The sequence below is a fragment of the Drosophila erecta genome, unplaced genomic scaffold (genome assembly GCF_003286155.1).
Source record: "Drosophila erecta strain 14021-0224.00,06,07 unplaced genomic scaffold, DereRS2 tig00000126-arrow-pilon, whole genome shotgun sequence".
Taxonomy (NCBI): domain Eukaryota; kingdom Metazoa; phylum Arthropoda; class Insecta; order Diptera; family Drosophilidae; genus Drosophila; species Drosophila erecta.
In genome coordinates this window covers 6,419,963-6,479,395 of record NW_020825209.1, presented here as the reverse complement: position 1 = coordinate 6,479,395, position 59,433 = coordinate 6,419,963, and the positions used below count along the sequence as shown (strand labels likewise).

General features: G+C 47.9%; 5 protein-coding genes across 5 annotated transcripts; 4 read left to right on the top strand and 1 right to left on the bottom strand.

The window, feature by feature from the left end:
* Nucleotides 1–8,828: 8,828 nt before the first annotated feature.
* LOC6550122 lies at nucleotides 8,829–11,618 on the top strand. Its single transcript, XM_001977667.3, has 2 exons — nucleotides 8,829–11,087; nucleotides 11,142–11,618. Exon 1 carries the CDS (start codon nucleotides 9,799–9,801, stop codon nucleotides 10,807–10,809), a length of 1,011 nt encoding a protein of 336 aa, XP_001977703.2. The 5' UTR covers nucleotides 8,829–9,798; the 3' UTR covers nucleotides 10,810–11,087; nucleotides 11,142–11,618.
* Nucleotides 11,619–17,709: 6,091 nt separating this feature from the next.
* Nucleotides 17,710–18,347, top strand: LOC6550121 (cofilin/actin-depolymerizing factor homolog). The gene has a single exon (XM_001977666.3). The coding sequence runs from the start codon at nucleotides 17,856–17,858 to the stop codon at nucleotides 18,300–18,302; it is 447 nt and encodes a 148-aa protein (XP_001977702.1). The 5' UTR covers nucleotides 17,710–17,855; the 3' UTR covers nucleotides 18,303–18,347.
* A 10,982-nt stretch (nucleotides 18,348–29,329) lies between these two features.
* LOC6550298 (cholecystokinin receptor type A) lies at nucleotides 29,330–47,081 on the top strand. Its single transcript, XM_001977664.3, is given in 7 exon segments — nucleotides 29,330–29,346; nucleotides 29,422–29,555; nucleotides 29,558–30,133; nucleotides 41,154–41,354; nucleotides 41,425–41,760; nucleotides 45,321–45,624; nucleotides 45,685–47,081. Coding segments are annotated over 7 exon segments (1,986 nt in total). The 3' UTR covers nucleotides 46,103–47,081.
* On the top strand, nucleotides 30,181–30,845 carry LOC26526676 (mitochondrial import inner membrane translocase subunit Tim13). Its single transcript, XM_015155985.2, has one exon. It carries the CDS (start codon nucleotides 30,277–30,279, stop codon nucleotides 30,664–30,666), a length of 390 nt encoding a protein of 129 aa, XP_015011471.1. The 5' UTR covers nucleotides 30,181–30,276; the 3' UTR covers nucleotides 30,667–30,845.
* LOC6550299 (probable cytochrome P450 308a1) lies at nucleotides 43,292–45,051 on the bottom strand. Its single transcript, XM_001977665.2, has 4 exons — nucleotides 44,802–45,051; nucleotides 44,218–44,748; nucleotides 43,692–44,162; nucleotides 43,292–43,632 (listed from the first exon to the last, which is right to left on the bottom strand). Exons 1-4 carry the CDS (start codon nucleotides 44,978–44,980, stop codon nucleotides 43,344–43,346), a joined length of 1,470 nt encoding a protein of 489 aa, XP_001977701.1. The 5' UTR covers nucleotides 44,981–45,051; the 3' UTR covers nucleotides 43,292–43,343.
* Nucleotides 47,082–59,433: the final 12,352 nt, after the last annotated feature.

Here is a 59,433-nt window from a genome sequence, read left to right as displayed (position 1 = left end):
ATCCTTATAATCAAGGCGCAGCTACGTATGTGTGTCACTTCGTGGGTTCGAATGCGGGATACTCAGCACTGGGTAAGTCTAGCTGCTGGCCTAGTCTAGCCTGGCCTTTATTTAATTTATTTTATTTTACTTTTTACTCCGGCCCGAGTCCTACATGGTTATGCGGTGACTTTGACATGTACCAATCTCATCTGATGACAGGACAAACTGCTCGCCGCGCTGCTGCGGTCGACGGGCGGATGTGGGCGACTGATGATGATGGTGCTGATGATGATGAGGATGATGATGAGGATGAGGATGATGGGTTGCTTTGGCGCTGCTCTCTTATTCATGACTCCTTATGCCACAGCGGTGGAAGCTGCCACAACTCAAGGATATGGATGTGTGTGTCCTTGCCGTCGGACTGCCACTGGCAGCGTCGAATAGTTTTGACAGCGGATTACCCAGTGAGGAATTGTTAAGTTGCCAGCCCACCCCCCGATCGCCCCAGTCCAGCCAAAAATAAAGACGGAATAAAACTGGGTCACAAGATGCCACTCGGAGCGACAGCCGCCTGTTTGGCCAACTTATGGCGACTGCCGCTCAATTATAGTGTCCGTTAGGCGATAAATTCCGAGCTGCTCAGCATCCGGGGAGTGGTTCCAATCAAACTTGCAGATGCTCGGCCAGCCACGCTCCTCCAAATAGGTATAAATATTCACGACACGCTCCTGACCTGGCCGCCCGGATGTGGGCGTTGCTGGGTGTGGATTTCCAGGCTGGCCAGGACGGACTGGCTGTTGCCATCGGCATTCGGCTGGCGCACAGACACAAACAGCATGGTGGCTTGTTTTGGCGCTGATCCGTGCGGCAGGAGGAGCGCAGGAGGGCAGGACGACGACGCTGCTGATGGACGTGGTCAAGTGGTGCAAACAATCAAAGCCGCACCCGAATTTCACTTTCGCCGGGGCCCTGGGGATTCCACACGCAGTACGCGATTTCCGACCATAAAGAGCTGATTAAAGGCTGATTCAGGAGCAGGATCAAGAGCTGTGGTGGCGGAAGAGCCTCTCGATGAGTGCCGTCCATTGGGGACCGATGAAGGACCTGGGCACCTATTTTACCAGTAAACGGCTAATTGGGCGTGGGCCATTCCGAACTATCTTCATCCCAGGAAAGTACCAGTTCTAGTTTGCGCATTTAATGATGGGCATAATCGAAGCGTTACTCCAATGACTGGAGTATTGGCAAATGATGGAATATTCATAAACAGCCAGCCATGCCAGCCATTACCCGGCCACCCAAAGGGGCAGACAAATGCTGGGGACCTTAGGTTCCACAAATCGCACAGCAGCAGTCGCAAATCGATGAATTCATCACAAGGACTTCGAAGGACCTCTCCTGTTGATTGCTGTATGCCTCTTAATGGCGCGACGCTGAATTTTACAAGGGCCTTTTCATCGAGCACTCGATGGCTGCCAGCCCAGCTGGGCTGTTAATTTATCCCGCGACGGAATGATTGTTGCTCGTTGCGTGGGGAAGGCGCAGGAGGTGGTACTGGTGGCTCTGGCGGTGCCACGTCCGCTGTTTGCCGGCTCATTGTTCCGGATGCGGTGGCTGCCGGCTGCTCATGGCCATGACGTGCTTGTGTTGCTTGTGCCAGTGTGTCTACTCTACGACACGCACATTGCCACCGAGCTGGCCGGGCTCCTTGAGATCCTGCCGAGGAGGCGCAGCTGACAGCCGTTGGCGACAGGCGACAGCAGACAGCAGACAAGCGGGGATTATGTATAGCCAAAGCCCAAATAATGCGGCCTAATGTCTTTGGGCTGACACCAGCAGCACACACAGGACAATTGCCGGCTCCGGGATGCCCGCACCCGTGGCTGCCAGTTGGGTGCCTCCAGTAATAAATAGAGTAAACACAGTGAAGTAAAATGGAATAACTTTAGTGGCACCCATCGTCGTGGCATTTGTCGCTTTGATTGAACTCAATTGGTACAGCTGCCACATCCGGCTAATTCGAGACATTTTGCAGCACCCACTCCACGCAGAAGCCCTGCAGCATCATTAGCAACTAATTGCCATCTGTATTTGCCTTGGATTGGCCTGTCTGGCGATGATTTCCAGCCACGTCGAGATCGGAGGTTGTTGAACCACCGAAACGGCCGCCACTGATGAGCACCGATTGTTGCCGCGGATTGTCTGGCCTGATGACCAAGTGGCCACTGGCTGCTCCTCGGGGCATCGACGTCCATGCAGTTTGATTCGCATTTGTTGATTGTGCACTTGAATCCCCCCCACACCACCATCTGTCCACATGATAATGACGGGGCTTTCCACTTGAGCGGCCACGCCGGGGATTGGTTTTTAATTTACAATCCCAGACGAAGGACAAGGCATGCTTTTATTTTCCTTTTTGTCACTCTTGCGCCACAAAAAACAAATGCAAAAAGTTAGCCGAGCATCAATTTTTTGCTGTTTTGGTTTTTTTTGAGCCCAACCAGGTTTTCGGCATGAATATTTTAAGTCAACAATTTAATAAAGCCCAAAATTGGATCAAGCTCTCAAAAGTTCTCGGCGCAAATACGATTTATACAAAGTTTTTGGCTCTCACTCGATGCTTCCGGCCTGACTGGGACTCCGGCACTCCAGCACTCCAAATGCTGCCGATTCCGAATAGTTTGGCCTCCGGCTCCTCCAAACCAGTTTGTACGTGTAGTTCTGCTTTTTGGGGAGCTGTCTGGCCACGTTGGCCAACCACAACAAAGTCAGAGTCAACAGAATAAATGAAATTCCAGTGCGACAAATTTTTACCAAGATTGGGTTGCTGATACAGTGGGCGTTCACCATGGACATCGTTTTAATTCGAGTATATGTCCAAATGCACATACACTGGCATATACAGTTGGAGCTCGATCCACCTGCCTTTGTTTTCAGCCTGGAGGCTCAGATTGCTGGCATTTCCACAAGTGTCCTGGTAATCAGGGTAATCCATTGATGTGTAGCTCGAGTTGGCGAGTATACCTTTCGGATGTGAGCTGGTATTAAATCCCGGGCGATTCCCAGCCAAAGTCAGCAGCTGGAGGAGTACATCTACAGATTAAGACTCAATCCTTGAAGACATGCCTTCAATTGGTAAAGTTTATCATTTATCGTTTGTCATTCGTGCGTCACGTGGCAGGCATTTGGATGATGGTTTCTTCCGGAAAGCGGAAAACACCCACACACACAGTTTTCGCGTTGCCGTTTTGTTTTACAGCAGTTTTATGGGCCTGGCCGAAAATATTTCACAGCCAAAGAGTGAAAAGCAGCGATGCGGAAACGGAAATGGCCGAAACCAAGTCGGCACACTTGGCCCAGGATACAATTTGATAAATTGCGAGACAATGCCGGCTGTACTTGGATACCCATTCGCGCATTTTTAGGGCGAGCTTGGTGTTTGTGGCCCAGGATTTGTGTTAACTTGGCACTTTAGGATTGGGTTTTACACGCGCCTATTTACGAGCACATCGCTGCTTTTGGGTGCCCAGACCAATGTGCGGCTTCCTGGGACGTTGACCAGGAAAAGCGTCGATTCGGCCGCTTTGGGCATTTGACACAGCCGAGCGGATGCTTTGTGTGCCCGGGGGCAGGGCGATAAATCAACATCAACATCAGAGGACCTTCGTGGGCTTGGCTCTGACTTGGCTGCTGGTGGCACAACATCAAATCCAACATGGGCATCAAAATTGGTATCAACATCAAGTTCAACATCACTCGACAGCAACATCATCGTTAACATTGTCTGCGGAATGAAATCGTGTCGATATTTTTCACTGGCAGCCCGCTTGCCACCTCGGTTTTCATCAGCTTTTCAGGGGTCCATTTCCGTTCCATTTTCACTTCGCAGGACTTAAATGCGCGCGTGTGTGTGTGCGTGTGTGGCAGGACTTAAACGACTCGTTGGCGGCATACAATTTATTTTCATTTATTGCGAGCAAATGGTCGAAAACTGAATGCTGAAACAGCCGGCGGCCAGCAAAGGCAAACAACAAAAAGCTGCATTCTTCTGGAAATAAACCAGCTTTTTTGCTTTTTTTTTACAAATTTATTGAATTTTTAATGAGTTCGGAACACAAGTCGACATAAATGGATTGCGGGCCATGCTGCAGAATGGAATGCAATTTAATTGTGCGGTTCCCTTAATTACAACAGTCCTTAATCGGTGGGCAATAAGTGCAGTCGACCCCAAGGAGGCAATAAGGACATGTGCGCACACCAAGTGCAGTTCCATTCGAGAATCTCCTGCAAATCCGCACATTGCCTATCAGTTTCCACATGTGAAATATATTTACTCTGCTATATATGTATGTATGAAATGCGAGTACATATATGCGCCCTTGGGGATGTCGATTTTGATTTAGCCAAGAATGCGCACAAAGGCCCTTCTATTTATTATATTTACAATATAATAAATATTTCAAGCGACTGCCCACGGCTGGAAATGTCCTTTGCCACCGAAGCGGTAAAGCCAACAAGAAATCAAAAAAAAAAAAGAACAATAATATGAAACCCCACTGAGAACAGAGAAGGCTGCAGATGTACAAAACCGTCAAGAGAGGTGGCTGAAATCAGGGTCAAGGAATGTTTATTGCCATGTTTGTCTAGCTGTCGGCGGAGACAGTTTCATTCAAGTTTTTAATGGAACGCAGTGGCATGGAAAGCAAGTTTTTCGAAATTAACCTATTGGTTTCATTTAAAGGTTTCCCACTCGGTATACGTTTGTGCTGAAAAAGAGCTATTAAAGATAGTTAGAGAAAGGGCTTAAAACCCATATATGGCACTGAAAATGTAACTGGAGTAAAAAATATGAAAACAAAAGTGAACGCCATGTAGTCGACTATCAGATACTCAGCTGGTGGTAAGCTAAAACTAAGCCAAACAAAACGCATAAAACCATGAAAAAATATCAAAACACTTATCAAAAATAAACAAGTATTAAATGAAGTGGTCGTCGCTATTTGCTAAACATGTGTGAATGCCATAAGTGTTGAAATGCCAAACCACAGAACACAGACAACTTGTTTCCGTTTAAACTAAGCTAGAATCAAAATCGCAGCTGCACAATCCACATCAAAATCACAATCAACTTCAAATGGAATATAAAACCGTTTATTGTATGCTCTTGGCCACGAATGAAATTCCAATTGGCAAAATTTGGCGAATTGCTGCGAAAGGACTTCAGTGACCAAGTTGTGCGCTGGGTTATCAGTTTGCCAGGCTTAATTTCGTGTTGCTGCCAATCTTTTAATTGGCTTGTTTTCAGCACGTGTGCTTCCGGTTCGTGATCCCCGACCTCTAGCCTCTAAGCTCGAACCTATGACCTCTGACCTCCCATTCCAGTGGCCCCCCAACTGAAAGCAAGGAAAACAAACTTTTTTTTGGCAATTGTTTGCAGAACAGCAGTCAGCGGCAGACAAAAATACGGGATTTTGATTTTAATATTATTAATACACAGCAGTTCCGCTTCCCAAGCAAGAAATGGAATGGGAAGGCGGTTGCGAATGGAAATGGGAACGGGAATGGAGGATGTGGAGGCCCATCCTGCCCAGCATGTTGTTTCTCCCTGCGGAGGCCGCAATTATGCCAAAATTACAAACTTGTTATCTCATTTAAGGCGTCAGCTGGGAGTATTTTTGATTTCCTGGCCTGGAATTGAATTTGAATCCCCAGAAAACCCCCATCTGTGCACCCAAAATAGGTCCACACCTGTCGCTGTCAGATTGAAAATACCCGCATATCGGGCGCTTTCGAGGGTATAATTTAAGTGCAGTGCACGCCGAACTAAGGTTGAACAAATTGAAGTTCAAAAGAGGCCATGTCCAATATCCATGGTGGAAATGAATATTTTTAAGCCCATCAGCTATGGCAAAATAATTGTAAAAGCTCATCCTTTGATCGTCGCTATGCAAATAGAATTCTTTTTACTACAACCAACTCACATTTGGAGCGATAAATGCTTTTGCCGAATTGCAATGAATGACGAACGGAAAAACTCATTGGCAAGCTCAAACATTTAAATATGTGCATTGCACGCACTGGAAAAAATAGCTTGCGCTTTTCGAGAGTCTACAATTTTATGTGAAAGACAAAGCAACCATATTATTTGCAAGAGCGCTCTTTAAAATTGTTGTTTCCAAGTCATAATCATAAACCAGTATTATGTGGTATTAGTGCTTGCAACATTTCCTGCAGGCCAACGAAAAATGCATGGCATTTTTGCGAGTGTAGCAGCCGATGAGCATTCGATTCGCATATGCCTAACGCCTCCTGCAGATCTCTTCACTTTGACTATCCTGCAGCCGCAAGGACTTTCAATGAAAGCGGAACGAAAACGAGCTCATGGTCGGCCGCACAATGGATTTGAGGAATCGCTCGTTTCCTGGCCAACCGCGCTCGCAGTGGCATCCAAGTCCCACGTGCCGCAGTGCATCCAGTTTAAACACAATTTGCTGTGCACAAACATGGCACAAGCCTCCATGTCCCCATGGATGGAATGGTGCAGCAGCACGGAGCGAAATAAGCAGCGCATTCACCAATTCGAATCAATTCAGGGCGTGTTAATATTGATATTTTCGATACAGGAGGTAACTTATAATTTTAACACGATTACTTTTACCCGGTAACGCTTTGGAAATCAGAGTGACCGAAGTGAAAATATCAAAAAAATATCAAAAAAAATCGCAATATCGATATTTGGGCAAAAGAAATATCACGATATAAATATAACATTTCAGAAAATTATCGATATATTGATATTGTGATATATTATCAACAAACCTAGTGATCAGTTTCTGAACGTTTCTATTACTATCTAGTACCAGTGTAGTGCATCTGTAAGATCTAGTGTCAGTGTCAGTGGCGTTCGCACTACGCATACGCAGCGTTGCACATATTCCTCCAATTGGCATCCAGGTTGGTGTGGCAGTGTAGCCTTCGCGTTGCGCCCCTCGCCCCGTCGAGATCGGGAGCCGGAGAAGCGGTGCCCCATGGGTGCTGCGCAGGAGCACGGTCCCTTGCTGCGTCGCAGGGCCAGTGGAATTTCCCGGTCGGAGTCGCAATAAGTGTTGCAGGACCTGGGACTTCGTGGGCAGAGCGTGGCTGGTCACGCGTGTGGCCAAAAGGGTGCCCCACAATGACTCGAACATTGCGAACCGATGGCAACAAACGGCGGTCGTTAGGCAGCCGGGTGGTCATGGCGAGCGAATATCCTGCTGGTGGGCACTCTGTGGCTATTTGCGGGCAGGACCTTATTTACATGCTGGCAACAGATGTGGCCGGCCGGGGCGTCTGACACTCGACCATCAAAACTCAATTACCGGACTGGGGACACGCTCGAGGCTGACTTTATTAAATTTTCGTTTGTCTATGCGCCAGTTCGGTTGAAAGGGGCGGCAGGGTCGAATTATTAGCCAAACTTGTAGCTGCAAAGTCGAGAGTCGAGAGCACACAAAATATAAGTTAATAAAAGAGTGCAAAGTGTGCTTGGAAGCTGGAATAAAGCAGTACTAAATGGAGATGAAAAACTGGCATTACATGCCAGCGCATAGTTCTTAATAATAATAATAAATGCACTCTGCGCGCTTGTCTATTAACATATGAAAAAATGTTGTGCATAAAAGCTTTTAAAGTCAATATATTCCACTCTTACATCCATTTTAATTGCAAAACAAATGGCATGTGCTTCCTTTTTTCCTTGGCCCAGTTCGCTTTTTTGCAGCCTGATGGTTTTTTGGTCTAATAAATTTGGAAATTTGCTTCTCATCCAAATGGCCAACGGAAATTGTCGAGAGGATTAATCTAAATGTTTTTTGGCAATTAAACTCTTCAAAGGAAGTCTCTTTTAAGCCGCTTATAAGGGTGCAAACCGCAAAATACAAAAGTCGCATTGAATGTGGCAACCGTAATTAATTGCAAAAACGAAATCTGATGTAACTCACTAATCAGTTTGGCTTGGGCATGCGTTGCAAAATCGACCACAACTCCCAGTCTCCCAGTTTCCCAGTTGCCCAGTTTCCCAGTCTCCCAGTTTCCCCCACCTAATCAGGTTTGTAAGTTCTCTAATAACATGGAAAATTAGTTCCTCGGACTTCTTGACTAACTTTTTTCGACGCCGTCAAGGCCACAAGCTGCACTAATCACTCTTGTCCATAGTTCGACCCCCAAGCCGCCCAGAATCAAGTCATCCATCGGCAGGAATGCTGGGCACTTCCCCTTGTCCTCGGATTATGCAAGGCTTTAACACGCTTTAATTTTGCAGAGATGCCATCAAGAAATGTTAAAGCACTTAGTAGTACATACACTTGGAAATTTGCCTGTGAAAGTTTTTCAAAACAGCAATAGTTCGCTGTGAATTTAGTTTCAGCTAAGGAAGGAGGGCAATTTGCTTGGCATGCGCAAATAAGAAGATTTTCTTTGCATGAATATTATTCGTATTGCATTCTCTAATATAGTTATGTAAATAGCATGCCCCGGTTTCTGCACGTGTATTTTTCCGCACCACTGAGCTACAAACTTTCTTCCAGCTGTGGGCAATTAGTGGAGTCCTTCTCAAAGCGATCAAATCAAATGCTGCGTGTTTTTCCCGCCTGATGGGACCCCCTTTCCCCCCACCCTTCCCCATCCTCTGCCAGCCCGAAACTGCGACGGTTTGTCCAATATTCATTGTTAAATTATGCAAACGTGCGATTCCCAACGCCAATCAGCCCTAATTACTCACGTTCGTTAGGCGGCACAATTGCCAAATGCGGAGTTTCACCTCACCACCCACCACTCACCACCCACCACCCACCACTGTGTTTAATTGGCACGCATTTTGTTTATTCAAATTCGGCGTAAAGTGCGTAACATTTGCATTTGACGAACGAGACGTATCTCTGGCACTCCGGCACCAATCCGTGGATATTTCAAAGACACAGCCCGCCATTCATTGCCGTCTAGGTGGCGAAATTAATTAAATATCCCTCCTCCTGCCCGAAGGGCATCCGCAGTCGAGGACTGGACACGCATCCTGCAGGATGCTCCCTGGACTGGAAGCAGGACGACCTGAGTTGCCATTTAATATCACCAAAGTGGCTCACCCATTCGTCGGGTGTCGCAGAGATGCACAAATATAACTATTTTTGACAAGATATTTTGCAACCCAGCATTCCATTTCAGGACCCTGCTGCTCCCAGCATTTAAGCACGGGTATGCGGAGACTTTAAGGAAATGTTTTTTCTCGTTTTACCAAAAGACGAGTCACTGACGGGTTTTGAGTGTTGCGAACTCATCGGCGCGATGCAGGGTGAGCTAAAAAAAAGGATAAACTGGCAGCACTTACGAGCTTCCTTCTGAGCTTTGTTGTCTATCCATCCAAGTATATCCATCCCCTTGTGAGTGCAAGCCGTGTCCTTTATGGCAACGTTCAAGGGAGGCATTTGCTTCCGTTCCCTCTGCTGCAGCCACCGCCCACCGCCCAACTGGCGGGGCAACTATGCGGTTGCAACATTCTGCTGCCTTTGAGCCGCCCATCCTGCACAGCAGCACAAATTATGTGGGTGCACTGAAGCATGTGAGTGCTGACATCGAGTGGGAACGCATTCTTGGCCAGGCTAAGCCCTCTGCTGGCAGCTTATCTGATGTATACCTGGGATCCAAGTCGTCAGCATCCATGATGCCAGCTGACAGACTTTAAAAGCTAATATTTCAAGTTGGATTCAACCTGAGCAGGCCCTTAGATACACTTCCCTCATCCGGATAGACATATAGACAGATAGCCACAGCAACAGCTCGAAAATGATGGAGATACGGCGCCTGGAGCGCCAGAAGCGTTTATTGGCCATGCGGCATGCGGCTGCATCACTGCCCTCCAGCCAGGAGAAGGAGTTCAATTTGCGGCTGGTGGATCTCTACAGGGAGCAGCCGTGCCTGTGGAAGACCTCGCTGCCGGCGTACAAGGATGCGGACATGAAGCGCAGTTCCTGGGAGAAGATTGCCAGCCAACTGGGCAGTCATCTGAGTGCCGAATTTGTGCGCTGCCGGATGCGCAACATGCGGTATCATCTCAATGTGTACAAGCTCCAGATGATCGAGCATCAGATGACCAGCGGCGAGGGAAAGCCGCCAGAGAAGCTGTACTTCATTGATCGCTTTGCCTTCCTGGAAGCGGAAGATGGAGCTGAGCAGCCGGATGATCAGGAAGCCGATCCCAGCGCCAAGCAACAAAATGTCCCGAACTCCGAGAGGTTCGCCCAACTCTGGTCGGACTTTAATCTGGAATCCCTGACCAAGAGGGAATCCCTGACCAAGAGGGAATCCCTGACCAAAAGGGAATCCCTGACCACTGATGCCAACAGTGCGCGCCATTACTCGGGAGACAGAATTGTCGATATGGTCAAGATGCGAATGGATGCTCAGATAAAGCCGGAGTTCGACAGACCGCGTCTGAAAATTCCAGATCTTAAGCAAAACATCAACTGGAATCGGGGATTGGGCCACCGCCCGTCGTCCAGCTCAATGGGAACTCTGTCCGAGACGTTGCCCACACTGCAGGCACGTCCTGGTGATTCCGTGTCCAAGACCAAGATGAGCCTGATGGATCGGAACGGCGAGCAGCCCACGACCTCCAGGATGGCACAATCTGCGCTGGCCACTGCCGACCAGTCGGAGGACGAGGAGCTGTACAACGTGCACTGGAATGCCCGCAAGGATCAGAGGTCACTGCGTCCTGGGCATGAGCGCCGCCAGAGGTTGCCAACGCGATTGCGTCCTTCGCAGCCCAACGAGCCCACTCCGGATATATTTTAACCACTTTAATGCGCACCAATGTTACCAAATTGCTTTTATTGTGTTGAGTAAACGGGAACGAAAAACAGGGACCAAAGGACATTTTCGAAAAGAAACTATCAATTTGTTTGCACAATGTACGATGCCACCAGCCGAGAGATGCCTCAATCGCCCATCATAACAATAGTCAAGGTAAATGAACTAAAGTATTAATTATCCGGAGCCAAGATAAAGAGCAGCGAGTTAAGAAAGCCAAAATCAATCACCTTCTTGGCAAGCTGTCCATCAAAATTTGAATGGTAAGTACGCACAGAAAATATAAATGACTAGCGAATATAGCGAATATTTTTCAGATACACTTGCCCACCAGTCGACCTACTGCTCCATTGAATAGATGTGTGGATAAACCGCGGCAACCTGTTTCGCCAGCCGAAGGACATCCACTTAGCCCCACTGGTGTCGAGGGCTCCTTTCATGTTTGATTAATTATTGAGTCTGGCCAAATGAGCCGGAAAGATACGGCCCAAACTCGGCGAGTCCGGCAATGATTTATGGAAACTTCACGATTATGAGGACGAACAGTCTGTAGGCTGAACTCTTGCCGCAAGTCCAGAGACCACCAACGAAATTAGTTCTACGCTGCCAGCGAAAATCACGAAATTACTTCCAGAAATTACACACACAGCTTAACCCCACAGACACTTCCATCCCGCAGAGGGACCCAATCCCATTCCCATCCTTAATCCCAAATTCCCACACCAGATGCGGTGCGCATTAGCGTGAAAATTTAATTTAATTTCTTCCAATAAACCCCTTAAGTGCTCGCCTTATCTTTTCAATCGTTTCAGTGCCCTTTGCTCGCTAACTTTTGATTAATTAATTGATTAAATGAGTGGCGAATATCCGCAAAATGGACACCGGACCGCAGGGACCGCAGAGATATTGTGTGGCGTTCAGGCCGGGCAGCTTCAATACAAGTAATTACTGCTTAGATGACGCCCCACTTAGTGTAATATGTAGTTGCCAGGGCGGAAGCCACTTGGTCCTGCAATTCGCCGGATGTCCTTGTGCCAACGCCTTCAGTTCGTCCTTTGGCAAATGCAAAATGATGTGAAAATATGCAAACTGAGTGCGCGCTGTCGAAAACTGTGGGCACGTTCCGCCGTATCCCGTATCCTGTATCCCGTATCCATCCGTCCCGGAAACACGATTACTCCCCTTGGCCTTCGCCCGGGTCATTACCATTAGCACGGCATTCGCCGGGGGAGGAGTCGTTGGGCCCCGATTAGCCATCGACATTGCTATTATGACTTAATTAAAAAATAATATTTTTACATTTCTTTATTTCCGCCTCCTTGGGCAAGTGGCCTGGGCACGCCCGAGGACACTAGACCAACCCAATACTAATGGACTGCGGGAAATTCTATTTAAAAGTACCTTTTGGCTTCCACCGTTTGTTCCCTGCTTCACCAAAGTACTGCTAATAAACGTTCATTCGCATACTCTAACCGTTTAAAATGGCAATGGTCCGTACTTGAATTCGAACTTAAATTGAAATTTTAACTCAAATTGAGTGCGAGCTTAAAGCAGCCAAACATGGGCGTCTTTAGAGGGCATATGCCATTCGAATACAGCCATTTTAATGGCTGCCGAAGTGAGCTACTGGCGCAGTTAAATGACAGAGGCCGGGATGATTTTCATGGGAATGGCGCGTGCGGAGTGAGGATAACCACTGTGTACGGGGATATATGTACACACAGGTCTGCCGTAGTCACTAGACTTGCCGTGTCATTGCCGTGTCATTCATTTGCATAGCAGAAAAAGTTGGCATCGCGGTTGGCAATGGCCAAAACCGACGGCAAACGGGCGATGATGTGCCAAATAAGCGGGAGCCAAATATTCGGATGATATTCATGAATGCAAATGGCAGAGTGGAAATGGCCTCATTGTGCCAGGTTGCGACTTTAATTGCTTCACAGCGGTTACATTTTGATTAGCTGGACGGATGGGCTGCCGCCCAGGAGCTCGACTATTGCATGACATCCACTTGAGCAGCACCACTCGATAATCAAGAGCCATCTGTGGAGTCCTGGCTGATTCGCTGCAGCATTTGCTGGCATTAATCACCGCCTGCGTTAACGCGCTGCAATTCACTTAAACGGATGTGGAGTGGGGCGGCACTCTCGCCAACAATTTGTGGATCGAGCCCGGTGAAGGTGAATGCCTTAAATAGTTGCACGTGCAAAGGTTTCCAATTTTACTAAAATTTGTTAATAAAACATGCGCCCTATTAGCCCCAGGAAATATGTGTTTCTTGGCAACACGTGGCACTTGTTTGTTGCACAAGATTGCAGATGGTTGGAGGCACATTTTTCGCAGTGCATACTTTTCGCTATTTGCTCTTTCCAGGGCGCAGTCGAGTTGCATAACTGGACGAGGCAACCAGTCCTGGGAGCAGGGACGGGCGGAGCCAGGTGGCGTGCGACTCCAAGAGGCAATCGATCGGAAGGAATGCCAATTAAAGGCTGCCCCAGATGGGCATAGCAATTTGCATTGCTGGTCAAAGATGCAGTTTTAAGCAGTCGCAATCGGATCGGGAATCAATTTGGGAGTGGGACCAACTGTGATTGCTTCGAAAACTTCTCAAAGGCGAAATAGTTGCTGCAAGCTCTTGTCATTTCTGTGGCAAATGAGCTCTTTTCGGGACGAAAATGGCACGTGTCCTGTTTGAAAATTGCTCATACGCACTGTTGCGCTTCAATCTTATCAAAATGTGCTGCCTTTTGCCTCATTCCTTATTCCTCTTTCCTTGTTCCTTATTCCTGATCCAGCAGCATTCCTGGGCTTCAATCGGCTGTGTCATTTGGCCCAATCATCCGTCAATTTATCGGCAAGCAGGAGGAGCTCCTCCTCTCTGGCAATTGTGAATCGCTAATTGCCGCTCCTCATTTCCCGTGCATCATTTTCAGCCTGACAACCTTTGGCAATTTCGCATTTCACGCATTGCGGAAGCGGAAACCGAAGGCAGTCGCACAAAATAATGGCCAAAAGACAGGCAAGAATCCATGCGTTGATGGCTGGAGAAGGCGAAAGGAAGCCATCCGAGATTCAGACTCACGTTTCGCCTTTAAACGCCCCAACACTTGTGGGTAATTTATGAGTCGTAAGCCACTGCAGATGCGCTTCGATGTCACAGAACGGCTTTCCACTCGGCGTGGCTGCTGTGCTAATATTTAAACGAGCAAAAACACTCCCTTTGACCTGGCCTATTCCTCAGCGATCCGTGACTTTCATTGTTCTTGTGTGCACACCGGCAGGACTTCCTCCTCCTTTCAAGTCTGCAGGTAAAAGTGCTGCGGGCGTGTTTTTCAACTTGCGCCAACTGGCTTTAATGGACGACAAAGGGCGATAGTGGGCGAGTGGCGAAGTGTCGACAAGTAGGTAACTATGGAAGTGCACAACCCCTGACCATCTGGGACTGCAGGGTGCTGCAGCGGAGTCGGTGGACACCAGGAGCCTACTGCCATTCCACTTAAGTGCTGCTGCCCAGTTGGTTGGAAACTGGATGCTGGATACTGGATACTGGGACACTGTGATACTGGTGACGCTGGGCAGTTGACTTTAACTTTCAATGCAAACTTCGCGCCCCTCCCTCGCCCTGCAGCTGGCACAAGTTAGCCGTGCAGCGCCATTTACGGGCATCCTAGTCATTAGACACTCCTCAGTTGGTAACGCCCCAAGTAGCAACATGTTGCGGCAGCATGTTTCCGCAGCGCTTTGTTGGGGTTTTGGTAACTAATTGGGTCTGAAAGTGGAGCGCCATGTATACGTGATGCATATTGTTATGAACAAAAGCATATGCCAACCATAACCATCTTCCATCCTACGCTCCATCGCTCCATCGAAACCTTGGGTTACCGTTGTTGGCATAACTAAGCAAATATCAAATAACAAATAGCCAACAGAGAAATGAAATACTAAAGCTTTTCAAATCAATGGCACTGAAAATGGAGGGTGATTCGCACGTGCATGAATGGCAGCGAAATAATTAAATCAAAAATGTGCTTTTCATTTCCCTGCCTTCTGGCCCCCCTCCGCCCTCCGCCCTCCGCACCAAACGACAGAACACGTTCTTTCCATTAAAATAGTTTCCCTATGCTCCATCCATCAGCGGGAATCGCAATCGCCATCGCAATCTGAATCTGAATCCGAATCCGATCCGGAATGGGTGTGATGGGCTGGCGGGGGCGGGGGCGAGGACGAGGACGAGAACGAGGACGAAGGCGAAGGCGTCATGACCTCAGTTCCCTGGTGATTGCTTCGATTGCTTGTTAATCATTCGCATGTTGGTCAACAATGTCTGTTGCCTCATCATGAAGGCAAAAGCGACGCCTGCCAGCCGTAAAGCGATTTTTATCGCACAGCTGAGCAGGAAACTTATGCACAGGGTACACAGGGAACAAAGAAGGTTGCCCAAATGCTTCTTTAATGGCACCTAATATCATTGCTTTTATGTATCTGGGCAGAGCAATAAGAGTAGACAGGTGCCCAAAAGCATTTATACTATTGCATACTTCTGGATTCTGATTTGCTAAATCAAGCTGCAAAACTTGTAAATTTTAGATACTTATTTTTAAAACAATTTCGAATCTCTAAATATCTGCATTCAAATTTAGATTTTTTTTTTTAATTTTTTGTCATTGTTTTGATGTTGTAGAATTTAAAAAAATTAAAAAAACTCCATAATAAAAAGATTTTTAAAAAGATTTCTAAGTTTAATTTCATTTTATTATTTGTTCCTCAGTTTCTACTGATATTCGAGAAAATGTTGAAATTTCCAGCTGAGTAGCGGGTATCTGATAGTCGGGAGCTCGACTACACGTGTATATCATGTTTTTTAGCTAATATTAATCTAGGAGCTCAAGTTCATCTTTAATTTGCATCTAGAATAGCTTGAAAGCCCAATTAAAAGTGAGTGGCCTGTTTGGCTTATGAAGTTGATTGATTCCCTGCTCTGATGTTCAACTGAAGATTCAGTTTCCTCGAGACTTGCATTTGTTCCAGCCAAATGTGTGCTTAACGCAATTTCGAAAGTGCGCGACGTTGAATATTGCCCTAACATAATTTACTTCTCAGAACTCTGGCAAAGTCGCACTATTTGGTATACTATGCTCTTTTCCTCTGGATGCTGGGTGGTGGGTGCTGGGTGCTGGGTGGTGGGTGGTCTCCTCCCGCGGAGGACGCACCTCCATCATTTGGCCCGCCCAGTTGGTCGACATTCAACGACAAATGTCTTTCATTTACGCGTAATAAAAACGAAATCTCCGCTGAACAATGGCCGCCGGGCGGCTTTTGAAGCTCCGGGAGAAAGTGGGTGTAGAAAGTGGGCGTATAGAAAGTGTGCCACCATGCCCATAACTTGTTGTTCTTCCCGTATACTTTGCGGCTGCCTCAAGTGTATTTTACGTCATTTTGTATTTAATTTACAACACAACCTTCCCGAGGGGATTTTCTGTGTCGATGAGAAAGTGTTTTGCTCTCCGTTTTGCCCGCTCCCGGAGCTGGTAGGCTCTTAATGGCATAAAAGTATAAGCCATACATGTTGATTACACGGCAAAAGCGCTTAAATATGCATGAGCCCGGCCGAGAGCGCATTGAATTTAAAACGCATAGAACGGAGATCCCTGCGAGTCCTTGTCCTTGGAGGAGTAACTGTGTGGTGTATCTATTCCCAGAAGTTGTCGAGTGTCTGTAAGTGGCGCCGAGCGGTTGACAACGCCAAGGGGACGAGCGGAGGAAGTTTGCCGGCTTTTTTATGGGCTAAAGTGGATAAGTTAAATACATTTCCACTCGGGGTGAATACTCATTTGATGGCGGAAAACCACGAGTCACGGGCAACTGAAGGACCTCAATGTTTATACGCGCGGCCCTTCCGCAGATTAATTAGAAAATGAAGTGCATGGCAAACGCAGCACTCGAGATCTGTGACATTTTCCAACTCAATCGATGGGAAAAATAGGCCATTGTCTCGCTATAAAGTTCGAGGAAAGTACACCGAATGGCATATTAAATTTAGAGTACAATAGCTTAGGATAAATATGGCAACCTCTTGTTATTTTCCGCACTAATGGACATTTATGTCCTTATTCATTGAGCTTGTGGGCGCCCCTTAAACCATTAATACTCATTTTCGTGGGCACTGAATGATGGGTTGGTCCGCCCAGCCGCCAGCTGCAGCGTCCCTCAATCTGCCATCCTCGCATCCTGGCATCCCGGCATCCCGGCATACTGGCATCCTCGCATCCTCGCATCCTTGCATCCTGCGGCACGCCGCCTTTGTGTTCCTGTCAGTCAGCATGTCGTAACAACTTGCGCACACATGTCCGTACATGCACATACTTGTATATCCGCTCGCTGCACCATTCGGAATAAAATGGTGCATTAATTTAACCACATAGAGATCCGATTTCCGTAACGCCAACCTCATATCCACAAACTGGACATTGTTTCGGGCCACAAGCGGCATTTAGCAGATTTGCATGCACAAACACGCGTGGCATCCACTGGATGTGCCGCATCCTTCGCTTCGCACGGACAAAAGTGCTTACAAACAGTTCTAAATTTATCTCTATTTGATCGGGTTGCAGAAAGTTTGGGTTCTGGAGCAGAAGGTGCTGAGGCCATAAATATTCATGGCCCAGTGGAGCTGCACAGTGGAAAATCCACACCAATGGATTATATTAATATTCATAATATTCATGATAATTAATATGAACTACTTACATATTCACCTGCATCACTCACACATATTGAAAAGTTATTATAGTGATAATATTCAAGTGTAAATCTTTTCATTCCGATTAATTTTATCTCCGTGCGAAATTTGAGCACCCAGTTGGCTCCGCTTAAAGCATTTGGAAAGTTTCCGCCGGATTTCGTGCATATCTAAGTCAAAATTTCGTAGTTTCTAGTCTTGCTGTGATTGACCCCACTGGAGACCAGCTAACCGTGGACAAACTCTTGCCTGCTGCACTGCATCACCAATCACCAATCACCAATCACCAACAATGGCATCTGGAATCGATCTGAGCCGCGAGTGCAAGCACGTGTTCGAGCAGATCCGGAAGCTGAAGCAGCATCGATACGCGGTGTTCGTCATCCAGGACGAGCGGGAGATCAAGGTGGAGTTGCTTGGAGTGAGGGAGGCGAACTACAGCGACTTCCTGGCGGACCTGCAACGGGGTGGACCCAACCAGTGCCGCTTCGCCGTCTATGACTATGCGTATCAGCACCAGTGCCAGGGCACCTCCTCCACCTGCTTGAAGGAGAAGCTATTCCTGATGCTCTGGTGCCCCACGCTGGCCAGGATCAAGGACAAGATGCTGTACTCCAGCACGTTTGCGGTGCTCAAGCGGGAGTTTTCCGGCGTCCAGAAGTGCATACAGGCCACCGAACCGGAGGAGGCTTCTCACTTTGCTGTCGAGGAGCAGCTGCGCTTCTTGGACAGGGAGTAGTCCTGCTGCCCTTGCTCCTTCTCGAAATATAGAACGCTCTTTTCAGCCGCCCCTCGACTTAAATGGCCTGTGGTGTCGGGTTTTCGGTTTGTGGTACAGTGTCCAACATCCACGCTTCCGCATCCGCATCCCCATCCTTGACGCGTGCTCCTCTTTCGTTGCCAGGGGCGCCGATTTAATTTGATTTCGCCTGGCATCTAATGAGCCCATTTGGCATATGGATGCCTCTTGAAGCTTGGGGCTCGAAGCGCGCCACGGGTATCAGCAATAATTTGTTTTGTCCCCAGCTTCCTTCATCGCTCATTATCCTGGGGCCGCCCGACTAAAAATACTTTCGCCTGGGTTGCGAGGCTGGTTGGCAGGGCAAAGTTTTTGCATTCAGACTTTTTTATCTCATTCATAAATCACGGCCAAGTTGAAAACACGCCCCCATTCCGGCCCGCGGCTTTTTCATATCATTTGGCCAAAGCCTGCGAATTAATCAAATTGTCGAGCAGCACGTCGTCGTTCTCGATTGCTACACTTCAAACAGGACTCTGAATTAAATGTGCTGCTCCTCGCGTATTGATTCGCTGATTTCAATTGGCATAGCGAATAACCCATTATTTGAGTTCTCATCTTCCCATCTCATCTTCATCTTCCTACCATCCTTTGCATTGTCTGCAGGACGTCGTCCTTGGTCCATGTCCTGGGCACATTGCAGTGCTGCCCAGCGACTAGATTCCTCTCCCATTAATATGGCAAATTATTATTACCATGTATATCGTAGCTATCATAAAAACCAGCGCGATATGTATTATGATATAGAAATAAGATGAGCCATGCTCATCACTTAATTTGACTTGAGCATTTCTTTATGGACTGCTGAGGAATCTATCTGAGCCATTTAACAAGTTTATGGTTCGTAATTATGTAAATTCAACTAGGATATTTGGGACACAAAGAGCTTTTTCCGGAGCAAGGACTTGCCCATTTGGGGCTGGAAAAGGACGAATGGGCAGCACTTGGCTGGTAATTTTATCGGCGTGCCCAAACTGTCTTTGGTGACGCTACGAATATCTGTCATATGCCTGGGAAACGAAACGCAAAGGAGGAGCTGATATCATTTGGCTGACGAGAGGGAAGGACACTGACAAGGATGAAAACAAGGATGTCGCTGGCAGTGAAAAGGTGGAGGGGGAAAACAGGGAAAATCGAGACGGAGCAAAACTTTTCCAAATGAAACGCAAACAGATAGATAAAAAAGCGAGAAACCTCAAGGAGATGCAGTCATAAATTTGCCACCTCCTGCCGCCTTTTTGCCACAACAAATGTGGCAAAATCAAAGCGAAGCAAAGGCAGCGGAATAGAATGGTATCATGGCGAAAAATAGGGCTAAAATGGAACTGGCAGCCAAGAAGCCGCGCAGATCCACGCAAATCTAGTGGAAAATTAAAATTTTACCAATTTATGCGAACGTCAGAAGGCGAAGCCATTAAGCAGTGACAGCAAAGGGCAGACTTCGTGTCTCCGCTTCGAAAGTGGCTAAAACCCTTTTCAGATAGGGCCAACGAATCCGCGGCGAACCACTCACGCTCGGAGCGGAAATGAGTTTACCTTTGTGTTTTGGGCCGGGCCAAAGCGGGAAATGAAGCTTTTTGGCCGAGACCTGCATGCAAATGCCACTACATCGCCATTTCGTTTCGCTGCCCTTAAATTCACCGACTAATAGCCACTTCTGCACCTGCCACCTGCGGAACGCCAAAAAGAAAAGTCCACTTTTTCCACCTTGACCCCGGCTAATCCGATGGAGTTCCTGGAACACCGCACAATTGTGGTCCACTCAGAACTCGCCCCGCCGGAACTGCGTGCATTGAGGAGCGTGTGCGACGTCGTAATTATCCGGATGTGCGATGCCGCATCCCGACGACGATTTAACTCCTAATGCGTTTGTGAATGGCCAAAACTTTTGCGTTTTTCGATTCTCTTTACAATTTCCCGCCCCTCGACGGCTAAGCGGCTTAGATGCGGCCCAAATCCAAGACAGATGTGCCCACCCGCCGTGTTGCCTCTAATTATGCTGGCTGTGCTAGCCAAATTGAATTTGTTAAGCCAAGTCGATGTTTGCTGTCAAACTTGCCGCCGCCAAGTCATCGCCGGCCAACTTACAAGGCTATTTAGCCCTTAATGGCTATTGCCCCATCCGTGACTGGCAAATGGAATGTCCTCGCAGGGAAAATACTGTGGCAGAACGCTTTAATGGCCATGCTCTTGGCTTAAAAGTTGGAGCTGCCCCATGGCAGTTTTGTTTACCCATGCGGCACCTAATCTGGGGCATCACATGTCATTGCGGAAAAGTGCGAAGCTTGCAGCTCCGCGGGCTGTGGCTTTTCTCATTTGGAATGCAAACAACATGATGCGATTTTTGACACTGCGCTGGGAACTTGGTGTGCACACTTTTCTGAACGAGCCAGCTGCGAATTGCTGGCCTTTCCTTTTCCCTGGCCTAATTGAAGTTCTTGAAGGAGCAAAACCCTCTTTAAGTCGTGTTCCAGTTTAAGGCTTGCATGCAGTTCCTGTAACCAGTTCAATTGCTCCCACACACAGGCACGTGTATGCAGGTCTAATTAAGCTTACGACCTTTGGGCACCTTTAAGTCCAGGCATCCCACTCAATTACACCTCAATTTGCCCCCTGTCGAATGCGAAACTCCTGTCTAAGGACGCCCACTCCTGCCAGGATCCATTCACGACCGTGTTCCGTGCGTCCATCGAAGATACGATGTCGAATGCGAATATGCTAAGTGTATGCAAAGTGGCGCTCCAGACAGATACGGAATTGTTTCCTTTGGAGACTGCCTCACATTTGGGGCCACCGGGCACATTGGACTCGAGCTCTGAGTTTGACTTCTTGTCACCATTGTACTCGTAAATTGTTGCAGGTTATAAATGTCCAATTAAAGGCATGTTTGTGCAGAACTGGGCTCAATAAAGCGCTCATTTCAGCTCATTTCGTTTGCTTGAAGATATTTTATCTGAGTTCCATGCAATATCTCGTAGATACTTTAATGCAGCTAAAAATGGCCCCATGTAAACTATATATTTATTTAAGCGCAGATTAAGTGGGCTAAACTGAACACTTTAAGCCTTGACTAATTGGAAAGTTATGGGTTAACCAAAGGTTAATCCCCTTCTCAAAAAGGGCTTTTGGATCTCGTGGGTTCCCGTGAGCCCAAGGGAATAGCACTTCACCCAGTGTGCAGTGCTCGTCGCTGCTGGAATTCGGAGCAGATGGGGCATCCTTGGACTGCCAACTGCCAACTGCCAGAGACGAGATGTCCAGGTCCGGAGACTGGTCTGATTCCGCGAAGAGTATAGAAACATGGGCTCCTCGATGCGAAATTTGAATTGCAAAGCGCTGCCAGATGAAAAAGCCACAAGACCAAAGAAGAAACCGCCAGCCATACATGTGTTCTATTTTTTTTTTTTCTGAATGGGCTGAATGGCTGGCAAGGCAGAAAGCTCGTTTATATATTTGAAAATTGGCATTTTTACGGCTTGACGCTTAAATATTTAATATGCTGCCCAATTTGTCGAATTGATAGTCCGTGCGCTCTTGGATATGGATGCCCAACAATGCGGTCACGGCTCTAATACATGTGGCGATTTGGAGTAAGCACATAGTGGGGGTCTGTGAACCATGGCGGCCCCTTGGGGTCACCAAACTGTCTGCCCAGTGCCCGAGCCGTCCGTGTGGCGCCCCCTAGGGGCCGCAGGCGGAGGCGACCGCAGGCCAAGTCGAGTAGAAATTGTGATTACTGGGTATTCCGGGGCCTTTAAGGCGCAGCGACCCTGGGAGCAGCCACAGCAATTAAACTTTTACCCAACATATGCAGCACATCTCCGCAAAAACTTGTACTCGTATTTTCTGAGCTGAATGTTCAGTTCGTCACGTGGTTTTTCACCGAAATTTCCATGCTGCTAGCCAAGACTAATGGGCCAAGAAGCTGGCAAAAGAGCAATCTCTGGCTGAGTGCATACGCAGCCGAGCTGCTCTGGATGCCAAATGGAATTGTTGCGTGTCCATCAGTCGGTCAGCTGGCCTCCGTGCCCAGAAATATAAATAGACCATCGTTTGGGGGCGATTTGAGTAATGCCTGGCGAACGCGTCTGCCACTTCTGACCCGGACTTGGAGTCCGTGGGTCCAGTGGGTCCAGTGGGTCCAGCTCATTGCGCTTGAATGGAACTCCCGATTCACGACTCACGATGTCCATCTCTGTCGCTCTGGGAATGAGGAAAACTTTAAAGTTGCGCAAAGTCAATTCTTTTTTATTTGATTTCTAATTTTTAAGAGCAACAGGGGCTTCCTTGCCATCCCGGCAATGCAATTATTCCATGAGGAATTTAATTAAAATTTAACAAATTGCCGGACCAGAAGGCTTCCCCGGCGTCTTCCAACTGGCATCTATCTCGGCTGGCACACATGCCAGCTCGCTGGGAAAGCTGCCTGCATGAGGAATCGCAATTGGAGTGGGAGTGGGAAAACGGGCGGCTGTCTTCAATTAGCAGGGAGTCAACAACTAATTAACTTTGCTGGCGGCAAAGCTGAAATCACCGACTTGCGACTTTCGGCAGTGGGAACTCTTCCGTCAAGTGCGGTGACACGTGCCAATCGGAACTGGTGGTATGCACTCCATCTGTGCCTTCCGCCCGGCACATGGAAGACCCATAAGCAGCTTACAGGTTTAATTATACGCGCCGAACTAAGCCGTTCGCCTCAACTTGGACGTGGCGGCTCCAACGGGGCTGCCGACTTGCCCCGGAGATGATGCAACGTCTAGCCGGATCCCAGATTCTGGCGGATGGCGGCCATACTCCACTTGTACATTATTCACGGGTGCAGCCAAAGTGCACTGATGGTCAAACGAATGGGGCACTAATTGGGAGCCACTAATTAGCTTAGGGTCACTAATTATGGGGCACACAAAGTCAAATGTTAATCAATTAAAAGCGGATTTATCGCCACGTATTGCTGACTTCACACAAGGTCATTGTGGTGGGTGGTGGGTGGTGGGTTCCTTTTATCCTCCACCGAATTCCTGCCATTCCTGCTCCGTTTTCGCAATAATAAAATTCGGTCTTCAAAAGATTCCGGTCCGTTCAGCAGTCTCTTCCGGTTTTTACAGCTCTTGTTTTTGTTTGTGGCTTGGCCTTTGTTTTTTCTTGTTTTGCTGGGAAAGGGGGTGGTGGTGGTGGTGGTGCAGCTCTGTTTAAACATTGATAAGACCGCCGCCGGAGCTGCAGGCCCGGCCGGAAAAGCCGGCTAAAGGTGGCACTTGGTCAAAGTTTTATTGCACTCTTTATGTGCAGACATCAAATTAATGTTGCCAAATATTGCACTTGAGTGTTTCGAGTCGCCCCCCTTGTTTGCGGAACTTTGGAGGAGTGTGTGTGCCGGATAATGATAAGGATAACCAAGATAACGATGGCGGGGTGGGGAGCTGCTGAGTGCTCCGTGCTCTGCGCACTCGTACGTTGCTTGCCTTTATTTTTAGCCAAGCTGAAGATGAAAAAGTTATGAATCGAATCTCAAACAAAGGCCGGAAGAGACTTGGAAATGATGCAGCCGGCTGCCGGCTCCCTGCTCCCGGCTCCCGGCATCCCTCCGTGTGTTTGTGCCACACGACATCAGTGCGCCAGGACAGACGGAAATTGAAATGCACTCCGAAGGCGCCACGGATGCTGAGTGGAATGGAATGGCTGCCAGTGTGTTTGGCGCTCGAGTATGAGCTGCTCCAGCTGTGCCGGCTGTTAAACGGTTTAAAATTCCCACTGACTAGCACTCAAACTAATCGCATTTGCGAGAGTTCCTCCTGGCAGTGGGAGTGGGAAAAGCGGAATGTGGGGCAGTGATTTCGACTTATTCATTACTCGAACGTGATTTATACTTCAGGGGGCAGGGGCAGCTCTTATTGTAAGTTGCAACAACGGAGAGCAGAAGCAGAGCTGTTACCTAAGGCTGCAGGAAGCCTCTTCCAGCAGAGGCAGGAAAGCTGTCGGGGTCGTCTTCAATTGCACAAATTTAGCAACGCCGGTTCCCGCTCCGGGCACGTTCCAGCTCATCCTTGTTGTCCCAACGGAGCCCCAGCCTGTGCACCTCCCAGAGGTCACGCATTCTCCGGCGCTAAGCCGCCGGTGCTGCGTTTCCTGGCAACTCCCCCCGAGAAATCTGGCTGTATGCCGAGCACTGTGTGCCGTACACACCACTGTCATCAATCAAAATTAGAATCAAAGCACCCTTCGATGACACGCGTAAATGGCTGTTGTTTGTTTGTCTTTGGCGTGGGTTGCGGCGGCGTCCCCATCCGCATCCTCCTCCTCCTCCTCCTCCTCGTCGGCGGCCTTTTGATGAGCTGTCATTTCTCGGGTGACACCTGAGTGGGACTTTGTCTCTTTGCCCACCAGCCACGCTCCTTCTCGGCTCTATATATACCCGTATACATGTAGCTATATTCCCTCCGCGGGAATCGGAATGCTAGACTGTTTGCCCAGCACGAGCCATGTTCATCCATGTGCGGCCGTATCGAATCGAAACGAATTGAGGGAACCGGGAGATTGGCCTACGCCACCATAAATTGCTTGCTTTTCATTAATTTTGAGCCCGGAATTTATGACATTTGGCTCGGCAGCTTCAAGCTAATGGCCACAAATCAGAGCATCGCATAATTTGGCTCCTGGCTGGGCTGCTGCCTTGATTTATTTCAGCCACATGTCGCACACAATGCGATTTTTTACCCAAATATGAAAGCGAAATGCAAATGACTGCCATCACACATGAACTGGGTGTGTGTGGCCACGGTCGACAGTGGCGGCATCCTGGCAATTCGCATTTACGAGCCCAGCAGCCACTTGCGGCGCCCTCGTCTCCATTGTGCGTCCCATTCATAAGGATTTCAGTGCGTGCCGGCTAACTGGGCGTACGGGGCGGATGCGTAACGTCGATTTAAGGGGCTCACAGCAAACAAAGTGGTCTGCATGTGTGAGTGCGGCTAAGTCCTGGCCGGATGCCCCATCCGCACCCCATGTAGGCCAGTGGACGTGTCACGCCTGCCAAGTGGCCAGTTGATGCCAGGAGCATCAGTGCTGATGGCTTGGCCATGAAATGAAAAGTGTTTTCCAAAAAATAGGTGTCATTTCTTGCCATCACTTTGGATTAGCTAAGGATTAGCATTATCTGTTGGCAGGCGCACTTCAATTTCAATTGCAATATCTGCATTGGTCTGCCACCCATTTGTGCTGGTTAATTCCACTTCGAGCAGCGCAGATCTGCCGGAAAAATGGCCAACTGGCTGCGCAGCTCGCCGGAGGAGAAGTGCTGCATTCGCTGCTGGAATTCCGGCCGGAATTGGAATCTGAATTAGATGGCTCCCTTCTGACTTGGGAGGGGCGTGCACAAATATTAATCATTCCACCGCAAAAGCTGGCAAAACAGTAAACACCGAGCGGCGATGGGAAAAACCAGGAAATAATAGGAGGCTGAAGGAATATTTACCTTGGCTTGCCGAAAATAAATCCTGAGAAAAAGAAAACAGTTTACAAATGGCGCCCATAACGCAGGTATTAATACATTTTGCCAACAGGCTGTCCTTATTTTTGGAAGGAAAGCGTATTTTTGTTATTTATTTTCGATTATTTGCTCCGGGCACTGGCCAATTTATATTTCCTGGGAAGCACGAGCTCTGATTGACAGTCCGGCTAAGCGATTGGGCAACCTGGAACCTGGGACCTGGATCTGGGCTCCAGGATCCTTGGGGCATCCTGATTGCTCAATTAATATGTAGCTATCCATACTCAATTCAATTCGCTTTTCCTGCCAGTGCTTGTTTACCAGATGCTTTGCATTATTAAACGGACGCCGGAACCCACACAAAATGGAGGAGGAACCTATCCACTGATTGGGTTGTGTGTGGTGCTCACTGCTCACTGAATTTTACTGTCCTTACTGTCTTTCCAGCTGGTATTTGCATAGGAATTCTGGACTCGGGTTTCATACTGGGTGGGCTTTATTTTTCGAATCAATCGCCGTGGAACTCAGCTAATTAACTGACTAAGTGAGTGGTTTTTCCTCGGGCGGATTGCAGATTGCCGTTCCCTTTGTTTCTCTGGAAAAGCTTCACTCGATTTATGTATTTAGCGCCATCGCGCCCAGGAGCAAAGCACAAAAATGAAATAAAAGAAGCAATGGCGAGGGCGAAGCTGCGAATAAGCCCCGAGATTGCTCATTTCAACGTAATTCGAGTTTGGAACAACAAAAGGTTTGTAAAATATTGCAGCCAGCAACTGGGAGCCAAGTTAAATAAAAGTTTTCGGCGTTAAGAAGGAATTTCGAGTGAAAGCCAAAAAGGATTTTGGGCCAAGTCAATAAACAAAGGGTCCTTGGCGGCGGCCCGCGGATGCTCAAGTCGCTGTTTTGTCTGTCGAAGGCGAACCTGGTGGCCGGCTATTGACTTGGACGCTTCTCTCCCTGGAGATCTCTAATTACTGGCCTGCGTAAATATATAAAATTAACTGCCTAATGATATTTATTCGGCAACTCTAGAGGAGTCGCACGACACCTTTAAACCTTTTCCTGTAACCAGTGCCCAGTGCCCAAAGCCAGATGTGCGCTCCATTAGGCCAGCTTTTAGCCGGCTTTCGGGCAGCCGGCAGCCGGCAGCCGGCAGCAAAAATTTAATATCCATTTGTGTGCTGTGGAAAATCCGAAGCATTTGCCATAATTATCTCGCTCCTCCTGTCCGATTGCGCAGCCCTAAGCTGCCTGCCAGGACCTGTGTGTCCGGCTCCTAATGCTGATTGTGATGCTGAGCATACGCAGAAGTGGGCCGAGCTGTCATGCCCCCGCACCTGGGACACAACAGAGGACACAGCGCAGCAGTTGAATCCCAGGCTGCTCATCCTCGCATGCCCTTCACAGCGCGCAGGACGATGATGAAGACCAGTGGCCCGGTGACTCCGCTGCTTGGGCGGGATCATGCCCGCTGGGTCATCTTTAATGCCGCAGGGGTCTAGTTGTGGTCATGTAGTCCGCTTCCACGCTACTAAAAACACTTTCCACTTCCAAAACGCTGCTTAAATTGCCATTGTGCTGACTTTATTTAATCGAATTAAACGCGAATTCTTAAGCAGCTTTCCCAACCGGTTTAAGTACGTGACCACTTTCGGAGCATTGTTACTGCACTGCACTATTTTTACCAATATTTTGTAAGCCAAGGGACATTCATTTCTTAGACTGTTCTGTTCAAGACGTATCTTTGCAATTGCAATAGCTCTACAATGGACCTTGGAGCGTCCGTTTCCACGTAACTGGATTCGATTAGAACTTCCTTTTTGGCCATTTTCTCCTTGGTGACCTCTGAACTTCAAGCGCTTGTGGACTTATTGTCAATCGGGCAGAGCATTCAGGTGGGAGAACATTCAGGTGCCAGCATAGAATCAATTTACAATTGCCAAACTCCGGGCGCCTTGTTTATTGCAGATAGTCCTCGGACTTTCAGTACTGCGAGATGTCCTTGGGTGGTTCGATGGTTGGGTGGTTGGGTGGTGAAATGTCTTTGGTAATAAATGGCTTTGTATCGCGGGAACTAGCAGCTGAAATGGACAATTAATTCATTATTCAGGGGCATTCCCCGACATGCTCATTATGCATTCACAGTGTATCTGTTGCTTCTGCTCTGTTCTTATCGGAATCAGAGGCATTACCCATGCTGTATCTGTATCTCTATCTGTATTCGTACCTGTAGCTGTATTCGTATCTGTATCTGTATCTGGCCATTAGCGCCGGCAAGTGTAATTTTCGGGTGCCTGCACTGCATTAACGGCCGGCAATCACTACTCCATAAAGTTTAAAAACAACAGCCGAGCCGCTGCGAATGCAAATACAACAATTAAAATTAATTAAAGCCCAAAGTAAATAAATTAAATGTAGGCTGGATTGCCGAAGTGCCATCCGACCGACCGCGAGACAAAAAGCAACCAAAATACCCATACCCATGCCAGCCTCCCATTTCGATCCGCCCAACGCTTTTGGCCACTTTAATTAATGTTGCAGCATTATTTATGCGCCCGACAAAGTTTGTCTTTCGCGGCAAGTTCGCCCAACGGGTCAAATTGAATTAATCAATTTGGGCAAACGTTAACCCACATTTTTTGCTGGAACGATCTGCACTGGGCTTGCCAAGTTGCAGATAAAGTGAATCAGCTGGAAAGTTTTCGAGCGCTTGGACGGCCAAGGAATCCGTCTGCAGTTAATTTGGTCCGCCAAAGTCGATTACCCGACCGAACTGGAGCCCAAATAAAGTTAGCAACTTGCAACACAACCTGTTGCGGCCACCGAAAGCGTGGAAGCGGCCAAAAAAACCACTCGCTTTTCACTTTATGGCTCCTCCAGTGTCGCGAAGTGATTTATAAGCTGGGTCGCAGGGCAAACAGGCGGCGAGAAAGTCCTTAAATAATGAGCCAAAGGTGTAAGCTGGAGGATGGCAGCTGGGGGGCCACGGAATCACCGGAGGTCCGCTAATTAAGTTGACAAATGTGGCCTTTCGTTGCCTCTGCCGCTCTGCCGCTCTGCCAGGCGCCACTGAATCCGCAGCTCCATGGGCAGACATGCAAATTACTCACCCTGCCACTCCAGCCACTTCAACCACTTCCACCGATTGCCGAACGTTCCGCGGGCTCAATCTCAATCTCAATCTCGTGTGCCCCCAAATGTGTGCTATGCTATGCAGCGATTTGTCCTTTTCTGAGCCACTTCCGTAGGTTTATAAATGGGACTAGGAACTAGGAAGTACACCTATTCCCAAGCTAAATCGTGGCCGACAAGCAGACATCATGATTGGGTGATTGGTTGTTTCTTTGCAGATTTGTGGGCTGTAGGAAAGGAAGTTTTCCTGTCGCATTCAGATATTGGAACCTTGATCGAGCTGTGATCGAATAAAATAGCACCGAGCAGCGAGCACAGCATGAATGTAACAACAAGTCGGGCTGGCAACATGTTGCCATGCCTGTGGTGAGTTGGGCCGCCGTGTCCGTTGGCAGCATGTTGCCGCCATGTCGCCTGTCGCCGGCTGGTGGTCACAAAAAGCGCCGACGGTTGCCGTCAGTGCTTCGCGAGGATTGCGAGGCGCGACACACAACGCGGAACCCGAACTCCATACGGCTGTGCCGCAATCGAATCCCGGCCTGACCCATTTTTGTTGCGTGAAATTGACGAAGTGTGTCCACAGTGCAAGTGCGAGTCCGACTGCGAGTGCTGTTCCGGGATCACCAGCGAGTATCCTTCGGCCTCACGATTGACGCCTTCTACCGCTTTCTGCGCCAGGCGCTGCCGCTGGCCGAGGAGGCCGCGATCCACCTGAATGGCACCTTCGCCGGCGCACCCGGCGATCTACTCAACTACAGCGGGCAGGAACTGGATCTCGGACTGGATCTGGATGTGGATCTGGATCTGGACATGGGCCTAGCCAGCACGGCCAGCAGCAGCACGCCGGCGCCGTCCACAACTGGCAGGACACCGGGAAATAGGAGCGTGGTGCGGGTCAGCGCCGATGTGCCCATCTGGGTGGTGCCGTGCTACTCGGCCATCCTGCTGTGCGCCGTGGTCGGGAACCTGTTGGTGGTGCTGACCCTCGTCCAGAATCGTCGCATGCGCACCATCACCAACGTTTTCCTGCTCAACCTGGCCATCTCGGACATCCTGCTCGGCGTATTCTGCATGCCCGTCACCCTGGTGGGCACCCTGCTGCGCCACTTCATCTTCGGCGAGGTGCTCTGCAAGCTCATCCAGTTCGCTCAGGGTGAGTGGTGCAGGCCAGTAGGCCAGTTCATTTACGTCTGGCCCGTTTCCAAATTAAAAGGTGATCCCAAGCACACAACTGTGAATCCATCCCACAATCATTAGTACCCAGCCCCGCGACCGAGTCCCAGAATCTCTCGTCGAATGGCGCCCAACCAGCACGACCTTGAGCGGATTCGCCAGCAGATCGTGTTGGCCAACATCCAGGAGCTGCTCCAGAAGATAACGCGTCGCTGCTTCGACGTCTGCATCGCCATGCCGGGACTGGAGTTGCGCTCCACGGAGCACGACTGCCTCACCAACTGCATGGATCGGTTCATGGACTCGGTTCAGGTGGTGTCGTGCCAGTATTTTCGACGCCGGCGTCGCCATCAGCAAATCCGTTTGGCCCGGTCCTCCGCCTCCTCCGCATCACCACCCGCATCCGCATCCGCATCCGCATCTGCAACCGCATCCGTATCCATACCTAAGTCCGCAGCAGCAGCCGCATCCGAGTCCGCATCTAGTGCCGCCAATAACGAAAAGGTCAAATGATGATTGAGTCCAGACAGATGTGCATGTGCCATGTGTGCAGTTCATTCCAAGCCCAAAAAGAAGGCATATGTTCCGTCGTAACCCAGATCCCTAGTGTACGTAGGTGATGGCCACCTGTCCCACTGATCCCCAGAGCTTTCGAGGATGATTTCATACTTCGAGGCCTTTGGTTAGGCACGAATGGGTCGTCTAACTGGAAATGAAAGTGGATTTTCTGCAGGAGTGGCCGTCGCTGAAGTCTTCGCGTTGGTGCCCAACAAATCATAGTAGTGTCTTTGCCAACTGACAGAAATTGGCAGAAAATAAAGATTTTCTTTAATGTACTTTCACTGTGCTTAGGGCGCTCCTTAAATTGGCATTCTAGGCCCTTTTGAAATCACTTAGCCAAGCAGAACTTTGCATATTCAAGTTTGTGGAGGGGTTAGAACATAAGTTTAGATGGTGCGCTTTTCCATCGCTTTTCCACTTATGGAAACTGTGCCTGCCATCGATTTTACGCACAATTTCCGCGCTTGTTTATGGCCTAAATCATATTTCCTTGGCAAGAACGCACTATATCTCGTCTCCCAATCTGCATCCGCCTGGGAATGGCCGTATTTTATGAAGGCCCGCATCTAACGACAGTCGGGGTTTCCCGGATTTTGGGCTCCTCAAGGGTTCCAAAGATTAGGAATCTCTCACACGCACACTGTAAACACACGAGGCAAGGTCCTTAAAGCCATTTCAACTCAGTGACGGAGCCCGAAACTCCAGTTTGGTCCTTGAAAAGTCCAGTCAGATGGCTGAGCATTCTGGCCAGATATTAATTTGTGTCTCCAGCTCGGATAAGGCTGATGTGGGTGATGATGATGAGTCCGGTTCAGCCACCTGTGATATGGTGCGCCCTCGGCGTGTTTCCACGTCAGGTCGGGCGTGGAACGGGGCGGAGAACATGGGTGCGGAGAACAGAGAAGTGGCCCTGACACCTGTCACAAATGCTCATCAGCAATGCGGTTGGGGCAGCTTCAAGGTGCCGAGCGGCATTAATTTGCTTATTTAATCAAAATGCATGCCATCGGACATTCTAATTATTTGCTCAACGTTTAGGAAAGCTCCTCCAGCTTGGAGGAGGGCCATGCCAACGAAGGACGAAGCTGACTCCTGGCCAGCCCTTCTCCCTGTCCGCAAAATTAATCCCGACTGATCCCCATTTCCAATGCAAATTACTCGCCGGCCGGAAGCCCTGCTCCTGCTCAGTTCCTTCTGGTCAATTTCCATATGCACACGCTGTCGATCCGGCGCCTCCTGCTCCTAACCCACTTTCCATTCCCCTGTTTCCTGCTTTCCTGGCACTGAGCCACTCAAGTTGCAGCCTAAACAGTTTGGTATTGCTTTCAACTGTGGCAATATTGCGAAAAGCACTCTGCTATGCAGCGTCACGACTCGATTTTCTTCTAGGCTTCCAGCTCCTGCAGCTCCTCCAGCTCCTCCACATCCCCTCGCTGATCCTTCTGACACCCTTACTTGCATTTTCATGACTTGTTTCCTGTTTCCCGCGTTTCCGCTTCAGTCGCGCTGGTAATGCTGTTTGTCTTGCTGCAAGTTTGTTTTCGGTTCTGCCGGAACCGCTGTTCCCTCCCACCAGCTCACCCGTCAACTGCCCCCCGCATCCTGGCGTATCCTGGCGCACCCGGGCATATCCATCTAGGCCGCCCCCGCACTAACTTATTAACAACATAATAACAAAGGCTGGCAAACAAGTTGAGCGCTCCGGCACACACATGCCAATTTGTTGAGCAAGCACTCGGCGCTGTGTCGAGCCCCAGAAAAGTGCTGGCATTCCGTTTCCAAGGACTCCTCATCCTCAGCCGCATCCCCATCCTCATTCGAATTGCCATTCCTTTCCATCTGTTGCACGGGGCGTCGACTCGTGGGTCGTAAATCTGAGAATGTCATCGCTGGGCGGGCTGAGGCACCAATTTATGGCCACCATCACGTCAAGGTGCAGCGATGTCCTGCCATGTCCTAGCTGGCCACCTCCCCACCTGGCTGCTCCCAGAGTGGGAAGAGGGCGTGCCCCGCCCTTTGATTTATGCTCGTAATTATGCATTTGTGGCCAGTGGCATTTGCATTGGGCCACTGCCATTGGATTTCATCATCTTGCTGGCCATTACTCTTTTGGCCGTTACTTATGCAAATCGAACCGACGGATAAGCTGCTGTAAGTCCATATTGGCCATAGCTTCTATATATTCGATCAGTTCGGGAACTGTAACAAATTCGCAGGAATATCAAGCTCAAAGTTGGTCGGAATGCAGGTGGGCACTAAAAATACAAAGTTGTTGACTTTTGGCGCAGAATTACGGCGAATAAAACTGAAAACAGTGCTGTTTTTATGGGGATAAAACAATTTCCATCGACATGCCAAAAAGAATGTTCAACAGAATGTTTCAGCTGAGCAATGGGTGGGTAGCTGATAGTCGATAAAAGCGCTTTCTCCTGCAAACCGAGCTTAAAGCATCTACGTAATATTAGCAACTTTTCGCGGTGTCGCCACAAAGAATGTAAAGCGAAAGCGCTCCGTTGATAAACAAATTAGGCGCAAATCGCAGCTTTTCTTGGTGCAGCATCTGTGCTCAACTGCCATTGTCTAATTAGCTCAGTTTTTATACAATTAAGGTACCTAAGCGGGGATGCAGGTAAAAAGCAAAAGGATACGCCCAAAAGGACATTTGTGCGCGGAAAGGAGTCAAATTGACATCCTTAGACCTTAGTCTTCAAGTCTTGGCTTATTTTTCCTGCTCGACCTGGTTGCACTTTTTGTCTGGCACTTTGGGCAGGCTGGTCTTGAACCCCGACCTCTTAAGTGGGCCGTCCGATTCGCTGACAGCTCGGCAAATGAATGATTAATTGAATTTTCCATTGGCCATTTTGGTGCTTTTTTGTTTTTTCTGTTGCTATTACTTCTGTTTTCTGGGCAAGACGTAATCATTAATTAGGCGAGCAGGGGGCAGGGGGCACTCGTAGTGAGTAAATTTATGCACAAACACACACACAGTTTCCAGAGTTTCCACAGTTTCCACAGTTTCCACAGCTCTGGTGGAACTTGGCAAACATAAAGGGGCCAAATGGCATAAGTAGAAAAACGAATTGAAATAAGAACTAAACACGCTGCTCTTCACTGGCAACTCGTTTTCTTTTTCTTTCGCTTGTTATTTTTATATTTTTTTATATTTTTTCAGCGCCCATGTGGGCGGTACATGTTATTGACGCCCAGAGTGCCGCCCCATGACCTTTCCGCTGGGCGCCAAAGTTTGAACGGCATCCGCAGAGCAGCGGGATTATTTGACTGGGAGGTCGGCGAAGGACGCAATTATTTGAACTTATGAGCACAAGTGCACATGTACACTCGTAGCCATGTTTTATGCGCCTTTTAATGAGAGTTAACTGGGCAAGAACTGGCATATGAACTTATGAATATTCAACTTAGTGCCACTCCATCATGCTGAGTTCCCCCAGCTGCCTTTGTCCATGTGGGTGCAATTGTTCTGGCTATCAGTGGCGATCTGATCTGAATGTGTTGCATGTCGAACTCGACACTTAATGGGGCACAGGAATTGTTTTGTTGGCGAAATAATGGCAAGTTATGACACCGGGAGTTACGCACAATTGACGTGGTTATTGATTTTCAATTATATAAATATTTGCAACTATAAAAAGCCGCCGCTGCCACCGATGTCCTGTGGACAAAAAATATTTAAATACGCTTTTTATCCGGCAATCCGTGCGCTTCTGTGCATTATCAATTTGCATACACCTGCACGAAGCGGCGAAAGCGCTGTGTTAAATGAAAATATGCTCCTAATAAAGTTTTTCATCGGTTTGCCGCATAATGGTTTTCCGGCTTTCAGCCGTACACTGCTCGAAATTCAAGGCGAATGGCGAATGGCGAATGTCTAGTTGATTGCGCTGCAAAATACATCATATTTGTCGAGTACATAATCACAGTTGTCGGTTCACAGAAACAAGAAGATGCTCGACGAGAAATGAAGCAAGCCCATTAAAAACTGAACCAATTAAAGCGACATTAAGCGCCATTTTTTGCGTGTGCGCATTATTTGCGTGTGGAAATGAAATATACTCCCGAGCTGAATTAATGAGACCAGTGGGGCGGGGTGGGCTTTGCTGACAGGCGTCTTAAGGACACAAGGACACAAGGACATCGAGAACATGGAACCTGGAGCGTGGAGCGTGGAGCGTGGAACACGGTGCCTGGGCACAAAGGGAATACAAATGAAAGGTGATTTTTCAGCTCGTTTTGGCCTTTTGAGGATTTCCAGGGGGCTGCCATAAAGTGCGGCTGACAGGGCCTAATGTGAAATTAACATGGCTTATATGCAACGCATAATGCCCTGTTGCATTGGTGTCAGCCACACACCCAGTCCTGTGTAGCGGATCAAGTTGCCATCCAGACCAGCCCAGCACCACCCAGCACCCAGCACTCCCACAAACTGCCGCAAGTTTCCTTGGACTCAATTTATTTTGCAATTTATCGCCGGATAAAAAATGACTGCGAGCGGCATTCCTAGTGGAGCCATAGGAGGCTGTAGAAACAGTGCCATGGCAACCATTACGGGGTACTTAAGTAGCCCGACTGGGCGAAAGTCACGCCGGGAACTGCCATCCAAGGCAAAAGTTAGGTTGCGTATAGTTGGAACCGAACGGACGGCGATTACTAGGTATTATATGATCAAATGAAGGCGGCACAGCATAAATAGGAAAAATAGTTAATAGCTATTAGCTGAAAAAGGTCGTCAGGGTCACTTGACAACAACTTCAAAGTAGCTCGGCTCGAAGTATTTTTATAGCTAGGGAAAATATAGGTGAAGAAGTGGAGATCGGGGTCACCAAACTCTATGCTCACAAGTTTGACTGATTAGCAGATTTCATTGCCTTAAAATGAGGAAAAACATTCAAGAACAAAAAAGAGTGCTAGAGGTCGCCAAAAAACCAATTAATAATTTTCAGTCTCAGCTGAGCGATAAACATGCATTATTAATTCACAAATATTTGGCGTAATATGAGCTCCCGCAAAATGTGTCGCATTCAGCACATGTTTAATTCGTTTAATTAAAGTGTCCAATAAATGAACGCTCGACGAGACAAGAGAGACAAACTTAAATGCATGTCAAACGCTGCAGAAGCCATTAAGATTCTCCATCAATTTGCAAAAGCTTTGGCAAAACGCAGGAAACTTTGTTGCCGTGAACTTTGCACCGGCACCCAATGAACGCGAATGCATTATTCACTTTTATGTCTTTTTGCTGAAGCTGCAGCCAAATCAGCTTGCAACTTGCGAATCTTGCGTCGAGTTGCGACAGCCCAGATACCAGCTCCCAGCTCCTAACTTCCAGCTCCCTGATACCAACTCCCAACTTCCAGCTCCAGGAGCCGCTCCCTGCTTCTCGGGGACGCAGTGCAGCGGCAATTCAGGACTCAGTAAATCGAGCATAAATAGGGCGCCCAACAATGGCCATTCAAAGGCGGTGCCCCTGAGCTTCCCACCTCAACTGGCTCGGCCATGTCATGAATGCCAAATGGAGCATCGAGGAGCAGCAAGTGCATCCATAATGGATTCCTCGATTGTTGCCAAAGGAAGCCGTAAAAACTTTCGGTTTTAAGCTAGTGGGTAGTTGGTAGTTGGACACTCGATAAATTTGCCCAATCAGCCGAAAAATATGCAACAGCTTTCGGGCTTCAGTCTCCCCTAGTTTTCCAATTAAAATGCAAAGTTCTAGAGTTTCTAAAACACAATAAGCAACACAATACGCCCACAATATCCAGCTCCTAGCCAACTCGTTTTGGCCATTGAGTGTGCAGGACATTTTAATTTGTTGTGTTTTACATTTTCGATTGAGGCTTTTGCGCCCGAGTCCGCTCAGTTTATGGCACTTTTATAACTCACATGCAGCCGAGGAACCCCGGGGCGTAAAAATATGCTGTTTTTCCGATGGCCCCCACATGACGTATCGATATGCGGGGGCAAAACAATGGGAAACCATTTTGTTCATATAATTTCACTGGCGAAATCAAAGGAAGCGTCCGGGAGGAACAACAATAAGCGCCACGTCGACCGTCTGATATCTCTTGCCTATCCTCGAGCGGCCTCCTTTGTGGCGCCACAAGTAGAGGGTAGTATCTGTTGATACCATGCCCCTGGAAATCATCTTGTACCAGCGTATCTTTGTGCCTTTTCAATCTGGCCAGCTTGCCATCGAGCGGCGAAAAGGCCAAACTTTTGCACAGCCATTTTTTATTGTTGACTCAAATTTGGAATTATTTTTATTTGCGCAAAGTTGAGGAGCACAGGGAGGGCACGAGTCCATGAAAATCCACTTTCAAATGTCGAAGGATGGACTTTCTGTCATTGAGCATCGCATCGAATGGGGCGCTAAATCAAAAACAACGACCAGAGGGCAATCCGGAATTGGATTGGTTTTGAAGTCTGAAATTCGAGGTGGGTAGATTGAAAATGGGCCACGTTTGGGCAATCGATTTGAATGGCCCGCTTAGAGTCATTGCCAATTTGATAACTATAATTTATGAAGCTGTATTGTATTGCCATTTTCGCATATAAATTACATTAAATATTTACGTTAGCCGTGAAAAATGCATAAATAGTGCGAATCGTTCGTCTGCTGAGTCCTTTGTAGCCGCAGATATCCGCATATATCCGCATAGATCCGCACAGATCCGCACATATCCGCATATATCCGCATATCCTGTGCAAACAACACTGCGCCAGTTGAAAGCCAAATATTTGCGCAGCAAATGAAAAGCATTTAAATCCGTTCGCAGGGGTTAACCGTAATAGTTTTTGAGCCGCATCGCAGGGTCGCCGCAGCAGGCAAACTGTTGGAACCGCCCTCGCAACTGTAGTAGTATAACAGCAATTAGCTGCGGTCGCATTTCATTGTGTTCCCCACTATTTGCACTAAACTTTACACTTATTAAACAGGCGAAAAATGATTGCGGCAAAGTGCCGGGATTAAAGTATTGCACCTCATCCCACTGGCGGCAGCACTTTTAATTGGCATTCAACTTTCTCCTTTCTCCTTTGACCGCACAACTCAACTTTCCCGTAATTTACCAACCAAATAAGCGACTTTCCCAGCTTCGACTTCCTTGGTCACCTCAAAAGCTGGGAATACTCTTCTCGCTAAGCCGCACTCAAAGGTTGCCTTTATTTACCTGGTCTTTGCAGTCGAGTTGAAGATAAACAGAAATAAATGAAATGTTACGTTTGCTGTGTACCTGGAAAATATTACAAGAAAAAGGAAGCATATTCATAAATTCGTGATTTATTTAAATGCCATGTGTGCGGGATGCCCCATAGAAGTGCCCAAAACTCGGGATCATCCAGCTCTCGCATGCCGATTCATCTGAATTATTGCTAGCACACGCGTTTCTCTCAGTGCACATGCGGTGGGTGTTCCCGAAATCCCAAAAGTTTAGGCAAATTGCCCGTGGCATTTGGCTTGCTGAAAACGGATGCCTTTCGAACTGCAGCTGGTTCTTTGGGCAAAGGGCAGTTATACTTTTGCGGTTGCCAGCTTAATTTAATGTAACTTTCGACATGGCCAGCTGGAGTCGAAAGGTGAGCGGTGTTGCTGGAGAGGATCGAAGGGCAAGTAACCAGCTGGAAAGTGCTCGGCCACAATAATCTCCGAATCCACTTGGCTTTCGAGTGGATGAATGGGTGATGGGTGATGGGTGGAGGCCAGAGCACCTGACCGCCTCCACGCACAGAACTATTAGCAGCAATGAAAAGTTGAAAGTTCATTTTGTGCAGCAGCACAAGGAAAAGTGCTGAAAGCTGAAAAGTACACACTGACCTTTGCAATTTTTCATTATGGCCGTAGAGTTGGTCGCACATGATTTGGCCAAAGAGCCGTGGGCGACAATAAACAGATGAAGTCCAAAGTATGTTTGTGGCCAACTTAATTGCCGGCCAGCTCAAGAAGCCCAAGAAATACTCTGCTGGCCGCAAACTGGATGCTCCACCCGCAGACCAAACGAAATGAACGAAATGATGGCATTCCTCCTCCGAGGGAATGCGCAACAAAGCAACTAAAATGCGAGATTTTCCATTTGAAAGCGCACACTTTCGTGCGACTTGCCACAGCTTGCAGCATGTATAAAGTTATATCCGCACTGCCAGGAAATTTCTGCATGGCGAAACCATTTCAGGTTTGTCACTCGAACACTCCAACACTCGAACACTCGAACACGCACCCAAGTGCAGGCGGCCTGGCGAAAATGCCAGGATACGCGGCGCTGGGCGGATGGGGGGGATGGAGGAGCATGGTCAGGCCCAGAGGGGCATCGAAACGGGAACCCGGCTCATTGTCATTTTCCGACCCGAGTTGGCTTTGAGCACCTGAGAACCAGCCCGCCAGTCGGCCAGTTGGCCAGTCGACCAAATGTGGACACAGGCTCCATTTGAGAAGGCTGCTCGTCAACAGAGCCATCAAATTGTCATTTTGGGAGCAAACGCGTTGGTTTGCATTCGAAAATGCTCGAAAAATAGGTGTCCTTACGGGTCACTCGGCTTTTATCTTTGAAATTTAATTCAAGTTCGGTGCATAACGAGTTCATTTCAAAGCAAAATCATTTATGATAATAATGCTCCAAGAAGTACAATGCAAAATAATGCAATTCATTAATATTATTAACACAACTAAATATGTCCAAGTAAATACTTAAATATTTTAAGCTCAGTCCGCAAGTAGCTCAAATGGATTTCGTCATAATCCCATGCACAGCAAACTAAACGCAACAATAATAGTAATAATACATAAATCACAACTTTTCACTCTGCGAAGCCATTAAACAAAATGTATTTAAAGGCAAGCAGACAGCGTCGGATGGCAGATACATTTTGCTGGATTTTTTCGTCCTTCGGCGATCTGTCATGTTTTTGAAGTAGGTCCTCGACAGCAGCGTCGGCCAGATAAGAAATGCATATTTAATAATTTTATTCCTTCACTCAGCAGGGCCCCAGGAGCTTAGCTTGTTTTATGAGTGCGACACAATAAGCCTGAGCAGAAAGTTGCAAATGGAAATCGGGTTCCAAGTGGGCAGATTATCAGGGATAAAGCAGGGATGTGCTCAACTCAGCCGCTTTGTGAAAAGCTCGTGTGGAAGCCAACGAAACAATAAATGGCCCAGTCAAAGTTGTCGATGTTGGGCTTGCTTGCCTTCAATCAGCGATTATATTACGAGTGCCAAAATGCGACACAGTTTTCCGCTTAGCCACCTGCCACTGCCGCTGCCACTGCCACTGCCACTGCCACTTGCCACTTGCCACTTTTCAGGTCTGCCCCGGATGCCACGCCCCCGGGAACGCCGCGAAAATCTGCCCTTCGTTGAATTCATTCATTGTTGCGGTCCGGCTTCTATTTTCAGCACATACACAAAATTAACATTTTTGTTGCGGACTCTCAAAATCACTGAGCCATGGTGCTGCTGCTCCTCCAGCCCGCTATTCCCAGCGAGAAGGGAAAGGGGCAAGGATTGGGGTTGCGTATATGGCGGCACCACCCACGCAGCTAAATTTAATTTTGTTAATGAGCTTCGCCCCGCCGTTTCCTCATCCCGCCAATGGACCCACCGCCATTCTACTATTTTTCATTCGCAATCCCAAAGCCCTCAACCCGTTTTTGAGGTGGTCCGTGGTTCCAGAATCCACTTGCCAAGTGGTGCGAGTGTGTGTTTGTGTTCTGGTCTCCATGGCGCTGTGGTGCCCGGCAGGATTGGGCCGTGAATAGGGATTGGGAGCGGTAGCGATTGGGACGGCGATTAGAACGACAATGGACCATTGCCGAAAACACTTGAAAACTGTTCGTGTGGGCTGGGGACTTTGATTAAAAGCGGCAGCATTGCTATCCAAGCGGCATGCCGGAAAGCCAAAAAAAAAAAGAGGAAGGAAAATAAACAAGTTGGATCTGACAAAGACATTAACATTTTAATTGCGCCGGCAACGCAATGGATTCGAGGAGCAGGCGGAACAATTGACAATAAGTGAGCCCGAATAAAACTTTATGGAGGCAGCGAAGGGCAGACGGCAAAATGGCCATTAGTATCGGAGCCATAAAAGTCAAAACTTTGCAGGGTTGGCAAGTGGCAGGCGTGGATTAGCCATAATTTCCCTGCTGCCAGGAAATGGAACCCAGTTATCATTCGCCGCAAATGCGATTATGTTTGGCAGCAAGCAAATTTGGAGTCAAATTAAGATATTCGATCTTTTAAGGCGAAACTCAAGGAAGGAAGCTATCCACTTGTACAGATTAATAACACAACATTGCAGTGTATAAATAAATAAATAAATATATTGATAATGTATTCCAATGCTCGGCTATTGAAAAACCATAATCAGAGTATACGAGTATATATCAAAAGTATCTATGAGTTTGTGGTTAATTTCTCTGATTTTCAAATTCATTGCAGCTGCCTCGGTGGCCGTTTCCTCCTGGACACTGGTGGCCATCTCCTGCGAGCGCTACTACGCCATCTGCCATCCGCTGAGGTCGCGCACCTGGCAGACGATAAACCACGCCAACAAGATCATCGCCATCATCTGGCTGGGCAGCCTGGTGTGCATGACGCCCATCGCCGCCTTCAGCCAACTGATGCCCACCAGTCGACCAGGTGAGTGTCGTGGCGAGGCCAGCTGCTCCAGCACACTAATCCCTGCAACTATGTCCACAATTCTGGCCAGGACTGCGCAAGTGCCGGGAGCAGTGGCCGGCGGACAGCCTCAACTACGAGCGGGCCTACAACCTGTTCCTGGACCTGGCCCTGCTGGTGCTCCCGCTCCTGGCCCTCAGCTTCACCTACCTGTTCATCACCCGCACCTTGTACGTGAGCATGCGCAACGAGCGGGCCATGAACTTTGGCAGCAGTGGCCCGGAGGTCACCGCCTCCTCCACCGCTGTCGCAGCACCTGGCGGCCAACGACGTCCCAACGGAAGCCACTGTCAGTCCCTCGACACGATTGTGCCCCACCAGCACAATCCCCACCAGCAGCACCACCACCACACCCAGTACTACTATGGTAAGAGGTTCATGCTCATTTCTTCTCAGCTGGGTCAATGGGAACTCTGGGTTCCGAGGATTCCGAGGGCTTAGAGGGTTCAGGCACTGTTGCCGAAGGAGGCGCCCTTCTGGATTAGCTCAACTGGTGCGCTTATCCGAGTACCCAAAGCCCAGGAACTGCGGCAATGGTTCCCACGCACGAGGAGATTCCAGTGTCGACGACTCTTGCCTAAATCGCGCAAGTGAATTGAATGGGTGACTGGGGAATGGGGAAGTAGGCTAAGCCCTGGAGGAGCGCTCTCTCCAAGTTCTCCAAGTTCTCCAAGTGTGTGCCAAGAGACAATGGCACGCGAAAGCTGGCGGCGTTTTTGCTTTCATTTGCATTCGCAGCGCCGGCTTTGGGAGCTAGATGGCTTCTGCCCACCCATCCTCTCCAGCTGCGAATGCTGTGAATAATCCCAGATTATGGGCACAAAGATTCTAGGCAGCCCAAGGCAAGCCGGCGCAAATCAATTCGGCTAATTCGCCTTTAATACCGTCTTAAAGCGTTCCTATATACAAGTATATATGCTCGGCTGCAGCGGATTTGGTGGGCTGTGAATATGGAGCAGTCCCAGTGGGCTCTCCACTATAGTTGCGGATGCGGAGGAACCTCCTCGAGCTCCGCGGATGCGAGTTGGCAACGTGACGCGTATGATAAACGCACGCCCACAAGGCGAAGTCAACCGTGGAGTCCCCGTGGAAATCACAGGAGCCTGCCGAGCAGCGGACTTACTTTAATCTTCTAGAATATACTCTGCCTCTGGTCCAATTAATGTGGGTAGGAGGCGGGCCTGCCACGGAGGTGGAAGCAGTGGAGCAGTGGAGCAGTTGTCCCCGAGCGACTCATTTGCATGAAAGGGTTGGCGCCTCCAGGTGCTTTATGGGAAATGGAAAGTGTGCATTAGCATAGACCTTCACTTGGCGCACTCGAGGATTCATTGAACGATTCATTCGTTCCGGCAACTGACCCCGCCTGACCCATGGACCACAGCCCGCTGCTAAAAAGGTCAATTTCAATGCCCTTAATTATGCACGAGACGAGCATTTAAGCGCTCGTTAAAGGCCGTCGTCCATCCCATTTCCTAGGACGCGTGGCACTCATTTCCACACATACTTTTGTGTGGCAATAAATTTGATTAAATTTTTAACTTTCCCGTTGCGCCATAAATTTGCGGGCCACAGCGACGGGGTCGCCAATGTCCCATTACCGAACAAGCTGAACAATTCCATGGAAATTGCCACATTATTAGGAGTTCCACTTAGCCCCCACTATGCGTGCCAGGAATTCGCATGCCCTCATCCGCAAGCTGCGCTTCTGATGGCAATTTAAATTATGCTCAGCTGAACCACTCGCCTGCCCGCAAATGGCAATAAAATTGCGAGGTATGTGGTCTCATCCGGACTTAAGTACCCACTTCCCTCCGGCATTCCCAAACGTTACCTTCACATGCTACTAGCTGCGAATATAATAGCCTTCCTATCCAATGTCCATAAAGTGGGCAGACTTCTCTTGATTTCTCCCACTTTGATGGCGGTAAAAGCAATCCCTTTATTATGTCGTTAGTATAGAGGTGTCCTCCTCTGGAAACGCAGCCAAATGCCCTTGCTGCTGGCGGTGAGGAAAGTGCGCGGCGACACCTCCACTCCGCACTCGTCCTCATCCGCCAGCAGGACGCAGTGCTCCTGCAGGAGTGTGGCCAGGGCAGCCTTGGTCTGCAGCAGTCCAAGTCGCATGCCCGGACACATTCGAGGTCCGGCGCCGAAACCCAAAAAGCGGCAGCCCATTGGCGGCTGGTCCAGAAAGCGATCCGGACGGAACTGGTGGGGTGCCGGATACAGTTGGGGATCTCTGGAAGGAGAAGTGAGTGGTGAGTGAGTCCGAGGTTTGGGATTTTGTGCGCCACCCACAGATGAATGGCCTGAACGGGCACCACCAGCACGGTGCCCACATCCACGTTGAGTACGCTGCTCGCGCCCGATTTCTGGGCAGGAAGGGTGAATGACTTGGTACAGCGCTTCTGCAGCGCCTGCATGGCCGGGTGCAGACGCAGTGCCTCCAACAGCGCAGCCTCGCCATAGCGCAGTTCACCCAGAGCCACTTGCTCTATCAGTTTGCCCGCGTGGCGCCTTGCCACTTCATCCAATTCCATGTGCAGACGTTGCTGGGCCTCCTCATTGCGGGCCAATTCGTAGAGGACGAAGGCAAGTAGCATCGCCGAGGTTTCGTAGCCCTCCAGCAGGAGAGTGGTGGCATGTCCTGCCAGCTCCTGCTGCCCCAAGCCCCTCTTGCTCGCCGCCAGCCATTGGAGCAGGTTGTCGCCAGCACTTCTAGCTGCCACCAGCTCGCTGAACCATTGCTGCAGGTGCAGCGGTACGTATCTGTATGGAGGTAGTGGATCAAAGATGACACACTAGAAAGTTGCACTCTACCAACCGGTGACCAATGAGTCCAGCCAAGCGAGGCGAGTGCAGCAGCGACACGGTCTCCAGCAGACTCCAGGCACTTGGCTGGAAGAGCGGCGCCAGCCACTCCAGCCAGCGACTTGGTGGCGCCAGCCTCCTGCGCCTGCCCAGGCACTGGGCATCCAGGCCGAAGATCGCGGAGGCCACCACTTGCAGCGTGTAGCGCGTGGCCAAGTCCTTGGCCTCGCAGCGTCCAGGGGGCAGCTGATCCCGCAGCAACTGACAAGCCTTGGCCACGTGCGGCAGGGTCTGGCGCACTCGGCTGGGTGTGAAGAGCGGCACCAGGTCGGCTCGCAGGATTCGCCAGCGGTGCCCGTTGGCGATGAAGGGATTGTGGCTGGCCAGCACATCGCGCTGCTGGTCCACGTAAACGGCGTTGTCCGCACAGTCGGCAAAGTTGCTGCCCACCAGGATGCGGCGCAGCAGCTCCTGGTCGCGCACCAGAATGGCGGGCTCGTTAAACAGGCGATAGAAGCCCACATATCTCAGGCCCCGATTCTGACTGTCAATTGACTGTTCATTGATTCTGCAGAGCACTCTTTACACTGAGCTTACGCATAGATGTGCTGGTAGACCTCTCCATAAGATCGCCGTGCCAGGGCAAAGTCCAGCATGTTCCCAACCAGTGGCCAGCCAAAGGGCGCCTCCAGGCCCAGGCGACGCCAGTGGTTGCCCTGCCATTTCCAAGCCAGGAGCGTCGCAGCCAAGAGGATCAATAGCGCCAGCAGCAGCATCGTTGGGCATCTAGAAAGCTGGAAGGGCACAACTCCACTCACTGGCACTCGCAGTCGAGCTGAATACCTCAGAGATCTGGTTGCGTGATTCCCTGACTGCGTCCCATTAGCCCGGTAATTGCTGTATCCAATCAACTGGCTGGAATGTTTCAATCACGCAAGATTTGCCGCAGCCAACAATGGGCATGACATTAAACATGTACTTAAGCGCGCGATGGTTCTACATGGTTCGGATAATAATACTATTCCATTAAACCAGCCGTTTTATTGCATTTCTTGTTGCAATCGAGTGTTCGGGTTAAGAAATGTATTTGGATATGCTTGAACTTTGTTTTTCCAGGGGATTACGGCCACTGTGGCAGCAAGCGGCGATTGATTGGAGGAGGTGCCTGCGAGGGAAGGAGGCATCTGTACTGCATGCGGAGCGCCTCCGTGAAGTCGGTGCGCCATCAGCAGATGAATGCCGGCGGTGGAGCAGTGACTCTAGCCGGGAGTGGACCTGGAAACGGCGAATGCTGCAGCCGGATGCACCGGATGCGCCACCAGATGCAGCTGCAGCAGCAGGGCTACGTGAGCGACAATGAGTCCCGGCGCAAGTCCTTGTCGCAGCCCAGTCTGCGGATCACAGAGGCGGGACTGCGGAGGTAAGTCTCCAGAGGATGCACATGACCATGCCAATTTGGCAATAAAACGCTGCCTTTCAGGTCCAACGAAACCAAGAGTCTGGAGAGCAAGAAGCGGGTGGTCAAGATGCTGTTCGTCCTGGTGCTGGAGTTCTTCATCTGCTGGACGCCGCTGTACGTGATCAACACGATGACCATGCTGCTGGGGCCGACGGTGTACGAGTACGTGGGCTACACGGCCATCAGTTTCCTCCAGCTGCTGGCCTACTCCTCCAGCTGCTGCAACCCGATCACCTACTGCTTCATGAACGCCAGCTTCCGGCGCGCCTTCGTGGACACCTTCAAGGGGATGCGGGTGTGCGAGCGCCTGTGCGCTCCCTGCTGCTTCTGGCGGCGGCGCTCCAAGAACGAGACGAACCTGTCCGTGGCCGGCAACTCCATTGCGCTGGCCAACTCGGTCATGTCCAGCCACACGATCCTCGAGAGCCCGCGACTCTGAGCCAGCCGCCGCCGACCGCAGATGGCCGAGTCGGAGTCACTTTAGGTTACCAATGGGCACGGATCGGGTGCGCCCACATGTGATGATGCAATGTAACTGCAATAGAAACTGTGGTTGTCAGCGGCATTCCGCCGCGTTCTAAATGCGTGTGGAAGTGGCCGGATAGGTGGACGGAGGTGGGTGCATGGAGCAGGTTCCCTGGCAATTCATCTTACCGATAAGTATTTTAATATGTGTGTGCGAGTATCTGCTTAGAGTTGCGCTAAAGCGCCTTTTTCAGTGTGAGTTATTAGACTTTGACCTCTCGTTCTATGTGTTTTTGCACCTAAGTGGGTGCAATCAGTCTTGCCAATCTAAATTGAGATCGCCACACGCTGCGGAGCATGCAAAAATGCTCAGCCGGATTGAGATTTAAACAGAAAACAGAACAGTAGCTTAGAAAGCAGCACAATGGTTCAACGAAATTGCTTCCCAGTGAATGAGCCCCATAAAAGATATTAAATCGCTGGGAAAAGCTCTGTGCACTGGGAGCTACTTCAAACTGTGGCAAATACTCATTCGTGCCACACGGCGTATGAGTGATATTTGCGCAGGCTATGCGACCATTGTGCTGCACTTATAGTTTTATCTCCACACTTACCTTACAGAGGTCAATCCCGAAAGTATATGGTATTCTGATCACGATGCAGTGAAAGGTTTCAACGAACCAAGAAGCATTTGACAGCAGGCTGATTTTACAGGGTACACAAGGAAGTCCACTCTCAAAGGATTCCTATCATTCAAAAATGGTTGTCACACGGAGCTTATGGAGCGACAGACACTCCAAGGTCCAAAACTAAATTAGGGCGCCCGATTGGGTGCCAAAATCCAATTTTAAGTAGAGGAAAGTAGCTGGAAATGCCAATCGGACATATTTGGGCGGTATTTGCACAGTGGACTTTTGGCAAACGAAATAAATGGCATAGTATACAAACAAACGTTTCATTTTAGCTCTCATTTTAGCTCCCCTTCAACGAAACTGGCAATTGCAATTATTAATCGGATATTTGTATGTGTATAGATCTCAGTGTTTTGTGTAAATAACATCAAATCAAATCGAATCAAATCGAATAAAGCGACAATTAGCTTCGGGTTCATTCTGCAAAGTGTTGTATACTTTCGGGCCGTTGTCTCTCCACCTGGTTAGCAACTTATCGGGCAAGGCGCACCAGTAATCCAAAAAGTAGTCCAGGCTGGAGGCTAATTGATTGCCTGCCAGTGCGGCTTCACCTCGGCATTAACTCCGGATGGAGTTGGCCGGGCCATTTGGGCAACAGGATACTTTGGGGGTCAAGGTGCAGGAGGAAGGATGCAAAGCGCACACATTGTTGACCATTTTCTGCTAATGACTTGGGCATTAATTTCGCTGCTGCATGCGATGGCCCCTGGTAAGTGGAGTGGCATCCAGTCAGGCAGTCAGCCAGCCAAGCTGTCAGCAGCAGAAAAAAGTGTGTGGCAGGATGGGGATGAGTTCCATGCCAAGTAAAGCCAATTCAAGCCATCCCACGTCAAGCAGTTTCAAGGCGGCTCCACAAATAGCCATATCCGCATCCCACAAAGCTGGAATTAGTCGCAGAGAATGGATCGATAGACGCACTGGCCATGGGATAAATCAATTGCCACTTTGAGGACAGCAAATGAATTGGTTTGTGGCCAGGCGGAGCGCTGATTGATGAACTACGATTCCGGTGGGAAAATCCGTAGGAAATTCCAGCTCTGTTTCAATTGCAGGTACCCTGTGTCCTGTGTCCCGAGTCACTGAGTCACTGAGTCACTGCGTCCGTTGCGGTCTGCCAGGCAATCACTCATGATTACCGAATGCCTAATTGCCGGTGCCATTCGAAACTGCCATCGGCCATACAGCCAATGCAACTGCATGCGTAATCGGATTGGATGTGCGAGTGCTCCACGGCGTTCCTCCATTCATCCACTGCGTATGGATGGCTATCATTCCGCACGGCACATGGGCGAAACGACCTCAGCCGACGGCCAAGTCTCCGTTTGCTACGTGACAATTACCGCACCTATTACACGTAATAAGCGGAGCTGGGAATCCACTTTGTCCCGGCAGCCGGGCAAGCTCCGTTTCCCTGCGAGCTCTAACCAGATCATGGTCAACTGGGCCATGGGCCATGGCATCTGGCCCCTCATCATGGGCTATGTCTTTCGGGTCACGTATACCCGGCCACCAGTTGTCTGGGCATTCGGCAGGCAGTTCCTAATAAACAAGCAGTCCACCGGAATGACAGGAAATTTACAAAGTATTTATTATGGCCCAAGTGGCGGGAGGGGCAATGGGCCAAGGGGTTGCACCCACTGTTGGGGGCTGTAAATCGCAGATGACTACGCCGCTCCTCCTTCGCGCCGACCAGAAACGCCACTGTGGGCCATTTTATTGATGTACTCAACTCGGTTGGCAGCTTGAGAAATAAATGCCTTTCCTTGGCTTTGTGTGGCCCAAGTCCTTGTAACAGATTGCCCAACATAATCCGATTTATTAAACGAATAAAAATATTGACAGCAGACGACACATCCACCGTCGCTGGGGTTGTGATAATGCGATAACGCTGGCGAACCGGCGACTCCTGCACATTTCAGACGGATTGATATACATTTTAAACAGATATTTCGCCCATTTCGATCAGCAAATAATTGGATTGGATAACTTCTAGGTAAGCTATTAGGCACATTGGGTAAAAACAGCTTTTAGTATTAATACAGCCAACTGACTGACAGTTCTATAGATTGAATTGAAATTGGTCAAAGCGGAGAGGCAATTGTAAGGTTGTACTCAAAGTTGGAGGCAACAGAACCCCACATGGTATACATAATTAACCCCCACAAAACCTTTTACACACTCATTTCTCATAATTATGACGGAGAAGTTGGTCCTTTTTGGGCGCACTCTGCTCAGTCACTTGGCCAACCTTACCACATCCCAACTCGGCCAACTCCGGAGCCGCACCACACGTGTCTGGCCCAAAAATACGCAGGTACACAAATACATAGGAGCTCGGAAATGAAATTACGAGCACGAAGCCAAAGAGCTTGGCGTGAATGCGATTATGCAACCCACATCGCAAAACCCAACGCTGGTGGCAAGTAGATTCAATTTCGAAATTTTTTGAAATCCACGCAGCGCCAGGTCATCCACCATCACCATCACCATCAGCATCACCCTTGCCCAGTCTGCCAGTCTGCCAGTCTGCTAATCGGGGGTTATTGATTTGGCCACTGAAGCCATACCTGTTAAGTGGGTCCAGGACATGGATGTTTTGGATGCTCCATGGGCGCTGCTCCGTGCAGACACTCAGCGCCAAAGACGTCCATAATCGAATTGAAGCTAATTCAACCGCCGGGCTTAGAGCTTAGGTGTCTGGCAATTTGACATTTTGTACCCACTTACCTGTATCTGTAACTGTATCTGTATCTATAACTGTAGCTGTATCTGTATCTGCACCTGGGTGTCTGCTGGCCACATAGGGCTGCTTGAAGCCAGTGCGACCTTGACCAGATTTCGATTGTGCTGCCGACTTATTTTCGACATTATTTAATTGTATTTTATTTTCTTTTAACGGTGAAGGCAACTGCAAAGACCGCATGGAGGCGGATTTGCGCAATGCACACACCACACACACCACACACCACACAGCACACACCACACGCACACCACGCACGCCCTTTTTGCCCGAAATTATACAATTGTCGGCGGACGGGCCGTTTACTTAACGGACTCCAGTTGAAACGGGTTTCGAATTGTATATTAATTATGCTGTTTATCTGGCTAAGTTTCGAAACGTTATCGCATGGTGTCATTTATATTTTGGCTTACAGGGAGAAGTTTCGCGACCAAACCAAGCGCATACACCTGACCTTCGAACGAGCGAAATTGTCGACGACACACTGTACAATGTACAGGCTTATGTACGTATATTTGGCTTTATTTTTAGTTACTGCGGTACTACCCATTATTTGTCGTCTTTGATCCATGTATTCCGAGTGCTTGTCACTGGAAAAATTCGGTGAAAGTTTGTTAAGCCTACATGAAGTCGGCCTACAAGTATTCGGCCAGATAAGCAGCCAGGTAGCTGCCGCTGCCAGGTGTGGCATTGCATAAAGGTCCGACCAGAAATGTTCAGAAGAGTGGCGGTCCGGATCGGTTGGGGAAACCATCGGATTTCAGGCCAAGAATCCCAAGCTTGGCGCCCCCTGGCGGTCGGATGGGGTAGCCGCATGCAATGATGTTAGGTTTGATGTTAGAATGTTTCCAAGTGGCATACCTCTAAATGTTTATGGCGCAATTCTCTTAACATCTGCATTCAAATTTAGAAATTTATTTTTTTCCCATTTTTTTGTCATTTTTTTGATGTTAGGATATTGTATATTCAAAAAGTAAGAAATGTCCCAAGTCTGAAGATCTAAACCCCATAACTCAACCTATTTTAATCGGATTCTGAAGTGGCATACCTCTAAATGTTTCTGGCGCAATTCTCTTAATATCTGCATTCAAATTTAGAAATTTATTTTTTTCCCATTTTTTTGTCATTTTTTTGATGTTAGGATGCTGCAGATTCAAAAAAGTAAGAAATGTCTCAAGTCTGAAGTTCTGAGCCCCATAACTCAACCTATTTTAATCGGATTTTGAAGTGGCATACCTCTAAATGTTTCTGGCGCAATTCTCTAAACATCTGCATTCAAATTTAAAAATTTATTTTTTTTTTATTTTTTTGTCATTTTTTTGATGTTAGGATGCTGCAGATTCAAAAAAGTAAGAAATGTCCCAAGTCTGAAGTTCTAAACCCCATAACTCAACCTATTTTAATCGGATTCTGAAGTGGCATACCTCTAAATGTTTCTGGCGCAATTCTCTAAACATCTGCATTCAAATTTAAAAATTTATTTTTTTTTTATTTTTTTGTCATTTTTTTGATGTTAGGATGCTGCAGATTCAAAAAAGTAAGAAATGTCTCAAGTCTGAAGTTCTGAGCCCCATAACTCAACCTATTTTAATCGGATTTTGAAGTGGCATACCTCTAAATGTTTCTGGCGCAATTCTCTAAACATCTGCATTCAAATTTAAAAATTTATTTTTTTTTTATTTTTTTGTCATTTTTTTTATGTTAGGATGCTGCAGATTCAAAAAAGTAAGAAATGTCTCAAGTCTGAAGTTCTGAGCCCCATAACTCAACCTATTTTAGTCGGATTTTGAAGTGGCATACCTCTAAATGTTTCTGGCGCAATTCTCTAAACATCTGCATTCAAACTTAAAAATTTATTTTTTTTTTATTTTTTTGTCATTTTTTTGATGTTAGGATGCTGCAGATTCAAAAAAGTAAGAAATGTCCCAAGTCTGAAGTTCTAAACCCCATAACTCCACCTATTTTAATCGGATTTTGAAGTGGCATACCTCTAAATGTTTCTGGCACAATTCTCTAAACATCTGCATTCAAATTTAGAAATTTATTTTTTTCCCATTTTTTTGTCATTTTTTTGATGTTAGGATGCTGCAGATTCAAAAAAGTAAGAAATGTCTCAAGTCTGAAGTTCTGAGCCCCATAACTCAACCTATTTTAATCGGATTTTGAAGTGGCATACCTCTAAATGTTTCTGGCGCAATTCTCTAAACATCTGCATTCAAATTTAAAAATTTATTTTTTTTTTATTTTTTTGTCATTTTTTTGATGTTAGGATGCTGCAGATTCAAAAAAGTAAGAAATGTCCCAAGTCTGAAGTTCTAAACCCCATAACTCAACCTATTTTAATCGGATTCTGAAGTGGCATACCTCTAAATGTTTCTGGCGCAATTCTCTTAACATCTGCATTCAAATTTAGAAATTTATTTTTTTCCCATTTTTTTGTCATTTTTTTGATGTTAGGATGCTGCAGATTCAAAAAAGTAAGAAATGTCCCAAGTCTGAAGTTCTAAACCCCATAACTCCACCTATTTTAATCGGATTTTGAAGTGGCATACCTCTAAATGTTTCTGGCACAATTCTCTAAACATCTGCATTCAAATTTAGAAATTTATTTTTTTTTTATTTTTTTGTCATTTTTTTGATGTTAGGATGCTGCAGATTCAAAAAAGTAAGAAATGTCTCAAGTCTGAAGTTCTGAGCCCCATAACTCAACCTATTTTAGTCGGATTTTGAAGTGGCATACCTCTAAATGTTTCTGGCGCAATTCTCTAAACATCTGCATTCAAACTTAAAAATTTATTTTTTTTTTATTTTTTTGTCATTTTTTTGATGTTAGGATGCTGCAGATTCAAAAAAGTAAGAAATGTCCCAAGTCTGAAGTTCTAAACCCCATAACTCCACCTATTTTAATCGGATTTTGAAGTGGCATACCTCTAAATGTTTCTGGCACAATTCTCTAAACATCTGCATTCAAATTTAAAAATTTATTTTTTTTTTTATTTTTTTGTCATTTTTTTGATGTTAGGATGCTGCAGATTCAAAAAAGTAAGAAATGTCTCAAGTCTGAAGTTCTGAGCCCCATAACTCAACCTATTTTAATCGGATTTTGAAGTGGCATACCTCTAAATGTTTCTGGCGCAATTCTCTAAACATCTGCATTCAAATTTAGAAATTTATTTTTTTCCCATTTTTTTGTCATTTTTTTGATGTTAGGATGCTGCAGATTCAAAAAAGTAAGAAATGTCCCAAGTCTGAAGTTCTAAACCCCATAACTCCACCTATTTTAATCGGATTTTGAAGTGGCATACCTCTAAATGTTTCTGGCACAATTCTCTAAACATCTGCATTCAAATTTAAAAATTTATTTTTTTTTTATTTTTTTGTCATTTTTTTGATGTTAGGATGCTGCAGATTCAAAAAAGTAAGAAATGTCTCAAGTCTGAAGTTCTGAGCCCCATAACTCAACCTATTTTAATCGGATTTTGAAGTGGCATACCTCTAAATGTTTCTGGCGCAATTCTCTAAACATCTGCATTCAAATTTAGAAATTTATTTTTTTCCCATTTTTTTGTCATTTTTTTGATGTTAGGATGCTGCAGATTCAAAAAAGTAAGAAATGTCCCAAGTCTGAAGTTCTAAACCCCATAACTCAACCTATTTTAATCGGATTTTGAAGTGGCATACCTCGAAATGTTTCTGGCACAATTCTCTAAACATCTGCATTCAAATTTAAAAATTTATTTTTTTTTTATTTTTTTGTCATTTTTTTGATGTTAGGATGCTGCAGATTCAAAAAAGTAAGAAATGTCTCAAGTCTGAAGTTCTGAGCCCCATAACTCAACCTATTTTAATCGGATTTTGAAGTGGCATACCTCTAAATGTTTCTGGCGCAATTCTCTAAACATCTGCATTCAAATTTAGAAATTTATTTTTTTCCCATTTTTTTGTCATTTTTTTGATGTTAGGATGCTGCAGATTCAAAAAAGTAAGAAATGTCCCAAGTCTGAAGTTCTAAACCCCATAACTCAACCTATTTTAATCGGATTTTGAAGTGGCATACCTCGAAATGTTTCTGGCGCAATTCTCTAAACATCAACATTCAAATTTAAAAATGTATTTTTTTTTTATTTTTTTGTCAATTTTTTGATGTGAGAATGCTGTAGATTCATAAATGTTAGAAATGTCCCAAGTCTGAAGTTCTAAACCCCATAACTCAACCTATTTTAATCGGGGAACTCGACTATAGCATTCTGGCTCGTTTTATTTAAATATTATTAAATTACACCTATGATACGAAATATTTTTATACCAATTAACCCATATCTAAGGAATTTACAAAATTCGTAATTAGAAATTCCACTTTGAAGAACATTTAAAGCATTGGGTAGAATACCTTGTACATTTTTAAAGCAACAGCAATGCTTTTTGGCCGGGGAAAATGTTTGAAAACTTTGGCTAATAAAGTTATTGCTCCAATGCACAAGATTTACAATGGAAAAAAGAGAAGGGCTTTAGAAGAAGTTTTTGGGAAACCAAAATCCCCGCAAATCCATTATCGAATCGAACATTTTCTTTCATCTCGCAATAAATTGTTTGTTTTGGTAACAGTATTTGGCCAGGAAAAGTACGTGAAATTTAAATGCAAAATAAATAAGAGGTAAAATTTATTTCACTTTCAGTCTGCATGATTTACACATGTAAAACGCCCCCCTTGCGTTCACAAAAGCCGCTGGAGTGCAGGCATTTGATAAATGTAAGGTTGAATCTGGCAATTCATTTTTCCACCAATACACTGCTGTGTTTTCAGCCTGTTCCTGCTCACCGTTGCGTATGAGTGATGTTGATGGACAAACCTTTTAGTCCCCTTCCTTGCGTATCAGCATCCCAGCCACTTTTGGCCAGCAAATAATGGCCGACAGGAGCATCAGTGGAGCAGCACTTGAATTGCTTAATTGCCACACTTCATTTCCATCAGGATCGCAAATTATTCGAGCAGTTGCGAGTCCTTGGGCATCAGCTTCGTGGTCCTTTGCCTTTGCCAGTGGTACAAATCTCTGCGATAGAAAATTAATTAAATTGCCGTCCGCAGACCATTGTGTGCATTGTGTGCACCGGGGGACAAGTGCACATGTCGATTTAATCCGATTAGCACAACAATATAGAATGGGATTGTCTGGTTTTAGCCAGCAAAAAGGAGCAACTCTGTGTGGAAGTCGCTGATAACTTACTTATCTAACCCACAACTCAAGGGCATGCCACTTCATTAGGGCTAAATCAGTTGACGTCTTGGAACCCGAAACAGTTGGTCAGCACCCATCGCATGACGCACTTCCCCAGTTGTTTCAGCACTAAACAGATAGTGGGAGCACCCACCAGTCCAAGTTCAATGCTAAAAATACTTGGACTGCCCATGAACACGACGAGTGCAATCAGACACTTTCTGCTGTGCCCAGCACTTTTTCCCAGTGACTAAGGGCCTATTTTCGAGAAGCAGCCAGCGTGCAACTGCGTCATCCTAGGGCTACAATTGCACTGACTCATCAGCGAGTTCCCTTCAATTGGGCTCCTTTGGTTCCATTCAGATTTGCAGACTTTCAGATTTTCAGATGCCCCGATGGCCAGGGCCTCGGCAACCAATGAGGCAAACAACAAGAGCCACAGCTAATTTGCATGCCTGTAAAACCAAATAGGTCAATGGACATGAAAACAAGAGTAACCTTGAATGCCGAAAAATTCGACGATCCGAAAACTATCAGAACCAAAACGTAAACAGTAAACACTCCATATAAACGTAAGCGTATGCACGACCATCATCACCATCATCATCATCAACGGCGATCGTCGTCCACGCGGTTTCTGTTTTGGTCTCCTCGCAGATAGTTTTTTCAATACCTTTTTTTACAACCCAATACGAGGGGTTTCAATGGAGCACGCACGCCGCCAGCAGATCTAGTTCCATGTGATGGCAACCAGGGGACTTGGGGCTGGGCGGGAATACGAGTGCCATTCAAAGAACAGGGCGAAAAAACCCATCGGTCGTCTCAGTCATCTTGCCATTTTGGCGGGCTCGGCAGATGGCCATTGTAGAATGGCCATTCTGGACCAGAATGCCAGTGGCAGTGACACCACCACCTGCCAGGCGACCAGCTCGTAATCCGGAAATCTGCCAACAGGCCATCGGGCTCATTCACAGGTGCCGTAGCCGAAAAGCTGGTTCGCTAATGCCGCGATTAATGGGAAACAGGAATGTCATTTGTTTTGGCAAAAGAGTAAAAAATAAAAATAAGACAGAAAACAGAAAACAGAAAAAAAGCTGAATAAACGAAGAGAATTTGCATTATATATTCTCGACTAGACCATACAACCCCTTCATTATCCGATCGCTGCCTTTGATGATATCGGGGTGTTATTCGCTTCTACGCAAATCGATCGGCTTGGATCGGATTGGGTCGGATTGGATCGGATTGGATTGGCTTACAGACGCCGCGAAATACTTCAATTTATGCGCGAGGAGGCGGCGTTGGCCACCCCAGAGGTGCTTGAACCCCACATAGCCAGGGCTCGGAGTCCCAGGCACCGCCGTCCATCCCATGAGCCGTCGAGCCATCGAGCGGCCGATTCAAGCCACGCCAGATACCCACTCCAACCAGGCCCAGGCCCACCCGTTATGGCGCAATAGCAGTAGCAGTGGTAGTAGCAGCAGCAGCAGCAGCAGCAGCAGCAGCAGCAGCAGCAGCAGCAGCAGTGGCAGTAGCAATGGCAATAGCCAGAACCACGGCAAGAATGCTAAACAAACCGCTTGAGATCGAGATTGGGTCTCAGATTGGGCATTGACGTGTTGCCAACTCTGGCCACCGTAGCACCGCTCATGCTCATGATCAAGCTGAGCTCGAAAGCACAAGCCACCACCACCAGCACCAGCACCAGCACCACCACGATGATGCCTGCCTGGTCCGGCTCCGTCTGGAGGTGTCAGCGTCCGCGCTCAAGGCCGCGCGTCTATGGAGTCGAATGGCGCATCGCTCGTCATTATATAATCGGCAACAGTTCATTTGGTAATTATAATGAGTCTTTCGGGTCGAAAAAGCGCGGGAATGCGCGAGGAACCCGTTTGAATAATTACGCGAATGACAAGGTGGATAGGTGGGTGGGGCGACTTATTGCTGGGCCCTCCCCCTGCCCCTACAACGGAGTTCATTGCCACCCAGCCACGCGCCCCCACGGCCTCAAAGTCATCAGTAGTGGAAGGATTCCCGCAGAGTATCCAGGGATTCAGTCTGCTGCTTCCCTTAATTCCGCTCTCCTCTTCCATTTTCTAGTAGCTTGACCTCTCCTGCAGCTTTCTTCTTTTCCCGACACCCAGAGTGTGGAACTTTGGGTGCAGCTGGGCAGAACTTTCTTCCAGCAGCACCTTCACTTTCCACTCGGCGCTCGGCGCTCGCATTCCGTTTTGAGGCCCAGGGCGCGCATCTAACAGATACACAGACTCTGAGATGCTCGGCTACGTGGCGATCCAAGGCCATTCGAGGGCTGTGAACGGACGGCTGCCCCGTGACTCATGAGTCAGCCGCGCGGGAACCACAACAGGTTGGGTGACGTCTAGAGCCCAATGCCGCGCAGCCTCCAAGAAAAGAGGGGAGCCCTTCCAGCGCCTGCTGCCGAACCTACCAATTCTACCAATTCTACCGATTCCACCAATTCCGCCGAATCCGCCGACTGAAATGTCGCAGTTTTGTTTACGGTTTCGGCCGGGCCCTTAACGCTGATCAACAAGCTACTTAGTTGGCGCTGGCAGTTTAATGAACCGCATATTCTGCGCATATTTACGAGCGGAGGCTCTGTTTGGGTGCTATTTGTTTGTCGCTTTTTTCCATTTTATTTTCATTTATTTCCATTTATTTCCGAGCCGCGAATTGTGAACGACGCAGTGGATCCCACCCCCACCGCCAGAAGTTTTGGCCTCAAAATGCAGCGCACACCGTTTTTGTGCATTTATTTTCCAGCTGCAGACGGGTTCAATGAATTGCGGGCATTTTCACACGTATTCCTGGCTTGTTAAAAAATGAATTGTAAGAGGAAGAGCAAGAGGAAGAGGAAGAGGAAGGCTAAGAGGAAGAGGAAGAGGAAAAGGGCAACAACGAAACCAGACCTTTGCAAAAGTGCATGGGAGCAGGAGCGGATTGCGATGATCGTGCGCTTTTTTCCGGCTCGGATTCAGATTTGGGTTTGGGTTCTTTCACGCCGGGCATGAATGACTTGGTTTACGTAGAACAACAACGCCACTGGGGCTACTACGAGCGGGCTGCGCTTTGTTTTGGCCATCGAATGGGGCAGAGTGTCCGATTTCGCTTGGCTTTTGTCTTTGGTGGCAGCTTGGGAAGTGGAAAATGGTAATACAAGACATGGTGTTTGCGCGAAAGCCTATATTCCAGGAATCAGTTCGACTCGCAGGCCGCAGGCTTGGCAACAGGCATATGGGACTATGATCTAGGTAGCAGCACATCCTGAGATGGCACACGGATGGACTTATTCCATGGTTGATGGCCATGGATACACCTGCGCTCGACTGGCATGCTGGGAGATCAGGCACTCTATGCTGGCAGGGATTGCCGCCTAATCAAACATGATATGTTGCATGCCACACCAGGACATCAATGTTGGGACAGCTTGCCTCGCAGTATTGCTACTATTTCGCATGGCCAATAAGCCTGAGCTAATCTGGCGATAATTGGTAGTACCCCACGCGATCCGTGGCGATTGTATAATCGCCGCTTCGCACCTGACGACATGCCGGCACGAAGCTCTTCACATTTCTTGGCCGCTCGATTGCCGCGAGATGGCCAAGACGTCTCGAGTGGCGGCGAATTTAGAATTCTGCCTCTGCTGGTGGTGCTGGTGGTGCTGGTGGTGGTGAATGGGAACTAATGAATGCTCAAGGCCACAAGGATGAACTAGACGGGCCGGGGTGGCAGTGATAGCAAGGGGTGCGTTGGGGAATATGTAGATGAGACACCCAGCCATGCCATTCCATTCGATTCGATTCGATTCGATTGGATTGGATGGGAGTTTCGATGCGAGCGGACTGATTTATTTTTGTTATTGGCGCGGATTTCATAATATTCCACTCGATGATTCCCGTTCCGCGATGGCCAGATCATAAGCGACCGACCACCGAGCACCGAGCACCGACCTGCGACATCTTCTGCGTTGTCATGAGGCTCCGGCATTTATTTTTGTATTTATTTGTATTTATTGTGTTTTTCTGCTTAACGCGGCGTTGTTTATGATTTTGTTGCTCACCGCTTACCAGGAATTCGAGTCGCTTTTCAAGTTCAAGAGCACCTCGATAACGAGCTGCTGCTTAGCATATTTCGCGCCACACAAGGCAGCATTAGTACATTAGTATGTGCCATTGGCTATGAGGACTATGTGATGTGTGCCTGCGCAGAACCTTCGGGAAGCACATGAAAGTATCTACGGCCAGCTGTTTACACTTGTGGCAGCTACTTCCTTTTGGCCAAATTGGGCCATGGGCCATGGGCCAACGCCATCCGTCATCAACAATGGAATCCTGGGTGGCTTCTTGGGAAAAACTCGTACACATCGCCCAGCAACACTTAAATGGTGTTTTTGCGCATTTCAAACTATGTATATTAATCTTTAATGAACCCAGCAGAGCGGAAAATCCGTTTGCATATGATGTTTTCCGTTTCGCTGAGCTCCTTTTGTCTGGGTAATCATGAACAACCCACTGTGCCAGTTTAACCTTTTCCCATCTTCACTGCATTTCCATTTATTTGCCATTATAATGATACATGCGATTTTAATTACAGATCAATTCATTGTCATTTTAATTGATGCCAAAAGGTGCGCAGA

What these genes read in the sequence shown, in the direction of transcription:
- LOC6550122 (XM_001977667.3), top strand. Translation starts at nt 9,799, where the DNA reads ATGATGGAGATACGGCGCCTGGAGCGCCAGAAGCGTTTATTGGCCATG.
- LOC6550121 (XM_001977666.3), top strand. Translation starts at nt 17,856, where the DNA reads ATGGCATCTGGAATCGATCTGAGCCGCGAGTGCAAGCACGTGTTCGAG.
- LOC6550299 (XM_001977665.2), bottom strand. Translation starts at nt 44,980, where the DNA reads ATGCTGCTGCTGGCGCTATTGATCCTCTTGGCTGCGACGCTCCTGGCT. An exon ending in GCTGGACTCATTGGTCACCG is followed by an intron (nt 44,163 to 44,217) that starts GTTGGTAGAGTG and finishes ACCTCCATACAG; the next exon opens with ATACGTACCGCTGCACCTGC. An exon ending in CCCGTTCAGGCCATTCATCT is followed by an intron (nt 43,633 to 43,691) that starts GTGGGTGGCGCA and finishes TTCTCCTTCCAG; the next exon opens with AGATCCCCAACTGTATCCGG.
- LOC26526676 (XM_015155985.2), top strand. Translation starts at nt 30,277, where the DNA reads ATGGCGCCCAACCAGCACGACCTTGAGCGGATTCGCCAGCAGATCGTG.